Source organism: Cannabis sativa, chromosome 7 (genome assembly GCF_029168945.1).
Source record: "Cannabis sativa cultivar Pink pepper isolate KNU-18-1 chromosome 7, ASM2916894v1, whole genome shotgun sequence".
Taxonomy (NCBI): domain Eukaryota; kingdom Viridiplantae; phylum Streptophyta; class Magnoliopsida; order Rosales; family Cannabaceae; genus Cannabis; species Cannabis sativa.
In genome coordinates, this window is record NC_083607.1 from 55,628,905 (window position 1) to 55,700,993 (window position 72,089).

The 72,089-nt window shown below is 33.8% G+C and overlaps 2 protein-coding genes across 3 annotated transcripts in view; both read left to right on the forward strand.

Moving 5' to 3' along the window:
• Positions 1–1,637, forward strand: part of LOC115697202 (homeobox-leucine zipper protein ATHB-14) — a 6,871-nt gene extending 5,234 nt beyond the window's left edge. For both annotated transcript variants that reach the window (XM_030624115.2, XM_030624116.2), the window contains exons 14-19: positions 41–121; positions 211–345; positions 441–763; positions 841–955; positions 1,043–1,192; positions 1,277–1,637. In XM_030624115.2, the coding sequence (XP_030479975.1) occupies positions 41–121; positions 211–345; positions 441–763; positions 841–955; positions 1,043–1,192; positions 1,277–1,423 (951 nt within the window). In that variant the 3' untranslated portion in view covers positions 1,424–1,637. The remainder of the gene's footprint in view (positions 1–40; positions 122–210; positions 346–440; positions 764–840; positions 956–1,042; positions 1,193–1,276) is intronic.
• A 21,338-nt stretch (positions 1,638–22,975) lies between these two features.
• LOC133039757 (uncharacterized) lies at positions 22,976–35,823 on the forward strand. Its single transcript, XM_061118702.1, has 7 exons — positions 22,976–23,041; positions 23,215–23,345; positions 23,563–24,596; positions 24,692–25,444; positions 25,520–25,769; positions 35,196–35,265; positions 35,716–35,823. The coding sequence occupies exons 1-7, from the start codon at positions 22,976–22,978 to the stop codon at positions 35,821–35,823; spliced, it is 2,412 nt and encodes an 803-aa protein (XP_060974685.1).
• Positions 35,824–72,089: the final 36,266 nt, after the last annotated feature.

Below are 72,089 nucleotides of genomic sequence, written 5' to 3' on the forward strand. Positions count from 1 at the left end.
TGTTTGGTATCTTAAGTTTACTTTCTGTAACTAAATGCAGTTTCTTGAGGTGGTTCGGTTGGAGGGCCAGGCTTTCTCTCCCGAAGAGGTTGCTTTGGCACGGGATATGTACTTACTACAGGTTTGCATCACTTCACAACTTCTTATTTTGTTGTAGTTTTTTATTTTCATTTTAATTTTTTAACACATCCCCGAACATGTTTTGGACAGCTTTGCAGTGGTGTTGATGCAAATGCAGTTGGTTCCTGTGCTCAGCTTGTTTTTGCACCCATCGATGAATCCTTTGCTGATGAAGCTCCATTGTTACCATCTGGTTTTCGTGTCATTCCATTGGATCCAAAGGCGGTTAGTAAAATTGTTCACCTTAATTCATTAATTTTCATCTGAAAGGACTTCCCTGTTGGTCTTAATGTCTTATGAACTATTTTCTTTTTTTGCAGGATACACCTGGTGCCACCCGAACACTGGATTTGGCCTCTACTCTTGAAGTAGGATCAGGTAGTGCCCGTCCAGCTAGTGAAGCCGACGCAAGTTACAATCTCAGGTCAGTCCTGACTATTGCCTTCCAATTCACTTTCGAGAACCATACACGAGACAATGTGGCTGCTATGGCTCGCCAGTACGTGCGCAGTGTTGTTGGGTCCGTTCAGCGGGTCGCAATGGCAATTGCTCCCTCTCAGCTTGGCTCACAGATAGGACCAAAAGCCCTACCTCAATCTCCCGAAGCGCTAACCTTGACACAGTGGATTTGCCGAAGCTACAGGTTTTACTCACTATATAAGTTAACAAAATGAAGCCTTTTCTTATAGAATATTCTCATTTCGGTTTTAATTGCTTTAGGATACACACTGGAGGAGAGCTTTTTCAAATGGATTCGCCGCCATCTGGTGATGCCATTTTAAAGCGACTCTGGAACCATTCCGACGCAATAATGTGCTGCTCTGTGAAAACCAATGTACTAACCCGAGCCTGACTCCAAACTCGTCTTTTCTTGATATCGAATTTCCAGCTGAACTTATCAAACTTGAAAATACAATTGCAGGCGTCTCCCATTTTCACCTTTGCAAACCAGGCTGGACTTGACATGCTTGAAACAACTCTAGTTGCCCTCCAAGATATAATGCTCGACAAGATCCTTGACGAAGGCGGTCGGAAGAATCTGTGCTCTGAGTTTTCCAAAATCATGCAGCAGGTAATTCAGATTCGTGGGGCTGTAGCCAACTGAACTGAGTACATCTTGTGCATAATCTAATACCCTTTTTTGTGACAATTGCAGGGTTTTGCTTATCTACCAGCCGGTATATGCGTGTCGAGCATGGGAAGGCCGGTGTCGTACGAGCAGGCTGTCGCGTGGAAAGTTCTGAACGATGAGGACTCTAATCATTGCTTGGCATTCATGTTCATGAATTGGTCTTTTGTGTAATGATTGAAGAACAACACCTTGGCTTATTATATATTTATCTATTATAAGTTATATATTATATAGCCTACTACTTCTACTACTACAAATATATAGTTATGACTTATGAACTGGATTTATTTCTATGAAACTCCTCCTTCCCATTCCATTTCCTGTATGTAACTTTATATTTTGGTTAAGTGGGGTATCAGTTTAATATAATATGGATATTTCTTTCTACTGTTTGAGAAACAAAATGTTAATTAGAACATATGAAAATGAATGAATCTTTTGGACCAAACTCAAGTCTAAATAACTTTTTTCAAACAAAAACTCTTTATTGTCTAATTTTGTCGTGGCATTTTGAAATTTTGGACCATGTTTACTATGAGTGAAACAAACTTAAAACAGTAATTCACAAAAACTTAAAAATAATAAAATTAAATTAGAAATGTTTAATGGGAACGTTATTCTTTTGTAATACTATATTCATTTTTTTCAAAGAACACAATACATTTTAATAACATGTTTTTTCCTTCATGATTAGTGAAAATATAAACCAAGAAAGTATGTAACAGTTTCAACCGAAAAAAAAAATACAGTATTAATTGAGTGAAACTAATAAAATTAATGGTGAGTTTACTTATATATAAATACACAATTGACATCTTCGATTGGGGGCAACATTTGTAGTTGTTAAAATACACAAATCATGTTAAAGTATTAGGGTGATTTTACAATACACTTCCTTAAAAGGGATCAACTGATACACCCTTGACTTGTTTCGGCATCTAAAAAAAATTTTAGTCTAATTTTTTTTTCATATTCATGTACGTTATAACTATTTAAGATAACTTACAAAATTTTAAGAAATTCCGAATAATTTATAATATAGAAAATAATGTTCAAATAACTTATTTTACACGCGTATAAAATAAAATAATCACGCGTGCAATACACTATTTGAACGTAGTTTTCGGCATATTAAACTTTTCTAAATTTCTTAAAATTTTACAGGTTGTCTTAAATAACTATAACATACATGACCATGAGAAAACTTTTGACTAAAAAATTATTTCGGGTACTAAAGCAAATCGGGATGCATCAATATATCCATTTTAAGGAAGTGCATTGTAGAATTTCCCAAAATATTATATTTTTTACTTTTCTCTCATTCACCTAATCTATATATTAATATAAAGGAAAGTACAAATGAGATGAAGTGGCATTCTATAATTATTTTTTGGCTATTTATCTATTTTATTAAGATTTTAGTAAATTTGTGTTTTCTTAATTTTGTGCATGTTGAATCATATGACTTCTTAATAATTTTGTTTTGGTAAAGTCCCACGTGGATTACAAATTATATATAGTGGTTATACTATAGGTTATAAATAACATATTTTTCATTTACTTTAATATGTTCAAAAAAAATTTTCTTTTTATTTGTATGGGTGATTGAATTAATAACTCAATCTTGCCCAATGAATTTTTTTTTAAATGAGTTATATATATTTTTTTAATTGGTCAAATTTATATAAATATCAAATAATTAGTATTTTGCATTTGAATATTTTTCTTAATTATTTATAATTTTTAAAATTTACTTTTTCATCTTATAATTACTTTCAATATATATTTTCTTAAAGCAACTTTTAATATATATTTTAATTAGTGTATATTTATATTTAATTTTTGCATTATACATTTTTATATAAGTTTAATTTGTCATATATTTTACATCTAAAAATAATCATGTTCAGTAACACGTGAACAAATTCAATAAAAATAAAACTTTTACATAAATTAGTTTAACACCGAATCGACTTTACACATAATAGGGTGAAGATATAGTAGGTTGGTACATATTTTGTGTGCACATATAATTATTCTAATTATTACTAAAAAATTATATATTTTCTTAACACGTACTTAAACTTTTAATAACTAATTACAATTTAAATATCATTTTTATTTATAATCGTCCTAAGTTTGGACCAAAATTATTTATAGCAAAATTGAGATTAATTTTATAGAAGTTTTATTATGTTTACAAACACATATTTTTAAGTAATTTGACATCATAAAAATAACTTATACATATTTGTAAATTTTTACAAATTTGTAAATTCTTATAGGTGTTTACAAATAATATTAATAAAAACAATTTATTATATTTGAAATTAATTATTTTTAATATAAATTAAAGAAAAAAACTAAACATGTTATTCAAAAAAAAAAAAAAATAGAAAAAAACTAAACATGACTAAAAATGTAATGTTTCCTTATTGTAAAAAGTAATTATTATTAACACCTTATGTTTTACAAAATAAATTGAATGATATCATGAACTTGAAATTCATCGAACTATTTTAGTGTTAGAATTATATTAGAAATTAGACTAAAATTGTTGAAGATAAATTTTAGAATTAAGATTAAAAGCGTTGGTCTAAAATCAAACTCAAAATATCATTATGTTTTATTTTACAAGATATATGGTCCAAAATTATATTAACTCTAATACAAAACTTACAAAACCGCGCAAAGCGCGGATATGTTACCTAGTATTTAAATAAAAAAAATTCTCCACACAACTCTAAAAATTAATGATTTTTCAAGTAAAAATAATAAAAAAAAAATTATGTGGTCATTATCTATATTGAGTAACATTTTACAAAATTAATCTTAAAAATTAAATTACAAGACCACACAATTCCTATTGGAGATGGTCTAAGAGTCTAATTAATTGAGAATTAAATTCACCTTTTAGATTGATGAATCCGAATAAAAATTAAAATAAATTGTTTACTTGACTAATAAAAATACACAATATTTATATTGAGGTAACATTACCGTAAGTTTTAAACATTTCCCATTCAGTAATCTCATTTTAGGAATCTAAAAATACCCTTAAATAAAGTTTTATTTGAATTTTTTCAAAATCCTACTTTGTTAAAAAAGAAAAATTGAAAGAGTACAAAGTAATAAATCCCATATTTTACTCCCATCCCTAAAAGTAAAACACACCATATATTTTAAACACTATAATGAAGTACTTATCCATCTTCATTATTGAAAGAGTATTGTTATTGGGCACCAGTGGTGCCTAACACTCTTAAGACGTGTCGTGTCTTATGATTGACTAACGATACTTTCTAAAAGTTATTATATTAAATTATATGAGACTCAATACTAAATTATACTAATAACTATAATCACACGTAAGAAAGTAATTAACACAATGATACTTTTTAGCATTTCTTTTACTGAAAATATAAACCAAGAAACTAATAATGTAACAAACAGTTTCAACCCAAAAAAGATTTTTTTTTTTTTTTAGAAAACCCAAAAAAATGTAACAGAAGCTCCAGAACAAGCTAATAAAATGAATATAAAAAACAATAAAAGAAAGAAATACTCATTATTATCTGTAATAAATAAATTGAAGGACCCCATTAATAATTTTAATTTCATTTAGGAAGATGACAATCACAAACGACGAAATTGATGGTCCTAAAGGGATCCCCTGACTGATGTCGTTTTCCAATACTCTTCAAAGCCTGAAAAAATAAAATAGTCTGACTTATGTTACAGAAAAGGGTCAAATTAAAAAATTAAAAAGTTTTTTATTTTTCTTAAACTGAAAAATAACAACAGATTTGACAGATGACAATAAATTTTGGGGACTTTAACAAGTAGAGATACCTACCTATTACTCTAAAATATTAAGGCTAGACAAAATCCATGTTCACCAACACATTATCTTTTGTAATAAATGAATGAAAAGGCCTCATTATGACTACTCCTATAATTGTTCTGGTTTCTTTTCTAGCCTTTTTTTATTTTCTTGACTTTTTAAGCACTACATAAATAGAAGTTTCAGAAGATAATGAAATTGGACATAATAATAATTATTATTATTATTTATATACATAAAACAATACAAGAAATCTCGTCCATAGATTTGCTAGAATAATAATTTTTAAAATATAATTCTATTTTAAAATGAACTTATATTGTTGTTTTGAGTTTGATTTGATCCAAACTATGAATTTTGTTTTTTTTTTTTAAAAATAAGCTCATTTATAAAATATTAGATCTCACGGTCGTTACAGCAAATGTTCATATAAATAATAGCAACATTAAAACAACCATATTAATTGTGGATAAAAATTTATTTAACCACGTTATGAGCTATAAAATTATAAGTTCTAACCGTAAAACAAAACTATGAATCTAGTTGATGAGTTGAATTTTGATAAAGCTTATTTCTCAAAATTTTCTATTCTTTAATTTGATCTAGCTGTTTTGATTGTAGAAGTTACTATTAGTTATAATGTTTCTCGGTAAGTATTTCATTTTTCTATGTCATTTTAATATGGTAATTGTTGGTGCAGTAGTTTTTTTTTCTTTTTTGTGAAGAAATGTATCCACTTCATTGGATTGGTAAAGATTAAGCACTTAGGATACAAAATAGAGGATAGGGAATAAGGGTCATCTCCAATCAAGACCTCCTCTCTATCTAAGCCTAAGGCAAATTTTGTTTAATTAGTTATGGGCACTAGTGTTTCCCTTTCTAGGAACAAAACTAAGTGAAACATGAGGAAAAAGAGATAGAGAATGATTAATATTATTAACAAAGTCTTCAATGAAAGCATTTGGTAGCTGGGGATTTTGTATGTGGTCCACCAACACATTACAATCAGTTCCTATTTGGTAGCTGGGCATAGTGTTGTTGCTCAGTTTTGATATTTGTTTTTGTGAAAGAAAAATTAATGGTTTAAAATATGATGTTGTACTGTTTTGATTTTGGTGGTGAAAAAAGTAACCTAATAGTTGAATTTGGATCTTTGTCTTAATAAAATAACAGTAATAATAAATTTGAATTTAGTCAAATATGTTAAGCCTTAATAGATTTTTGCAAAGAGTAACTAGAAGAAATATAATTTTTGAGGTATTCGTTTGTCATTATTCATTATGAAGTAAGTGATAATTATTTCTGAAGAAAGAATAAAAATAACCAATAAAAAAAAAAAAAGAGAAATTAAGATTTCATTCAATTAGAAAATAAAAAGTAAAAGAGGTTCTAGCGCTAGTGGTGGACGTCTGAGTCGTAAATTCATGTGATTCTAATTACTTTGTCAAAAAAATAAATCAAAAGTAAAAGAATATAACTAATAAAAATATTATATAAAAAACTAAGACTAAAATAATTCTTAAAAATTATTTAACTGTAACTTCATACTTAAAAATTTAAATTTAGTCGAATATGTTAAGTCTTAAAAGATTTTTGCAAAAAGTAACCTAGTAGTGGGAGATTTAACTTGATATTTGAGTCTTCGTATGTAATACCCGGAATTTAGAAATGGATTAGCAAAACCCTAACTAGATAATTATGTATAATAGAGGAATTATATTATTATATAGTTCAATATATGTGATTTTATATGAATTTTAATATATTAAAGACCCCGTTGGTGAGCCAGGGGCATTTTGGTAATTATGACCTGAGAAGGGTAAAATGATGAAATTAATTTAATTACGTGCTTAATAGAACTGTATTATTATATAGTATGCCTGTGTTGTCTTTTCAGGTGTGTTCTGACAGGTTAGTGCGGTATAGTCACAACCGGGAATTTCGGGCAGAACTGGATTCGGGCCCGAAATGTAAATTGGATTGATTATTTGACATTTTATTTGATGAATGATAATCTGAAATTTATTTGAAATTAATTGAGTATCGAATGACTTATTTACCCTTGTGAGGGTGTAGGTGTGAATATTAAGCTATGGGGGCATTTTGGTCATTTGACCCCTAATTACTATGTTTGATTAAAATTGATTTTTTGATGAGATGAAATGCAATTTTCTGGTTTTGTATTCCTCTTGGCCGACCCTTCCCCTCTCCCAAACCCTCTTGTGATTTCAAGTTGAATTTGAAGAAAATTAGTGTGAATTGGAGCTAATTTTTGGAGCTTGATTGTGGGGATTATTCTTGCTTAGTCTTGAGGTAGTCTCTACAGTTTTAATTGAGTTTCTAATTGATTTTCCTTGCTGAATTTTATGGTTTAATAGCATGTATAGTTGATGTGTTCTTGTGTATGCATGTTGTTAAATCTTGGTGAAATTGCATGATTTGGTTGGGACTTATGTTTGTTGAACTTGGAGTAAGATTTTAGGGTATTTTCTAGGTTGAAAATACATGTTTTATTTGGTCTTGAGCTGCTGGAAAATATTGGAAAGATGTTGGTTTTGAAGCTTTAGTTCAAGAGCTTGGATTTTATGAGTTAAAGTCATGATTTGTATTTAATTGTGGGATTTTGGATGCATGAGATATATGTTTTTAATCCTATAATATTTGCTAGCTGCTGTAAGTGAATTAATTGTGATTTTGGTTGTGAAAAGCAAGCTTGAGTTCATGGAACTCAAGCTTGGTGCTTTAATGGCACTTTTTGATTTTTAGTGCAATTGTTGGGTTTAAGTTGTGGAATATGTTTATTATGACATATATTGATGCTCTGGAAAGTTTGGGAATGTTTGGGGATGATTTGAGTGAGTTTTGGGGGTTGAAAGATTGAGAAATTTCGTGTTTGCCCATACAACCGGAATTTCGGTTGGAGTTCATCGGGAAATGCTGAATTTTGTTTCGGCCATAACTTTTGACTCGGGACTCCATTTGGGACGTTCTTTATACCGTTGGAAAGCTCTTTTTGAGATCTATGTGATTATCTGTATTTGAAATGCCATGAATTTATTTTATGAATATGAAATCAGGGGTTAACCCTATTTGTAAAAATCCCGGATTGTTTGACTAGGATTACCGGTACCTGGTTAGGAGCACCCGGGGATTCGGAATCTCTACCTTTGCGGGAAAATTGGTAAGACAGTAGTTGCACGTAGAGATATGCACGGTGGTGCTTATATTGAATATTATATTGGTGATAATTAGAAACCGAGATTAGGGTTATTACCCTAAAGTGAGCAGTTTAATGGCCTAGGGTTATTACCCTAGTAATTATTAATGTGTAAATGCTATGCCATGCTAAATATATTGTAATAAAGAATTATGCGCACAAGGCATAATTAAGTTAGACTCGGTAAATTAGTACCTTGAGTTTGATAGTAATGCGGTCTAGGGTTATTACCCTAGAAGCTATGTGAAGGTAAGAAAATCATGTACAATAATATTGCTAATCAAGTGAAAGCATGAATTAGGGTTATTAATCTCTATAAGTGTTATTTTGAGCATGCAATTATATGTTATATGAGAGACTATTTGGTATGTAATTTAGGGTTATTACCCTAAGATTCTATATGTTTTGTTATCTATTGAATACATACATATATTTCAAGAGTTATGTGCATAAGACATAACTTGGTTAGACCTAGTATATTACTAGGATAAACCACTGAAAGAACGTAATGTATGGATTACGTAAATATATATGAATAGGGTTATGTGAGCAAAGCATAACCAGGTTAGACTCGGTAATTATAATCGATATAAACCTTACTAAGGCCTTATTGTAAATAGACGTGTGAGCGTAACACGTAGGTCTATGCTACATAGACATATATAGACGTGTGGGAGCAACACGTAGGTCTATGCTACATGGACATATATAGGCGTGTGAGCGTAACACGGAAGTCTATAGCAAATAGACAAATAGTGCAGTGGCACCAATAATTATATGATAAATATATATGTTGAGACTAAGGGTTATGCGCTCAAGGCATAACCAGGTTGGACTCGGTAACAAGAACCGAGATGAACTGATCTAAGGCCTTATTGTAAATAGACGTGTGAGAGCAACACGTGGGTCTACGCCACGTAGATATAAATAGACGTGTGAGCGCAACACATAGGTCTACGCCACGTAGACATAAATAGGCATGTGAGCGTAACATGCAGATCTGTGTCACACAGACAAATTTGAATAGCATTGTTGTTTATATTGTATGATGAGCATATTATTGATATGTTTTATACTGTCTTGCTGGGCTTGGCTCACGGGTGCTCTACTGTGCAGGAAAGGGTAAGTCAGTGGCTAATCAACCATGAGTTTGATGAGCAAGATGAAGAATGTACATGTTCAAGCCATATCAGACCAAGCGGGTTAAGGGTCTATCAATGATGAACTTTTGAATTCTATTTTGCCGTTTAGGTCGGCTAAAAATAAATGACTTGTAATAGCGTTTGTAAATATTTTTGGGATCCCAACTATTTTAAAAGTTTTAAATATATTACAAGTTTATTTTCTTTCTGTTTAATATAAAAGTTTAAATTCTGCGCTATTTTGATTAATAATCCCGTTTAGGGGATTAGGGTTTCATAAGTATTTTGGGTAGCGTGCTTAATTATTTAGGGCGTTACAATTTGGTATCAGAGCGCCAAGGTTTTTAAACTTCCTGTAGACCGGCCGAACATGTACATTCGTCGTCAGAGATAAGCTCGACTCATGGTGCAGTAAGTATTGAGAGTAAATACTTGACTGTATGTGTGATCATCTGTTTACTGCTTTCCATTTTAGGCAGTATGCAAGCATCTAGAGTATGTATGTGTTATGTGATGCCATGCTATAAATGCTAATTGTTTATGTAAATATGTATGAGGTAAATAGATGAGTTAGGGTTTAAGGCATTAAGTGCGTAAGTGTGGTATTGGTGCTTAATTCGCTGGGGTTGTTGATTACACGGGTACTAGTAGTAGACCCTCTTTAATCATCTAGACCACAGGGCGAGTTAGTAGAGCTTGGTGTAGACCAAACCAATTCACTGCACTGCCCCCACCTCTGCGGAATCCAGGGAATTAATGCGGAGGTTGGCAATGCTAATCCTCCTGCTGAATGGCAGCAGATGTTTCAAGAAATGCGAAGTGTCATACTTCGTCAAGAAGAAGAGTTGCGACGATTAAGGTAACCGGCTGCCCCTGTTGATCAAGTGTTACCACCAGCACCTGTGCCAGTGGTGGGTAACCAGGGGTTTGTTATGCCGCATTGAGACTCGGTGTTTGAGCGGTTCGTGAAGCTGCAACCTCCAACTTTTCTAGGAGGTATTGACATAATTAAGGCCAAGCAGTGGATGAAGAGAGGACTGAATGCCACAATCAGTCAGGACTTGAAGGTTACCACTTCATATGACACTTTGTACAAGAAAGTGATAGAGCTAGCCTTAATTGTTGAGGAGGCTGAATAATCTGTAATAAATGAGCAGACCGCAAAGGATGCCGTCATGACATCGAATCCGCCTGCTAGTGGTAATGTCAGTAAGGGGACCGACAGTGGCAACCCTGATTACAAAAGGAAGGCTGAGGCTTTCGAAGTATCAGGGAGTAATAGAAAGTATCGGGGAAATTGAGGTGACCGTCAAGGTCACGAATCCTCTTTCAAGTCATATCTTGAATGTCCGAAATGTAAGAATCACCATCAGGGTGAAAGATGGGCCAAAGCTACGTAGTATACTTGATATAGATTATATGAATCGGACGTTCCAAGATTACCTGATTAGATGTGTGATCGTGTTTATCGATGACATCTTGGTGTAATCTGAAACAGATAAAGAACATGAGTTGCATCTCAGATCAGTTTTACAATGATTACGGGACAATAAGCTGTATGCTAAATTCAAGAAGTGTGAGTTTTGGTTATCCCGTGTCTCATTTCTGGGGCACATAGTGGATAAAGATGGGATCATAGTGGATCCGACAATAATTGAAGTTGTTCGGGATTGGCCAGTACCGAAGTCAGCTACAGAGGTCAGAAGTTTTCTGGGTTTGGCTGGTTATTATCGTCAGTTCGTTGAGGGATTTTCAAAGATTGCTGTACCCTTAACGGAGCTGACCCGAAAGAACCAGAAGTTTGTTTGGACTGATCGGTGTGAGAAAAGTTTTCTGGAGTTAAAGCGACGCTTGATTACCGCTCCTGTACTAACTCTTCCTTCAGATAAGGAAAAGTTTGTGGTATATTGTGATGCCTCGAGACAGGGTCTCGGCTGTGTGCTTATGCAGGTTGGGAGGGTAATAGCTTATGCTTCTCGGCAGTTAAAGGAGTACGAGCAGAGGTACCCTGCTCACGATCTAGAACTCGCAGCAGTGGTATTTGCGCTAAAGATTTGGCGGCATTACCTTTATGACGAGAAATGTGAGATATACACTGATCATAAAAGTCTAAAATACTTCTTTACCCAGAAAGACCTGAATTTGAGACAGAGGCGTTGGCTAGAGTTGGTGAAGGATTATGATTGTGAGATCCTTTATCACCCTGGTAAGGCCAACGTGGTTGCTGATGCCTTAAGTAGAAAGGGTCAGAGTCAGTTAAATACAGTGAAGCAAATCTCCCAGCAGCTAGCAAATGAGATGACTCGAGCTAAGATTGAGTTGGTTGTAGCGTAATTAGCTAATATTACCCTGCAATCTACTCTTTTGGAGCGAATCAAAGAAGCACAAGTGCAAGATTCAGATTTTAGAGGACATGCTACGGGCATGTGTGCTTGACTTTGAGGGATCATGGGTAAAGTACCTTCCCCTGATCGAGTTTTCTTATTATAACAGCTATCAGGCAACAATCGGGATGGCTCCTTATGAACTTTTATGTGGAAGAAAGTGTAGATCGCCCATTCACTGGGATGAAGTGGGTGAAAGAAAGTTCTTGGGTCCCGAAGCTGTTCAGAAAACAAGTGAGGCAGTTGATAAGATTAGAGCGTGAATGCTCGCGGCTCAGAGTAGGCAGAAGAGTTATGCCGATCCAAAGAGCAGAGATATTGATTTTCAGGTCGGGGACATGATATTTCTCCGAATATCTCCGATGAAAGGCATAAAACGCTTTGGGAAGAAAGGAAAGCTTAGCCCGAGGTTCATTGGACCTTTTGAAATCCTTGAGAGGATAGGGCAAGTAGCGTACAGGTTGGCTATGCCCCCAGCGTTGGCAGCTGTACATAATGTGTTTCATGTTTCAATGCTCCGGAAATATGTCTCAGACTCGTCCCATGTTCTGAGTTATGAAGCATTGAAACTTCAGCCGGAATTGTCATACGAGGAACAACCAGTGCAGATACTTGATAGAAGAGAAAAAGTCTTGAGAAGCAAGACAGTGGCACTGGTGAAAGTACTGTGGAGGAACAGTAAAGTAGAAGAGGCAACCTGGGAACTCGAGACGAATATGCAGCAGAAATATCCGGAGTTGTTCAGGTAAATTTCGGGACGAAATTTCTATAAGGAGGGGGTAATTGTAATACCCGGAATTTAAAAATGGATTAGCAAAACCCTAACTAGATAATTATGTATAATGGAGGAATTATATTATTATATAGTTCAATATATGTGATTTTATATGAATTTTAATATATTAAAGACCCGTTGGTGAGCCAGGGGCATTTTGGTAATTATGACACGAGAAGGGTAAAATGATGAAATTAATTTAATTACATGCTTAATAGAACTATATTATTATATAGTATGCCTGTGTTGTCTTTTCAGGTGTGTTCTGACAGGTTAGCGCGGTATAGTCACAACCGGGAATTTCGAGCCGAACTGGGTTCGGGCCCGAAATGTAAATTAAATTGATTATTTGGCATTTTATTTGATGAATGATAATCTGAAATTTATTTGAAATTAATTGAGTATTGAATGACTTATTTACCCTTGTGAGGGTGTAGGTGTGAATATTAAGCCATGGGGGCATTTTGGTCATTTGACCCCTAATTACTATGTTTGATTAAAATTGATTTTTTGATGAGATGAAATGCAATTCTCTGGTTTTGCATTCCTCTTGGCCGACCCTTCCCCTCTCCCAAACCCTCTTGTGATTTCAAGTTGAATTTGAAGAAAATTGGTGTTAATTGGAGCTAATTTTTGGAGCTTGATTGTGGGGATTATTCTTGCTTAGTCTTGAGGTAGTCTCTACAGTTTTTAATTGAGTTTCTAATTGATTTTCCTTGCTGAATTTTATGGTTTAATAGCATGTATAGTTGATGTGTTCTTGTGTATGCATGTTGTTAAGTTTGGTGTTTAATCTTGGTGAAATTGCATGATTTGGTTGGGACTTATGTTTGTTGAACTTGGAGTAAAATTTTAGGGTATTTTCTAGGTTGAAAATACATGTTTTATTTGGTCTTGAGCTGCTGGAAAATATTGGAAAGATGTTGGTTTTGTAGCTTTAGTTCAAGAGCTTGGATTTGATGAGTTAAAGTTATGATTTGTGTTTAATTGTGGGATTTTGGATGCATGAGATATATGTTTTTAATCCTATAATATTTGCTAGCTGCTGTAAGTGAATTAATTGTGATTTTGGTTGTGAAAAGCAAGCTTGAATTCATGGAACTCAAGCTTGGTGCTTTAATGGCACTTTTTGATTTTTAGTGCAATTGTTGGGTTTAAGTTGTGGAATATGTTTATTATGACATATATTGATGCTCTGGAAAGTTTGGGAATGTTTGGGGATGATTTGAGTGAGTTTTGGGGGTTTAAAGATTGAGAAATTTCGTGTTCTTTGCCCAGACAACCGGAATTCCGGTTGGTTCATCCGGAATTTCGGTTGGAGTTCATCGGGAAATGCTGAATTTTGTTTCGGCCATAACTTTTGACTCGGGACTCCATTTTGGACGTTCTTTATACCGTTGGAAAAGCTCTTTTCGAGCTCTATGTGATTATCTGTATTTGAAATGCCATGAATTATTTTATGAATATGAAATCAGGGGTTAACCCTATTTGTAAAAATCCTGGATTGTGTGACTAGGATTACCGGCACCTGGTTAGGAGCACCCGGGGATTCGGAATCTCTACCTTTGCAGGACAACAGGTAAGACAGTAGTTGCACGTAGAGATATGCACGGTGGTGCTTATATTGAATATTATATTGGTGATAATTAGAAACCGAGATTAGGGTTATTACCCTAAAGTGAGCGGTTTAATGGCCTAAGGTTATTACCCTAGTAATTATTAATGTGTAAATGCTATGCATGCTAAATATATTGTAATAAAGAATTATGCGCACAAGGCATAATTAAGTTAGACTCAGTAATTTAGTACCTTGAGTTTTATAGTAATGCGGTCTAGGGTTATTACCCTAGAAGCTATGTGAAGGTAAGAAAGTCATGATGTACAATAATATTGCTAATCAAGTGAAAGCATGAATTAGGGTTATTAATCTCTATAAGTGTTATTTTGAGCATGCAATGATATGTTATATGAGAGACTATTTGGTATGTAATTTAGGGTTATTACCCTAAGATTCTATATGTTTTGTTATCTATTGAATACATACATATATTTCAAGAGTTATGTGCATAAGACATAACTTGGTTAGACCTAGTATATTACTAGGATAAACCACTGATAGAACGTAATGTATGGATTACGTAAATATATATGAATAGGGTTATGTGAGCAAAGCATAACCAGGTTAGACTCGGTAATTATAATCGATATAAACCTTACTAAGGCCTTATTGTAAATAGACGTGTGAGCGTAACACGTAGGTCTATGCTACATAGACATATGTAGACGTGTGGGAGCAACACGTAGGTCTATGCTACATGGACATATATAGGTGTGTGAGCGTAACACGCAGGTCTATAGCAAATAGACAAATAGTGCAGTGGCACCAATAATTATATGATAAATATATATGTTGAGACTAAGGGTTATGCGCTCAAGGCATAACCAGGTTGGACTCGGTAACAAGAACCGAGATGAACTAATCTAAGGCCTTATTGTAAATAGACGTGTGAGAGCAACACGTGGGTCTACGCCACGTAGACATAAATAGACGTGTGAGCGCAACACATAGGTCTACGCCACGTAGACATAAATAGGCATGTGAGCGTAACATGCAGGTCTGTGTCACACAGACAAATTTGAATAGCATTGTTGTTTATATTGTATGATGAGCATATTATTGATATGTTTTATACTGTCTTGCTGGGCTTGGCTCACGGGTGCTCTATTGTGCAGGAAAGGGTAAGTCAGTGGCTGATCAACCATGAGTTTGATGAGCAAGATGAAGAATGTACATGTTCAAGCCATATCAGACCAAGCGGGTTAAGGGTCTATCAGTGATGAACTTTTGAATTCTATTTTGCCGTTTAGGTCGGCTAGAAATAAATGACTTGTAATAGCGTTTGTAAATATTTTTGGGATCCCAACTATTTTAAAAGTTTTAAATATATTACAAGTTTATTTTCTTTCTGTTTGATATAAAAGTTTAAATTCTGCGCTATTTTGATTAATAATCCCATTTAGGGGATTAGGGTTTCATAAGTATTTTGGGTAGCGTGCCTAATTATTTAGGGCGTTACATCGTATGTTATTATGCTTAATGAAGTAATTAGGCATCTGCAAATTTCAATTTCGGTCAAATATGTTGAGCCTTAACAGATTTTCAGCAAGAAATAACTTGATTGTTAAATTCTTACTTTTCATTTTTACTAATGAAGTAACTTGATCCATGCAATTTTGAATTTGGTCAAATATGTTAAGCCTCTTATAGATTAGTAGAAAAAGTAATTTTAAGAGTGTTTGGAAAGTCACCCTGTAATTGGATTTGAATGTAATTCGAGGTTGTTATTTGTGTTTCTGGATGGGTATACTCCATGCCCAATAACAGCCCCAAATGAAATATTGGATCAAACTCATAAGCAGTTAGTCCTTTCGGATAAGTAGAAGACTTGTCCAGGCGAGAAACCTATCAAGCATGGCATACGTTTAGAAGATATTAGACAGCACATCTAAGAGAAGTAAACAACGAGCATCTAGATGTCCAGCTCAGAATTATTCTCATTAATTATGAGATCTCGAGATATCAAAAATTAACTCTTAAAGATCTCATCCGAATATCATGTCATCCTAAATATGGAAAGAGAGTAATTAGCAATCAAACATTTAATGTGTCTTTAATTCTCCACGAAGATAGGACACGATTTTTGGCAACTGTCAAAATGATGTGGTATCCACATTAGCAGACACCAAGCGCCTCATGGACCAAGCTTCATTAGATAAGCCCTAGTCAATATGTTACTTGTAATGACCCCATCAATGGGAAAATATTAACGAATAAGAACCCTAAACACTATGGGCCCGTTTGGTACACATAATTGGACTACATTGGACTGAAAAAGATTGGACTGGACTGGACAAGATTGGATTATGCTGAAAGTAATCCTGTGTTTGGTTTAAGAATAGGCTGAACTATTTTATTTATTTTCTTTTTAAGAAAAACTTAAACAAAAATAAAAATATATAATATTAAATTAAAATATATAATAATAAATAAATAAAAATGGATGATTTGCAGTAAAAAATAAAAAAAATAATTAAATTATAAATAAAATAAAATAATATATCTTATATAATCAATTATATATCATAAATATATAATAGAATAGTTTATCATATTTTTTATTTAATAAATAATTAAAATAGTAAAATAAAAATACTTGAATAATATAAAATTATTTATGTTAAATACTAATTTAATATAATTATTAATTTCTTAAAATATTTATATAAATTCTCTAGTAATTTAAAAATAATCTACAATTTTATTGTCATATTGTTTCTCTTAGAATCAATGTAAGTAATTATAGTTTAATTAATAATATTTTAAATTTTAAAAACTTATGTATAATAATTTAAAATTATACATTTTCATTAATTTTAATGAATAAATTTTTGATAAAAAAATTTATAAATAAATGTGTGATAATTTTTTTCATTTGAATTCTTATTAAATTTAAAATATATTAATAAAATCAAAATTTAAGAAACGATAAATTTTTTTTTTCACCTGCATGGGATTATTTATCCCACCCTGCTAGATGGGATAAATAATCTGTGGGATAAATAATCCCAGACAAATGAGATTAGTTGGATTAGTTATCCAGACTTCTAACATGCCCAAACACTGGATTGGACAGATAAGTTTGTCTAATCCAATCCAGTCATGCGTGCCAAACGGGCCATATAAATATAAGAAAAACCCTTCATGCAAAGGAGTTAGAAACTTATTCCTCAACCGCTCAAGCAAAGTTTTGAGTTTAGACATTCTTATAAACCGTAATGCTTTTCTAGCTTTAAAGTAATAATATTAACTCATGGACTAAGACTCATTAACGCTCAAACCACGTACAAATCCTTGTTGTTATTTTCTTTATATTTGATTAATTTCTTTAGCTTTTATATATTATAAATCGATTTTTGAAAATTTCGGTAAACATGGATAATTATTAAATTTAGCGTGTTTGTCTGACTATATAATTATACGATAACCATGTAGCTTGAGATAATATAGGGGTCTTAATTACATTCATCAATTCTCATGGCTCTCCATGAAAATTGGATGTAATTACACTGTGTAATTACTAACAACTTTACATTTCAAATGTTAATTACATAACAATAATATATGTTTTGCCAAATGAAGCAATATGAATTCATATGTAATTAGTACCTTACATCCAAACACACTATATATTTATTTTAAAATATAGTGTAGTTACTACTCTCGTGAATACTATAATTAATTCCTTAGTTGCTTCCATACACACTTTTATAGTTGAATTTTTGAAAAAAAAAAATTAAAAGTTCAAATCGTTGCTTGCCACGTGTATAAAAAAAAAATCAAACGTGCAACAAAATATTTAAATCTTATTTTTCAAACTGTAAAGTATTCAATTAGTTCTAAAAAACTATAATATACATGATTATAAAATAAAATGAACTAATAAGTTTTTTTGGAAGCCAGAACAAATAAAAAATATACTAAAATGATCTTTTAACATGATCACTTAAAGCAAAGATCTGAAATATGACATAAAAGTCCATCAAAATTACTACAACCCTTTCTAGATTAGATGTCTTAATAAGGTGGATAGGATTGAGATAATTTGAAGCTACATACACGTTGCTTACATCCTTCTCTACCGCAAGCCGTAAACCAACTTTGATTGAATTCAATTCAGCAACAAAAGGAGAATGAGGCATATGAAAGAAATCAGTTTTTGCCCATAGAACATGACCAAGATTGTTTCTAATTAGCACTCGTGTGCTAAACAAATTATCTTCTATGGTATTATTCTTTAAACCCCCAACTTGTTGGGTTTTATGCCCTAAATAAAACTCATTTCAATATAATCAGATTTACTTATTAATATAGATCAGAAATAACATTTAATGTTGTATGGTTCACATGATTTATTTCATGATTATATGTACATAATGTATGAATTCGTCTAAACCCTTTTCACATACTTGATCCTGTTTATTATGTTGTCAACACATTGGAAAGTAAACATGACTATGTGAATAAAGTTTCCTAGATTTATCAGACACAGGGTTTTACTGATATGATAATCTACAACAAGAGTTTACTTGCATTTGGAGAAATGCTATGTTCTTTCCAGATCATTGGTTAAAGTAAAGCTCAGGTTGGATGCATGGAGTATGCATCGGAAGGGACCGATATTGAACTTTGACTTAGATTTATTAAACTTACTGTAATATCTATTCAAGTCAATATCGACTAGTTGATCCTAGATCAAATGATCTTAATCCTGTTATGATTAGGCTCAATCTCAAGAGGCTATTCGTGTTCTTTGATTTATTAGTTAAGCCTACTTTTGGGTCAGGGTGATACGTACATTTTGGGAACACGGTAGTGCAATTGAGTGGGAGCGCTAACATAAACATGGAATCTATAGCATCTATCTAGCGAATAGTAAGTAAAGGATGATCTCCTTCGAGCTTGACAAAACGAAAATAAATGGTGAAGATCTCATTTCACATAAGCTGAAATATCATTTATACGAGGTTAAGTGTTTTAAGGATTAAATACATTGTAGGGTGTAACGGTAATCTAATCCCTTTACAGTTTAGATCATTCATATAGAGGATCATTGATCAAATTAGGATTATAACAATGGATAACTAATGATGTGTCTATATGGTGGAACATATAGAGCATTCTATATACTGAGAGTGCAATTCTAAGTTCTATGCGTGGATTCAACGAAGAATTAATAAGTTAGTGAATTTTAGTAATAAATTCTTGATGTACTTCTTGGAAGCTCGGTTATATACACCCATGGTCCCCGCACTAGTTGAGATAATATTGCTTGTAAGACTTATATAATTGATTTTGATTAATCAATTATAATTCTCAAGTTAGACTATGTCTATTTGTGAATTTTTTCACTAAGTAAGGGCGAAATTGTAAAGAAAGAGTTTATAGGGGCATATTTGTTAATTATGATATTTTGTATGGTTCAATTAATAAATATGATAAATGACAATATTATTTATAGTTATTAAATAGTTAGAATTGGCATTTAAATGGTTGAGTTAGAAAATTGGCACTTTTGAGAAAATCAGATGCAGAAAAGATAAAACTGCAAAATTGCAAAAAGTGAGGCCCAAATCCACATTGCATGGCCGACCACTTTTTTAGGGTTTTTCCTCTGATATTTTCATTATTTTAATGCCAAATAATTCAAACCTAACCCTAGTGGAATGCTATAAATAGATAGTGAAGGCTTCAGGAAATTTACACTTAAATTTCAACACACTTAAAATTTTCTACTTTTTCATTCAGAAAAACTGAGCCTCTTTCTCTCCCTATCTTTGGCCGACCACTCCCTCTCTCTCTTCTTCCTAAAGATTTCGAAATTCTTAGTGTTAGAGTAGTGCCCACACATAGCAAGTGATACCTCAATCATAGTGAGGAAGATCGTGAAGAAAGACTTTCAGCAAGAAGGAGTTTCAGCACTAAAGAATCAGAGAAAGAGATCTAGGTTCAGATATTGATAAGGCTCTGCTACAGAAAGGAATCAAGGGCTAGATATCTGAACGGAAGGAGTCATATTATTCTGCTGCACCCAATGTAAGGTTTACTAAACTTTATATGTGTTTATTTCATCGTTTTAGAAAGTTTATATTTAGGGTGTTAATCAACATACTTGTGAGTAGATCTAAGATCTTGGTAAAATAATTTCCAATACAACTTACATTCGGTTAGTTAGTTAGTCTTTAACTAACTTAACTGTCAAAAATGACAACTTGCATATTGGGTCCTTTGGTTTGGCCTATATAAAGAGGACTACTCATTTCATTTCACTAGAAAATAGAAAGAAGGGGAATAGAAAGAGAATAGGAAGAGGAATAACAAGAGAGACACAAAACAGTAGAGAGAGAAGTTAGAGTGAGAAATTGAGAGAGATATCTGAGAGAGAGAGCTGGGATTGGGAAATTGTATTGAGCAACATTGTCGATTATGTTGGCTCGGGTTAGTGAGTTAATGAGTGTTGAAAGATTACACCAGGGATGACCTACTGTGATTATTTCCTTATAGTTCCTGAGATTGATATCACTAATTCTCATTATCAATAAAGATTGGTGACAATGCTTTTAAATTGAAGTATGACCAAGTTCACATTGAACTTAGGATCGGAACCAATATAAATCTTGTGTGTTGTTGTGTCTGAAAGCTATCTAGATTCATCTGTGTTATTTTTCTAGTTTAATGTGTCCTGGTTTTTTTGTTTTTAATTTGTTTGTTTTAATTTAACATTTATTTGTTTAAGTGTGATCTTGAAATTAGAATTATAGAGGTTAATTCTTATGTATCAGAGCTAAATTTCCTACATCCTCCTTACTAGTTTCAGCATCAACATTCACCTTGAGACAATTTTCCATAGAAGGACACCATCTGGGAGAGTGAACAGGTTGTTGTTTAGCCTACTTATCAACTTGGAGATCCTTAGAATTAACTTAGCACTCCACTCCACCAGCATCTCAACACTAGGAACAATTTTTCCATGATTCCATTTGTTTCTCTCATTCCAAATATTTCAAGAAGTAAAGAGCACAAAATCTACCACATAAAGATAATGTAACGTATGATCAAGAAAGGCAAGAGAAGAGAGTCATTGAGACAATGAGATTATAACTTTTAATTTTTTTCCACAAGCCCCTTCATTTCAAAGTTTCAATTATTGAAGAGCATCACCAAAGAGTATGGATATTGTCCTCAACCTCTATAAATTGTTCCAAAATGATTCAATTTTCATCTCATATTTTTTTTTTTTGAACAATGAACAATTTTCATTGGAAAGAATCAGCGTTGATCATAAAAAGAAGAGGTGAAAAAACATCCATCCAAACTAGCTCATCATCCACCCTAAATGCATGCCCATCTAATTCATGCTTAGCCATATAAGCTGAATGATTTGCATGAATAAGAGACGCCTTAAGAAAATTAGACAATGAATTAAAAAAATATCTAAAAGAGAATCTAAATCATTACATGAAGAAAATCTCTTAAAAAAGATTGAGATCAAAGCTAAACAATTAGACTCAAAAGAATTGACAAGAAGACCAATTCCAGCAACCAATCTAGAGCTACAGCTTTTGCTTAAATAACTAAGATTCCTTGTGCCCATCCTAATATAACCAAAAAAGAAAGAATGGTAGCTAGAAAAGTCAATACCTAGACCAAAAAATACCAAACAAATAAATTTAATAATTTGACTCGAACATAAGTATGATAGTTGGGTCTAAGCCCTAGAGTTTTATTTTTTGGCACCTTCCCAAAATGCCTCATACTAATGGAGTAGGTGGAATACTTATATTCAAGGAAAATCTTGTCTATTCTTCTGATGTAGTAGGACTTGGGTTGATACCCCAACAAAAAAAACCACATACTCGTGGCCTCCCCTCCAGCAAAACTACCTTATGTTGCCGTTATCACCAACGTAACTCGTCGTGTGACCATCACCTTTGTCAGGAAGACTTTTGACACGGGTCCAAATATCGATCTCCGTCTTATACCGCACGCCATCTGACTACCTCAATATCAAGTAGAATTTCAATATGACACCATACACATCTTCAATCGCAAGGTCATCACATTGAGAGATTCTCCCATACATCGCAAATGCATCCCCCCACTATCCCAACAGTCCTGAACCATTAGCTCTGGAACCACTTATTGGGCCCCATTCTTCCACATTGTTGGGCCGCCACCTCAACTTAATTCCAATATTAGTATGATATTGTCCGCTTTAGGCCTAAGCCCTCACGATTTTGTTTTTAGACACCTTCTCAAAAGACATCATACTAATGGAGTACGTGAAAAATACTTATATTTAAAGAAACTTTTGTCTATTCTTGTGAAACTTGAGTTGATACCCCCACCAACTAAATATAAGAACCAACAACAAAATAAACAAAAAATATTACTTACCCATTAATTGTTCTCAAAATTGGTTCAGTGCCTAAAAAAAGCTTCTCACACTAATTTTTCTTACTTGTAGTAGCTTGGAGAGGTGAAATGTATACTAAATGTAAAATTTTAGTGTGAATTAGTTAGGGAGAATGAGAGAATATAAGGTAAGAGAGAAGAGAGTGAAGAGAGAAAAAGAAAGAAATATGTGGGGAGGGGGGGAGTAGTATATGGAGGGATATTTTGGGTACTCCACAAAATGTATACTTATTCTCCTATAAGTATAAACTTTGGCCTAATTTTTTATTTTTTCCGTAAGATATGCATAAATATAGTGAAATTTTCCAAAACAATTGAAAAAGCCTGAATGAAGCTAGAACCAGGAAAGCAATTTACTAGAAACAAAGGGCGAGAATTGCGTGGCTTAAGGATGGTAATAAATGCTCCAAGTTCTTCTTTCTCTCTGCTGCTATTAGAGGGAGGAGAAATGCCATTGAGTGCATTTTGAATAAACATAATGTCTGGATTAGTGAGCGGGATTTGATTGGTCAGGAATTCTTAGATTTTTTTAAAGGTATCTTCTCTGGAACTAATTCTTATCGGCAGTTTGGCCATTTATTTAGGGAAAGGATTTCTCTTGAGAACCAAGTAGAGGTTGTTGAGTGTCCTTCTCGTGAAGAAATAAGAAGTACTCTGTTTACCATGAGTAATCATAAAGCCCCTGGGCTGGATGGAATGTTAGTTTTATTTTTCAAACATTACTGGGAGTCAGTTAGAGACGATTTCTGTGACGTGTGGATGATTTCTTTGTCAAAGGAAAAATGCATAAGGGGTGAATTCAACAAATGTAGTGCTAATTCCAAAAGTGAAAAACTCGAAGAGACCGAATCAGTTTAGGCCAATCTCTCTTTGCAATGTAATGTATAAGGTCATTTATAAAATCATTGCCAATAGAATTAAGCCTATCCTCCCGTCTCTTATCTGCCCTACTCAAGCGGAGTTTGTCTCTGGTCGGAATATTCAGGATAATAATGTTTTGGTCCAAGAGATTATCCACTCCTTCAATAGGAAGAAAGGAAAAGAGGGTTTCTTCGCGATCAAGATAGATCTAGTTAAAGCTTATGATAGGTTGAGTTGGAGTTTTATAGATCATGTTCTTGGTTGTTTTGGCTTCCCTCAAAAGTTTTGTAGTTGGGTCTCTCAGTGCATTTCCACCGCCTCTCTCAACATTTGTCTTAATGGTGGTCCGGTTGGCAAGATCATGCCTTCTTGTGGTCTCCGCCAGGGTGACCCGTTATCCCCCTACCTTTTCATTTGCGCAGCGGAAGTGTTATCTAGGCTTTTGGAAGAAGAGCTTGGGAAGGGATTTATTAAAGGGATAAAGCTAAGTAGGGGGGGCCTGGTGCTCACCCATATTTTCTTTGCTGATGACCTCATATTGGTTGGACGGGCTAACATAAATGAAGCTAAATCGTTTTGGAATTGTCTTGAGAAGTTCTGTTCGTGGTCTGGGCAGAAGGTTAATAAACTTAAAACGTCAATATTCTTTAGCAAAAATACCTCTCCTGGTATGAGAAGAGGAATTAAAGAAGCTTTGGGTATAGATACTCCTGAGGGGGTTATTAAGTACTTGGGGTTGCCTCTCTTCAGATCTAGACAAAAAGATGTTGACTTTAATTTCATTCTTGAAAATCTTATGTCTAAACTTCAGGGGTGGAAGGCTAAAACTTTGTCAAAAGCAGGCAGGGCTACCCTTATTAAGTCTGTAGGGCTATCTTTGCCCATCTATGCTATGCAGACTACCAAATTTTCTAACCGCCTTGTGAATAGGATTGATGGTATGATCCGCGACTTCTGGTGGGGCTTTGAGAACGGGAACCATGGTCTTTATCTCAGAGCCTGGGATAAACTTTGCCTCCCTAAATCTCTGGGAGGACTGGGCTTTCGGAAAACAAAGGAAATGAACCTTGCCTTTTTGGCTAAGTGGGGTTAGAATTTAATAACCGGGAGTCAGTCGTTATGTTGTAAGGTCCTGGAGGCTAAATACCTAAGGGGAAAGGATTTTCTTACTGCAATTATAAAGATTCTGATTCTTGGTTTTGGAAGAATGTCGTTAAAGCCAGTGCAATCCTCCGAAAAGGGGCTTGTAAGAGGGTGGCTGATGGAAGAGACACTAGCATTTGGAGGGACCCCTGGATCCCTCACTTGAAAGGTTTCATTCCGAAACCGAATGGAAGTATAGGTACGGATAATAACTGTGTGGCTGATCTCTTATCTCCTTGGGGTGGGTGGGATATTCCTAAGCTAAAAAATCTCTTTGATCATGAGACGGTTTTAGCTATTCTGAAAGATGGTACCCCCTCGGGAATTGGAAAAAACAGTTGGATATGGACGTTGGAGAGTAATGGGCGTTTCTCTTGTAAGTCGACATATCTGGCTCAGGCTTTGGAGAGAGCTCCCCAATGTAATGTCACCCCAGCTCTTTGGAATAAACTTTGGAATAACAACATTATGGAGCGTCATAAGGTTCTTTGGTGGTGCATCCTCTCTCAAGCTCTCCCCGTTCGTGCAGTGATTAAAAGAAGAATTCAGATTGAGGACATTAGCTATCCGTTTTGTGGTTTGGGTGAGGAAACTATGGAACATCTGTTTCTTACCTGTGATGTGGCGATGCACTTGTGGCGTTCGTCACCGTGGGGAATCTTTCTTGTGAGTGATACTGGTATCCGAGTTTGGGATTGGGTGAAGTTCATTTGGAGCCTTAATAGGAGGGGCATCCGGGTTGAAGATGTCTTTCTTTATGCTTCTTTTGTTGTTGACAATATATGGAGAATGCGTAATGAGGCGGTACATAATAATAGTTCTCCTGATATTGTAAAATGTATTGACTAAATTTGTTCTTCTTTTGCAGAGTCACATACTTCTCTCTTGCCTAGTCCTTCGTTGCCTGTGAAGGATTGCTGGATGCCTCCACCTCTGGATTGGATAAAATTGAATTGTGATGTTCGCGTGGGCTTGGAGAGTATGTGCACTGCTGTTGTGGTTAGGAATCACCTGGGGAGGGTGATTTCTATTCACACATCCCGGTTGGATTTCACGAAGGCTCTTTGTGGAGAAGCGACGGCCTGTTGCTTGGCGGTGTCTGTTGCTTTGGATCTAAAGTATAAGTATGTGATTGTGGAGAGTGACTCGAGACTAGTAATCAACGCTCTCAATGGGAAGGCGTCCCATTGGGCCCTAGAGAACTACGTCTCCTTTTGTACTAAGTCTTCTCATTATTTCTCTTGTTGTTATTTTTCGAATGTTAGTAGGAACTGTAACTCACAATGTTGCTAAGTGGGCTTTCACCCACCAAGTGTATGGATCGATACCGATCAACTCTGTACCGGAAAACTTATTGTGTAACGACCATGAGGTCTAGTTTCTTTTAATATATATCTACGATTATGTTAAAAAAAAAAAAATTCCAAAACAATTAGTATTACAATTCGTTTTATTTCACATATGTAATGTTATGCATCTTTATTATATTGTCTAATATTATTATTATTATCATCATTTTACTTGAGGGTAATTATTCTGAAAGACTTACATAACTCATAAATGGACTTTACGAGCTAAATTCAATAAATGTATGCAACTGTAAAAAACATTTCATAACTAGTAAAACACATTTATTTTCCCTTTCTAAAAAAAAAAAACACATTTATTTTTCTCTTATTTATTTTTGCTTTATCAATTCTCCTAAAAATCTTACCTGCTACACTGTGATCTACTACATTTTGTGTGTATCAATAAATACTTTTTATTTCTATTATTGATTTTATTTTATTTTTTCCAACCAGCCACTCATTTTCCTAACACATTACTTTTTTTTGTCCCTTATAATTGGATTCGAATTTCGAACCATTTATTTTCTCTCCCTATCTCATGTCCATCAATGTCTTTTCAAGCCTTAAAATTAAATAAAAAAAGAAATATAGAAATACCTCATAACTAAATTGATCACATGATATCCACATTCTCTCCTCATCCTTCTCCTTTGTTTTTCAAAAAAAAAAAAAAAAAAAAAATCTTTTCTACTTTATGAATTTTGATAAGAAAATCTTCAACTTTCGGAGTGACCAAATCAAATTAATTTCCATTTAAAGCAATAAAATATTAAAAGCCTCATTTATTATGTCAGCAAAAGAAAAAACACCTATTTAAAAAGAAATACATCATAGGTGATAATAGGTATATACGGGTCTATAATAGTGTGTTAGGGACCCACTTACACATCATTTTTTATTATTTATTTTTAATTTTTTTTTATAAAATACATCAATATAATTTTTTTTTTCTTTTAATTTTTTTATTTACACAAAAATAACTTTAAATAATAAATTATTCTTTTAATAATTTTATGATATTCTTTTTCTTCTTTTATAATTAATTTATAATTATTGTGAGTTAATTACGTGTTATTTTTATTTATTTTTTTATCTTTTAATAAACAAAATATATTTTTATAATTTTAAAATTTTATAAAAATATTTTATTATTAAAAATTTTAAAATGTAAAATTATAAATAAAACGTAATTTTTTTAAAAAAAATTTCTCTTTTTTTATAAATTACTTAGAGTATTTTTATAAGGCACATTACTAATTAGCACCACCTAAAAATAATATTTTAGGATTAATTAATAATATTACATAAAAAATTCATTATAACTGGATAAAACACCTTCAAAAAATTACTAAACACCATTGTTATTTTTTAATATTTCTTTAAAAGTACAAATTTTTTAATTAAATAATTAATTATTTTTTTTTTTGTAAATAATGATAATAATAATTAAAAAAATGTTATTTTCCAAAAAGAGCCAGCACTTTCTGACCAATCTCAGACCACGTCTCTGCTCCCTTATCCTTGGTAAAGCAGCTGACCAAAATAAAATGCTGTTCCCTTGTGGGACCCACCTACATAGTACATACGTACTTAAATACGTATATACTCATACATACATACATACATACCCATGTATTTCCATTTTAACGTATGCCTCATACATATATGTCATACCATACATGACTATTTGCATAGGGAATTTTAGATGGTCATCACTCATCATTATTATGGTTTGTACACGAGGGTAATTTAGTCTTTTCATATATTTTCTTCGTTTGAAATTCGAGGAAGAGTTCATCAAAGCTTAGTGCGTTATATTTCGAGCCTCGTGCTCAAATTATAAATCTGATTTTTTCTTTTCTCTCTCTCTCCAAATTTCCCCCACCTATTATCCATTTTCTTTTCTTTTCTTCCAATCACAAATGGAATGTACGATGAAGAAAAGAGACTAGTATATATTTGAATAATTACCCTTTTGAGGTATATATTTCTAGTATTGTGATGAGAGTTGATCAGGAAAAATATAGTTAATAATAATACTAATAATAGAAAGAGATATAATAGTTAACCATTTGTTATAATGATTAACGACTAATGTTAATTTGTGTACCTTAAATTATTCTAAATTTATAGATATATTCATTTGATGTGTATAACAAGAAATAATATATATTGCTAATAATAATTTTGCCCTTATTTATTATTATTATTTTATAGCTAGGCATGCAAGGAAGCCCACGTTTTTTATAGTAAATTAATAGAAACATGTATATATGGTTTTCTTTTTCTCATGCATGCCAAATTTAAATACATTATATATATATATATCATTATATAGTATGTGAATAAGGTGTAGAAAGGTTAAAGACAAATGAACTTTTCCCAGGTGGGTATTTTTCAGAACACGCGTGCTGTTAGATCCTTTTCATGCCACACTCTTATTTGTTTTATAGCTTTTTCACAGTCCAACCAAAAAAACTTAATAAAATTTATTATTAAATTAAATACAGATAAATTAAAAAAGCACTGCTTGATTAATATAATTATCAGGATTTTTATTTTATTGCTTAGAAGATCATAGCAGTGTAAATTATCATGGCATCTGAGTGATAGTACTCTGTTTGAAGTTTTCATTAGGGTGCCTTAAATATAGTGAAAAATAAAGGATAAGGTTTTAAGTTTTTGAGTTTTGACTCATTAATTGACTCTATTCTCTTAAAAAGCTGTTGTTATTAACAAAGTGAACAATGGACTTCAAGAGTGGACCTCTAAGCTACTTTCAAACAATTCTAATGATTTATAATTTGTAAAGACTCCAACTGGTCTCTCAACAAGGCTAAATTATTTTTCAAGGATGACCCTCTTTAGATCTACTTCTTAAGAATTAATCTTTCTTTTATCTTTCTATTATTGTAAAATAAGAATAATTCACAAAAATAAAATATTATTCACATAAGGTATATAATGAGAAAACTAAAGAATGTCTCATATATATAGTCTTAAAAGTAGACAGGTGTCCAAATGTGAGTAAAAGGTCTAAAATATAGTATAACTAATCTAACAATAACATAATACTAATTAAAGAATATTATAATTCATATTGGTTTATCACTAACTATTGACTGATTTTTAACTATAGGAAAATGATGAATTATGCAAGCTAATTAAAAAAAAAAATCAATGAAGAGGGTAGATACTTATCGTGTTACCTGAAAACACAAACTTACGACATGTCGTTTGTCATTAAATGATTCTTATTGCCATTAACAACATATTGTTTTCCTGAATGAGTCAATATATTCGAAGCCTTAAACCCTCAATAAGTCTTTCTCTGGCCTTCCACTGGAAAAAAAAAAAAAAAGATAAAGCAAGAAATTGATGTAATAATGGTCCTAATGGAAAAAATTTAGATGATGTTCAAAGTTGGATTGAGTTAGTAAGACAAGACAAATATTTTAAGGATTCAACAGAAGCAACATAATATATAGGAGGCCCTAATCAGCTGGTATATCGAACTTTTTTTTTTCTTCTTTTGATAGAAATAGAATTTCATTATAGGAAAACAAATCGTAACATCATAAAACCTAGTTGGAACAACACACACGTGATACCCACTTATAATTTTAAGAGTAATTTGTGACATAATTCCTATAAGTGTCTAGTTTATTATAACTAATCCCTAATTTTAAAATTTTAGTAGTACAACTTCTTAAATTCATATTATGTTAGTGTAAAGTCCTATGGCAAATTAGTTGACAAAATATTTTTTATTTAATGGTAAGATTGATTTGCATTTTTACCGAATTCTTACCTTGTATATTCGAATTTAGTTGCTCTTTTCTTGGTTAGGAAAGATGCTTTTAATGCTGAACTTTCCTTTGTTTAGAAATTTCTTGTAAGAGAATCTTTTCTCTTATGGAAAGTTGGTCTATAAAGAAAACCTTGATTAAATATTTTATCCTCATTAATTTCGATTGTATCTTAATACAATCAGAATATCTAATCTGTTTATTGTAGGAATCCAGTCTTAATTGAGGATCGGACCCGATTATAGGAAGTTTCCTGTTTCTGGTCTGATCTGTTACGTCAGCATCCGAATCTGATGCTGTAGATCGTGTTTTTCTTAGAAAAGTTTTGTACAGCTGTAGATTCGATCTTGTAGCTGTCTCTAGGGTTTCTATGTTCTATAAATAGAGCCTAGAGACCAGCCATTCGAATAAGCTCTTCCATCATTCATTTTTTGCACTTATCTTATTTGAGAGAAGAGAGTTTCTTTGTTATGTGAGAGCTTAGTTGTTCATCTAGGTTCTAGTATTCTATATATCTGTTCTTACTCTATCTTAGAGTTTGTTAAGAACGACTTCACTGAACAAGAGAGTGGTCTTTCGGAGAAGACTTGATAAAGCCTTACTTTAGGAGGAAGTAAGCACTTTAGTCTTCAGGAGAAGACTTGTTGAAGCCTTACTTCGGGAGGAAGTAAGCACTCACACTTCAAAGACGAAGGGAGTTCGGGATTGAAGGTGTTTCAGAAGTCAGATTCATAAAGTGGATTACAAAGGATTGCAACAATAATTTAGAGGGAGTCTAAACTTGTTTAAGTCAATTGCCTTTGTAATTTTGATACTTTATTAATTAATTTCATTCTCTGGGCGTGGCCCCGTGGACTAGGAGTGTTCGGGAGAACACTGATACCACGTACAAATCTCTTGTGTCAAGTTATTTAAATTTCTGCAATTATTTTTATATTCTGTCTGTTTTGTTTTGTTGCTGCAAAACTGGTTTCTACAGTAACAGAATTACATCCTGCTTCTGCAGGCGTATACAATTTTGTATTTTCATATATATTATTGACATTTGCAAAAACTCGGTTTTTCAATTGGTATCAGAGCGGGACACTAAACTCTTAGTGTGGTCCTTTAACGGTTTTGTGTAAAATGTCATTTTTTTGTAGAAGGAAGTTCGATTTCTTGACCACCTTTGCTTAATGATTCTAATTATCCTTATTGGAAAGTTAGAATGAGGGCTTTCATCAAATCTCAAGATGAGAAAGCTTGGAGGATGGTTCTATCAGGTTGGTCTCCTCCAGTTGAGACACATTCCTCAGGTAATTCTACAATAAAATCTGAACTGGAATGGTCTATTGAGAATGATAAACTTTCTGCCTACAATAGCAAAGCGTTGCATGCTATATTTAATGGTGTAGGTGAATGTGTTGGGTTTTATGCCCTAAATAAAACTCATTTCAATATAATCAGATTTACTTATTAATATAGATCAGAAATAACATTTAATGTTGCATGGTTCACATGATTTATTTCATGATTATATGTACATAATGTATAATTCATCTGAAACCCTTTTCACATACTTTATCCTGTTTATTGTGCCGTCAACACATTGGAAAGTAAACATGACTATGTGAATAAAGTTTCCTAGATTTATCAGACATAGGGTTTTACTGATATGATAATCTACAACAGAGTTTACTTGCATTTGGAGAAGTGTTATGTTCTTTCCAGAGCATTGGTTAAAGTAAAGCTCAGGTTGGATGCATGGAGTATGCATCGGAAGGGACCGATATTGAACTTTGACTTAGATTTATTAAACTTACCGTAATATCTATTCAAGTCAATATTGCCTAGTTGATCCTAGATCAAATGTTCTTAATCCTGTTATGATTAGCCTCAATCTTGAAAGGCTATTCGTGTTCTTTGATTTGTTAGTTAAGCCTACTTTTAGGTCAGGGTGATACGTACATTTTGGGAACACGGTAGTGCAATTGAGTGGGAGCGCTAGCATAAACATGGAATCTATAGCTTCTATCTGGCGAATAGAAAGCAAAGGATGATCTCCTTCGAGCTTTACCAAACAAACATAAATGGTGGAGTACTCATTTCACATAAGCTGAAATATCATTTATACGGGGTCAAGTGTTTTAAGGATAAAATACATTGTAGGGTGTTGATAACTCTAGAAATTAGAGTTATTTTTCACATTTTTTTACTAAAAATTGGTTTAGTTCTTAAGTTTTTAATTAATTTAGTAAGTTTTTAATTATTTTTGAATTTATTAGCTTTATTGTAATTTTATATGTTTTTGTGTGCTTTTATAATTATTTTATTATAATATGTTATGTGGTATTTATTTTTAATTTTATTTTAGTTTTTAATTAATTTTATGTATTTTTAGGTGTGTTTAGAAGAAAAAGATTGGGATTAAATTGAAGAAATATTGAAGAAATGGAGCTAAAAGTACAATTTTTAAAAAAAGAAATCTCATCGGCCTTATGCAAGGCCCACTTGCGGTCAAAGTCAGCTTCCCATCGCAGCCGTCCACGTCATGATCCGAAGGTCCAGAAGCGTGCGTGTAGCACACCCCAGACAGCAGCAAGTGGGCGCAGCAGAAGCCCCTTTCACTCCCAGCCGCGTGGGGTCCAGCTCGTCAGCGCCCCACTAATCAGCGCCTGCCACCCGTCCACATTCGTCAGCGCCCAACGAACCAGATCTCGCCACGTGTCCGCCTGCTGAGAAGAAAAAAAAAGTGGTGTTAATTCATTTACTCATCCGAAAATCACATTCATAAACACCAAATATTTCATTTTCTCCCACATATTTCACATAAATATTCTATTTACTCTTCCCAATTTATTTCACCTAAATAAACATTCCTAATTTATTTTTACCCTATCTTTTCACTATTTTTCTATCCAAACAAATATTTATTTTTTTCCAATACTCTTACACATACTCTATTTATCCATTCTCTTCCCAACACTAATTAAATTAATCAATTTATTTATTTTATTTTGATTAATTTAATTCTCTAATTTAGCCTATAAATATGGTGTTGGAAGACCTCTTCAAGGACACATCTCTTCACCCCCTAAACACCTCTTCAACCCAAAACACTTCTCCATTCCACACTCTTCATTTTTACCATTTTCTTTCTACCATTTTTACACTTTGAAGAGCATGTCAAGTATGTTTATCTTTTGTAATTTTTATCTAGTTATGAGCTTCTAATCTTTTTTCAAGATTATTAAGATGATGATGAAGCAAAATGTAACTAGATAGTGTTTATGTTTGTATGTTGATTTCCCATTTGTGCTATAAAGTTCATGGATTTTTCTATAAAAAATATGTCTTTTTTATCTTCAATATCATGTATTTTTGATTGTTAAAGCATATTTCCACTTAGTTCTTCATTATGCAAAAATATAATACTCTTTGATTAAATGTCTTTCATTAAATTGTTTACATCTAATTCTTAGAATATAAGTGTTATATTTTGCATAAACATAGTTTCTTTGATTTTGTGTAGTTTCATTAAATTGTAACACATTTAATGCTTAGAAATTATACATTTTATAAGTGAAGAAAAATCCTACCTTTTTGAAAATAACTTGTACTTAAATGAAAAATATATTTTAGAAAATATGGTGAGATTTATTTCAACTATATCTAAAACTTGGGAATCAATATACTTATAAATATTATTAAACTTGCATTTTGTGGATTCTAATATCTTAATAATCTTATTTTACACATCTTATTTGAAAATCATTTTCATACTCACTCATCTTTAATCTTAAGTATTTTAGTTACTTGTCTTTTATTTTATTTTGCAAAACTAAAATCCCATCAAATATTTGGAGCTAGGTTAGAATATTCTTATTTTGTTTGAAATAGTTTCTTTTGATGTTAGTCAACTCCCATGGGTTCGACCTTGCACTTACATGAACACTATATTCCGAAACGATTCGTGCACTTGCGAGTATAAATATTAAAACACTCACTTTTGAGGACAACAGGGTGTAACGGTAATCTAATTCCTTTACAGTGTAGATCATTCATATAGAGGATCATTGATCACATTAGGATTATAACAATGGATAACTAATGATGCGTCTGTATGGTGGAATATATAGAGCATTCTATATACTGAGAGTGAAATTCTAAATTCTATGCGTGGATTCAACGAAGAATTAATAAGTTAGTGAATTTTAATGCTAAATTCTTGATCTACTTATTGGAAGCTCGGTTATATAGACCCATGGTCCCCGCACTAGTTGAGATAATATTGCTTGTAAGACTCATATAATTGATTTTGATTAATCAATTATAATTCTCAAATTAGACTATGTCTATTTGTGAAATTTTCACTAAGTAAGGGCGAAATTGTAAAGAAAGAGTTTCAGGGGCATATTTGTTAATTATGATACTTTGTATGGTTCAATTAATAAATATGATAAATGACAATATTATTTAATAATTATTTATAGTTATTAAATAGTTAGAATTGACATTTAAATGGTTGAATTAGAAAATTGGCGTTTTTGAGAAAATCAGATGCAGAAAAGATAAAACTGCAAAATTGCAAAAAGTGAGGCCCAAATCCACTATGCATGGCCGACCACTTTTGTAGGCAATTTAAATTGATATTTTCATTATTTTAATGCCAAATAATTCAAACCTAACCCTAGTGGAATGCTATAAATAGATAGTGAAAACTTCAGGAAAATTACACTCTGATTCAGAGAAAACCTGAGCCTTCTCTCTCCCTATCTGGCCGACCACTCCCTCTCTCTTTCTTTCCTCTTAAATTTCGAAATTCTTAGTGTATGAGTAGTGCCCACACACAGCAAGTAATACCTCAACCATAGTGAGGAAGATCGTGAAGAAAGACTTTCAGCAAGAAGGAGTTTCAACATCAAAGATTCAGAGAAAGAGATCTAGGTTTAGATATTGATAATGCTCTGCTACAGAAAGGAATCAAGGGCTAGATATCTGAACGTAAGGAGTCATATTATTCCGCTGCACCCAATGTAAGGTTTCCTAAACTTTATATGTGTTTATTTCATCGTTTTAGAAAGTTCATATTTAGGGTGTTAATCAACATACTTGTGAGTAGATCTAAGATCCTGGTAAAATAATTTCCAATAGAATGTTATATTAAACTTACATCATCTTGTGTTTCTGCCAAGGAAGCTTGGGAGATCCTTCAAACTTAGTTTGAAGGAACATCTGATGTTAAGCGCTATAGATTTATTATGCTTCAAACTAAATTTGATGAGCTTAGGATGTCAGACAATGAAACCCTAACTGAATTCTACGAAAAACTATCTGATATTGCTAATGAATATTTTGCTCTTGGTGAAAAACTTGATGATTCTGTTCTTGTGAGAAAAATTGTTAGAGTTCTTCCAGAGAGGTTCGATACTAAGCTTTTGGCAATGGACGAAGCTAAAGACTTTAGCACAATGAAGGTGGAAGAATTAATGGGTTCCGTGCGTACTTTTGAATTAAATTAACAAATTAAACAAAAGGACAAACCCAAATCCATTGCTGATAAAGGTAAAAGTATCGCTTTAAAAGTTGCTGATAATGAAAATTCTGATAGTGAATGTGATGATGAAATTGCTTTGTTAACAAAGAATATTCAGAAATATATGAAAAAGATGGGTAATAAAAAGAATAACTCTAAATTTTCAAAGGGTAATACTCCTATTAAACCATCTGTTTCTAACAAAAAGAGAATTCAGTACAGGGAATGTGAAGGTTTTGGGCATATTCAATCTGAGTGTGCAAACACTTTAAAAAAGAATAAGAAAAGTTTCAATCTCACTTGGAGTGATGATGAGACCGAGAGTGATGAAGATAATTCTGAGAATGTTGCCCTAACTTTTGTTATGACTAATATGTTCTGTGATTCACAGGTGAAAGCTAGACTGGTATGTTTGAATAATACCACTAAACAGGAAGAATCAGATTCTGATGATTCTGAGATCTGTGAAGAGTCTCTTGCTGATTCTGATGAAAAATAGATTCAGGTTACTAGTGAAAATAGAGAGTTGATTAAAATGAATAAAAAACTGTCTCGTCAAATTGAAATGTTTGAGTTAAAAATAAAAGAATATGAGACAGATTTTTGTGATAAAGATGAAAAAATCACTCTGCTAAAGAAGGAACTTGAAAATTTTAAGAAAAATATTCAAATGCTTAATCCTGGATCTACTATTTTTGAAAAAGCTCAAAATGCAGGTCAAAGAGGTTTTGTAGGCATTGGATCAAATGGTTTGGAAAGTTCTGGAATCATGAAGTTTGTAAAATCTAGTGTTCCGACGAATCTTCCTGATGCTGCAAATGTGAAGTCTGCTGCAAGAGTTTCACAACCTGTCGTAGCAGAAGCAGTTTCTGCTGCAGCAAAATCTCCAAGATTTACAAAAAGAGTAAGATCTGAGGTAAAAAGATTTGTTCCCACTTGTCATTTCTGTGGTAATAAAGGACACATCAGACTTAAATGTTTCACGTTGAAAAATATGTTTAAAACAAATTATTTTGGTAATTTGGAAAAATATCAAAAGAAACATAAAAGTTTGAAACAAATATGGGTTAAGAAAAATTGTCTAGCTGGTTTTTCTAATAAAAGTGCTGTATCTCAAATGTGGTATTTTGACAGTGGTTGCTCTAGACATATGACAGGTGACAAGGACTTTTTAATTAACATTCGCCCTATACAGTGTGGGGAAGTCACTTTTGGCAATGACTTAGTTGGAAAAGTTGTTGGTATGGGAACTCTCAATTTTCAAGGGTTACCTAGATTGAAAAATGTGATGTTAGTTGAAGGACTAAGGGCTAATTTACTCAGCATTAGTCAAATTTGTGACCAAGGGTATACTGTCTCATTTGACAGTGATCATTGTTATGTACTTAATGATGATAATCAATGTATTTTGTAGGGATTTCGATCCAATGATAATTGTTATACCCTAACTCATGTGTTTACTTGTCATTCAACCATCAACAACACCACAGATTTGTGGCATGCCAAGCTTGGACATATTAATTATAAAAATTTGAAAAAAATTTCAAATGCAAGATTGTTCAAGGTCTACCCAAGCTTGGTAAAGAAAGTGTTGGTAAGTGTGAACCATGTCAACTTGGTAAACAATTAAAATCACTCAAAAACGTGTGTCTGATATCAATACCTCAAAAGTATTGGAATTGCTTCACATGGATTTTATGGGTCCAATTCAAGTTGAAAGTCTAAATGGTAAGCGCTATATTTTTGTGTGTGTTGATGATTTCTCTCATTTTACTTGGGTAGATTTTTTAAGGGAAAAGTCTGACACTTTTGATGCTTTTAAAACTCTCTGTTTGAGATTGAGAGTTGAAAAAGGTTGTAATATTGGGAAAATTGTTCGAATTCGAAGTGATCATGGTAAGGAGTTTGAAAATTCAGTGTATGATGATTTTTGTAAGTACTTTGCAGACGACCAGTCTAGAAAGAACATGAAACACTCCCATTATCTTGCTAGATAGTTGTTCATAAAACTAAATATATATATACCATTGAAGCTTGGAGTCGAGGAGGGTAGAGTCTAGGGGCTTTGCAGTCACGATGGTGGAGCAGGTGGCGGGCAAGCTCCATTGGAACGGATAAACGTTATTAAGAGAGAGAGAAAGAATAGTAAAACTAAGAGAAAGAGAGGGGGAGGGTTGGGCGGCAACGAGAGAAATGAGTGGCTCTGCTCTGAAATGGCTCGATTGAAATGGGAAACCTAATTTGGATTTGGGGATGTTATAAAAAAAATAGTCCCTTTAGCTTCGGTTATAAACTGACGCTATGTGTTTGCGTATAATTTTTTTTTTTAAAAAAAATTATCTTTTGCTTCGGTTTTCATTTTAGTGTCGGAGTAATAACCGACGCTAATTAATAATTATTTGCTACGGTGACCAACTGAAGCAAAAAATTACGAGTTGACTTTTGCGTCGGTCAACAAGTTTGACCAGACGCGTTGACCGACGCAAAAACCTCTTTTTGTAGTAGACTAGTCTACAGGTATAACTCATGAATTTTCTGCTCCCAAAACTCCTCAACAAAATGGAGTTGTTGAGAGGAAGAATCGAACATTACAGGAGATGGCAAGAATGTTGTTAAATAGCAAGAAGCTGACAAAGCGATTATGGCAGAAGCTATCAACACAGCTTGCTATATAATAAACAGAGTGTTTAATATTCGTCCAGGTACCTCAAAAACATCCTATGAAATTTGGAAAGGTAATCGTCCCAATGTAAGTCATTTTCATATTTTTGGATGTGTTTGTTATGTTTCTAGAGATCGTGAGCATATTTTTGTCAAATTATTGTTGTCGTTACAAGGTTTGACAAATTATTGTTGTCATTATTTTTTCATTGTGGAATAACCATAGATTTTTCAATCTATTACCTCTTTTCATAGTTTTGGTGCATTGGTGCTTTTGGTTGTTGCTATCCCGAAAATCGTCTAAATGACGTGGCATAAAATTGAGTGACACGTGGCATGTCAAATAACTATATGGGTGGCACTTAATGAATGAACGATACTAAGATTGGATGGCTCCCGAGAGAGACAAGGAAGTAAAACATACTATGTTAGAATTGTTGAATCAGCTAGACAGTCCTACCACTAATGGTTTTCCAGTTAGCAACGTTTAGATAAGCAGTGTGGGCCGACTTGAATAAAGAAATCGAATTCTCTAAGGTTAGATCGATCAGATAAAACAACTTACTCTAAAGATCCATGAAATCAGCTCCTAAATCTTTGAAGACCAAATTATTATGGGTGCCTAAAGACTAGGAATTTGGTGAATATTCATTATTAGTTATATATTGTGTAATTAATTAATGTAATTGATTTACTTATTAGCTTATAAATAGTAGCTGATTTTAGAGAAATGAGATTCATTTTCGATTCAAGAGAGCTCTTATGCTGGGAAAAACTATGTATGTGTAATCTTTCAAAAATTATTGGGAAACTCATTTTCCAACCCAAATGATCTTAATTGTTTTGAGAGTAATAACAATCTAAGGAAAGTAGGTTATTTCTAAATAACTAAGACCAAACCTCTATAAATTCTCCTGTGTCGTTGATCATTCAATATTATTTTTATTTGTTATCTTACAATCACATTGTCGTATTTCATAATTTCGCATCGTTGACTAAAAATGGAGTCAATATTTTTCTGGTTTTATTGAAAGCTAAGAATACTCTCAAATTTGATCCTAAAATTCCTTGCAATCCACACAATCTACATTGAAAAATGGTGTAGACGAGAAGATGAACATCTGTTGAGCCACGTGACCCAATTGCAGTTGATCCCATGTTCAAGTACCACCTACTAATAACTTGAACAACCCGAATGTGCGCCTACCACCACGACTGCCTCTGTGGAGACGAGGGCTGGTGACACAGTCTCGAAAGAGGGAAGGCCAAGGAATACTTCTATTCAATGTGGATACCTTTAGTTTTTTTATTTGTGGACTGAAAAGCCAACTATATCTATTGTTGTTTAATCATTAAATTTTTTTGGGAAATATTTTGTGGACCTATCTTGCATCATACATGGAGAGTTTGAATTGAGTTTTTTAATAGGTCCAGGAATCATAAATATGTTAATTGCATTACAACCATCAAGATCAATGTTTGAGTGTGTGAAGTCTGCACTTATTATTTTTTCTATATGATTCGCTGAAGGATTTTTTAATGTTGGATGCAAGAAAAGTAGTAAGTGTGCATGAGACAATCTTCTTTTTTAGAACTCAATTGTGTATATACCTACAATATCTTTGAGGAAATCAGAATTGTTGGAAACCAACAATGAATTTTTATAAAAAATTAAGTTAATTTTATTGTGAATTCCAATCATATAGGAACTTACATATGATTATTTTTTAAACAGTTGTTCTTTTTTTTTTTTTTCAGATTGTGCATTAATTGGGTCAAGTTTATATTAAAAACTATTAACCTGGTTTTCATCATCTTTTTGGCCAATTAAATTGATGATGTCATTTATTTTTGGTCACTTTGTGTTGCAAGTGAATTACTAAGAAATAAATCAAGATATTCAACCCATTTACAAATAGTCATAGCATTATGATAATTTTGTACTTTATTTCATGGTTCCATGTAAGTGATGAAGGCAAAATAATTGATTTTCTCCCTTTTTGACCAATCTAAATTAACATCGTCCATTAAACCAGTAAAGGTTTGTCCTGAGTTTTTTTTGTTACTTCAAATCCATCTAAATCATTCTTCCTCACTTGTCATATAACAATCTACTATATATTGTTGCAGTAGTCAATCATTTCGATAAAGAGTGTGACCTTCATCTAATCTTTGTTACAGCCTTAAGCAATAATATTCTCTCATTGTCAACATTTTCTTCTTAGAATCACTCTCATTTGCATTTTTAGGAGTGGGAAGTCTATATCCATTTTCACTGTAAGAGTGTATTAATGAGTATGTTATAAACATGAATATTGGATGGAAATCTATGATTCTTTGAATTCCTTTAGTTTGATGTTCTATAATAACATTAAGTTTAGAGTTCTCTTCATTGAAATATACAAACTATTAAGCTGAAGAAAAATATTTTAGGGGCAAATCACTATATATATATATATATAATATTTTTCTTCTTTATATTATTGGCAATTCATATTCAATTTTCAATTTATATTTTTTAGAAGGGGATTTTTTTAAGTATTTGTTTCCTTTATATAGTCTTATTTGATTTTCCTTCAATTATATTTTAAATGTGGGATCTTCATTTGATTTAATTAATGTTGTAAATTAATCAAACACTTAAATTTATATTTTGATGTAAGGTAAACTTATTATATAAGGATTCTTCCTTGGGAGCAGTTGGTGGAGAATGACTCTTAATTATTGGAGAATTTGTTGGGGGGAGAATGTTCATATTTTGGAGTACAAAAATGGCTACTAAGATCCCAATTCCTTTTTTCTCAAGGCTTAAGGGTGATTGATCGTTGTCCATGAGGAGAATAGGCAATGGAGTTCTTTGATAGAATTTTCAATGAGGAGAATGCCAGTCTTATTGAAAGAATTTCGATGGAGAGTACACTGCGAGAAATGGTTACATGGCTTACTTCACATGAAATAGAGTATGCTACAAGTTCTTACATAACACAGATAGATGAAATACTTACTTTAGAAACTTGCCACCTTTGGCTTCCCACTAACAAATTCCTTTTTCTTTTTTTGCTAGAAATATTTTTCTTTTGTATGATTTTTGCAAGAAATTGACTAACACAAATCTGTGCTACTAGAGTACTTGTAATTGCAAGGAGGACTTCCATGGTTTTGTTTTCAATCAAAGATCTTTTGAATTGTGATGCACATAGCATTGCTCAGTTTGTTTTGGTAAATTGTATATATATATTATAAGTTATGTTATACTAGTGTTGATCCTCCAGTCCAGGCAATGATACAAATGAGTGTATTACAATTACATATGCAATAATTGTATCAGAAAGCTTATCTTTTTGGGTGAATATGAATTATTGTATTGCTCAAAACATCCAACCAAACACTTTGAATCCCCTTAATCTCATTACACTCCTGTATATCTATATATTACTACAAAATATTGATTCAAGCTAATCTCTATCTATACACTTGACTTTACTAGGCATTACACAAAAAGTAGTAAGTTTATTCTCTCTTTGTATCATCTGTACAGTGTGATTGATTTGCCATACCATGTGTGACTAAAGAACATCACATCACTTCTTACCCTCTAAGAGATTATATACCAAAACTGGCTGTGCTTAATTTAGTGATCCAACAGAGTAATAATCTATTAACATTAGTTGCTTCACTCTTCAATCAGTTAAGACAAACTTTTCTGTAATGTCATTCAAAAACATAAGTGGTTGATGTATTCAATCTCATCACCACACAAAACACAATTTTTATCCATGTGTGAATGAACTTGCTGATCTGAGTTCTGGTCCGCAATTTCTCCATTACTACTAGCCACATTATAAATCTTTGCTTGCCCATCTAAAATTACTAGTGTTTTCCATATTATTTATTTCCAAATAATGTAATATAAAGTAAATGCTGTTTGAGATTATACAAAGGTGTTTGGAAAATTAAATATTTACTATTTAGTTTATTTTAGCCAATATATAACCTATGAAGAGTTTACAAGTTTGTAACTGATTTGTAACTCTCTTGATTGATGATAATATATTTAAGTGTAATAAAGGGAGATACTACACAAAATGGTTATATATAGGATTCAAAACTATGATTATGTAGCTCTTATAGTATAGTAATGAGTGGAAAGACCCTTTGAGTTCGAATTGGTGCATGAGGAGTACAAAACTCAATATTTGTAACCTATTGAAAAGTGGTAGCCCACATGTCGACCAGAGACCAATCTACTTATCTGTCGTTAGGAGGGTCATGGCCCTTGCTAGTTTTTTTCTAAAATATATATTTTACATATACATATGAGTATTATTTCATATACATATAGCCTAATAAGACCTTGCACAGGCAATAATCATGTTGCATAAAATAAGTTGAATTGTCTAAATGTTACATCTAGCTAAAACATGCCTCATTTAGATTTCAGGAAAAATTGGAAAAGCAAATTAATTAATAGAACATTTTAAAAAGGCATGATTTAGAGTATGATTTTCACATTTCTTCACAAGCAATATCAATGTACATTAATGTGAGAAGAAAGATATCACATCCACAACATACATAATTTCTTTTAATCTCTCAACTTGTTTCTTACTACAATTTTTCCTGATGCAATAGTACTCAGACTAACTAAAATCACAATAAAATTACGGCTTATTTAACCACTTTTTATTTCTCCCTTATTGAAAAACAAAAACCAAAATCAATATACACTATAACAAACTCTAATTTGTTAAAAACCACAAAACATTAATACCAAATTCATATAGCAAATATTGAAGACCCAAAGAAAATATATTGCAGCAATAGTCAAAAAAGAGTTTCTATTTTTTTGGAGCAACAAATGTGTATTGCATGCTCATCAATATATGTATTTCAGATCACAATAATTTATTACATATCAGCAGTAATTAACAAAGTAAATGAATAAAATGAGGCAGTTGTTAAATTCTTAATCTTTTTCAATTCTCACCAACATAAGAAATAAAAGCAACAACCTTGACCGACATATATAATTCAGGCCATCATCTTACACAATTATACATTTACAAATATATATTTGGTGGAAAATTGTGAAATGAGATTAGGAATCAAATTTGATGCCAAAAAAAAAAAAAAAAAAGAAAAATGAACAGAAGACAATAAGAGAATTCCCTATTGTACGCACAGAATTAGTAACTATAAAAATTTAAAATCATATATTAAACGTTTTTCTTGCTCCATCTCAATAATTTTTCTAAGCAAACAAACACCAAAATATCAAAGAAGACTAACGACTAAAACGATATTACGTGAAAGTATGCTGCAAATGCATGGAGTAAAAATAAGTCACTAAGATATTATGTCCACCAGTTTATGGGTGCACAAATTCTGTCCACCATTTTTTTTTATTTAAGCGTTTATATATTACAATGCATAATTTGGACACTCGAATCCAGAACTTCCAACGCATCTTCTATTACAAACAATCTGATTATCTAATTTTGACCGGCTAATATTACAGATCACTTCTTACCCTCAGCATTACAGATCCATAGTTGGAGCTCTACAATACTTGACTATCACCAGACCTGAAATCTCATACAGTGTGAACAAAGTATGTCAATTCATGTCAAATCCTCTTCACACACATTGGAATGATGTTAAGAGGATCTTGAGATATCTCAGTGGCATTATTTCTCATGACCTGTCTCTACAAAGACCTACTGAGCTTGATGTCACTACTTTCTGTGATGCAGATTGGGCCACTGATCCTGATGATAGAAGGTCAACATCTAGCTTTTCTATTTTCTTTGGTTCTAATCTTGTTGCTTGGCAATGCAAGAAGCAACACACTGTCTCTAGATCAAGCACAAAAGTTAAGTATAGGAGTTTAGCTCAAGTTGTTTCTGAGATCACTTGGATGCACTCATTGTTTACAGAGATTCATGTTCAGCTCCCTAGATCTCATGTTATTTGGTGTGACAATTTGAGCACAATTCTCCTTACTGCAAACCCTGTTCTACATTCTAGGACTAAGCATGTTGAGCTGAATTTGTACTTTGTTCGTGAAAAGCTTTCTCAGAAACTGGTGCGAATCCAGCATGTTCCTGCAGCAGACCAAATTACAGATGGTTTCACTGAAGCCACTTCAACACCTCGATTTGATTTTTTTCAGAACCAAACTTGGCATTGGTCCCTGCACCAATTCCAAGTTTTTGAGGGGGAGTGTAAAGACAGTTAAAGAGTTAGTTAGTTGTTAGTGGTTGTTGTCCAATTCTGTTACTTTTCTGTTTGGTCTGTTGGTTCATCTTTGGCTCTTTGAGCCTTGTATATATAGTGTTGTTCAGCTCAATATTGTAATGAGAATCATTCTTTCCTTTCATTCTCTTTCTCTGTTTCTTTCTGTCTTCTTCTCTTCCTTCTCTTTCTCTCTGTTTCTTTGTTCCTTCTTACACTGCAGCAATGGTGAGCAAAGCTTCCAACACTAACTGGCCGCCACTGCCAGACTTGATTTTTCAGACCCTCTTTGTGTTGAGGTTGCTGCCTGTTGCTTGGCTTTACTGATGGCGACAAAGAAGAGATGTAATTTTGTTATTGTTGAGAGTGACTATCGGGTGGTGATTAACTCTCTTTTGGGAGTGGAGTCTTGGTGGGATATCGCGAATTACACTCGGCAATATTTAAGTATTTCTTCGTTATTTGTGGGTTGTAATCTCTCTAATGTAGCTCGTTCTTGTAATGTTTGTGCCTATAATGTAGCGAAGTGTGCTTTTATACAAAATCTTTATGGTTATCTGAATGCTAATGACATTCCTTTGAACCTAATTTGTAATGACCTTACGGTCTAACTACTTCGTTCGTTTAATATAACTCTTGTTTTTCAAAAAAAAAAAACATTTATATTTATAGGGAAAATCTAATGTAGGACTTTTTAATTCTTCCTTATAGTCTCGGGAAGGTTATTGGACCAATAAGAATAAACCACTCTAGTTGTACACGTGATGTTGATGTACCTTTATACATCTGAGTTTTTTCTTTCAATTAAATATTATATATGTACATATGCAATGGGACTTGTGGGTCCCGCGACTATGGGCTTAAGTGGGTTGGTAATCTTAGAGCGTCTCTAAATACACATTACATTTAGTGTTAAAAAATATTTTTACTCTAATCACAACACTAAAAAATATATTTTTATTACTATATTAATTTTCTAATAAAATAAAAAAAAAATTAATGTCATATAAATTAACAAAAATCACCACAATTGTTATATTGAACTAATAATTTTCGGCAAGTTAAATTTTTCTAAATTTTTTAAAGTTTTGCAGGATATCTTAAATAACTATGATGTACACGACCATGAAAAAAAGACCAAAAAGTCTCTCGAATGCCGAAACAGGTAGGAGTATATCAGTTCGCCACTTTTAAAGATGATTGTTTTCGGCATCTTAAATTTTTTTAAATTTCTCAAATTTTATATAAATATACACTATTTATATATATATATAAAAAAAAAAGACTAAAAAAATATGTTAGGTGCTGAAACAAAAGTTTCTCTTTTGAAGAGGAATCCCCTTGTAGACGTAATTGACTCAGCTTGATTGATAGAAATTTTTTTTGAGAAAAAAAATTAACAAATTATTTTAAATAAAAATATTAATACATAATTTTATAATAATATTAAAGCAAATTAATTTAAAAGATAATAATAGTAAAACTATGTATGTAAATAAATTGGTGGCAAAAGTGCTTAAGTAATTAATTTTGTTATAGTTAACTATTAGTATAAAAATAATTGATATCAAGGTTTGTAAGTAAAATTATTTTTTGTAAATAAATACCTATATAAAAACAATTCAAATTAACTTTATAAAAAAAATAATAACAATTCAAATTAAAAATTAAAAATTTATTAATTATTAATATTATTTTTTTAGCAGTGGATTATAGGTCGATTGCTTGTTGCTCTACGGTCTACAAATGCATCTCTAAATTGTTGTGTTCCAGGCTTGCTCAGGTGTTACCCATTCTTGTTAATCAGAATCAAGGAGCTTTTGTTCAGGGGAGATCGATTGCTCAAGATATCATGATTCTCCAAGACATCTTAAAGAATTACAACAGGAAGAACGTGTCTCCTAGATGTGCCATCAAAGTTGACATCAGCAAAACGTATGATATGGTAAATTAGGATTTTCTAGAGGAGCTTCTTAATGCCTACAAATTGCCAGCTAGATTCATCAAATGGATAATGACTTGCGTGAGAGCCACATCTTACTCAATTCTTATGAATAGAAGAGTTCAAGGCAATTTCAAAGGGAAGAAAGGTTTGAGACAAGGGGATCCCCTTTCTCCTCTTCTCTTTGTTCTGATAATGGAGTTTTTAACAAGGAAGTTGAAGATGGCAGCCAACAAGTCAGATTATAGATTCCACCCCATGTGTAAGAGTCTCAACATCATAAACTTATGTTTTGCTGATGATCTTATATTATTTGGTAAGGGGAATATGCAATCAATCCAGGTTATAAAGAAGTGTCTGGAGGAGTTCAAAGATATCTCGGGGCTTGCTATTAATACAGGTAAATCTCAAATGTACTTTGGAGGGGTTGGAGAAGAGACTAAGCAGGCTATAATGAGAGAATTAAATCTAACTGAGGGTACTTTTCCCCTAAAGTACCTGGGAGTCCCTTTGAGGCCGACTAAATGGAAAGCTGAAGATTGTAGTGTGACAATCAAGAAGATTAAACAAAGACTTCTCTGCTGGGCAACTAGACACCTTTCTTTTGCAGGAAGAGCGCAACTAATTCATTCAGTTCTTCTTGGGTTTCAGAATTACTGGATGAGTATTTTTATCCTGCCTCAAAGCATCACTAAAGAGATAGAAAAGTTGTGTAGTGGGTTCCTTTGGGGTTGGAATGGGCATAGAAGTAAGCTCCATGTGGTAAGCTGGGAGAAAGTTTGCCTGCCTAAACATTATGAAGGTTTGGGATTCAAAGAGGGGACTAAATGGAATGAAGCTATCATAGCTAAATACCTTTGGGCCATTTCATCCAAGAGTCATGACTTGCTATGGGTGAAATGGATCAATGATATATATTTCAAAAATAATTCCATTTGGTCCTATAATCTCAAGACTGATATGAGTTGGTACTGGAAGAAAATTTGTCATGTACGGGATAAATTTTCTAGATCTGATATTGTTAATGCAGGTGCTAATGGGAAGTTCAGAACAAATCAGCTTTATAACAGCAAATTGCCGCAGGTAGTTTGGGATTATAGCAGGAGTGTTTGGTGCTCTTTCATCATGCCAAAACACAGATTTATTCTATGGCAAGCTTTAAATGCTCAGCTTTTCACTCGAGACAAGTTCCAACAGTTTCACATCGTGTTGGACAATATTGATTGTCCGGTTTGTGGATAAACAACTGAGACAAACCAACATTTTTTTTCGAGTGCAGCTACTCTCAAATGGTGCTAGAACAGATCGGGGGCTGGCTAGGGAAAAAGACTTGGTCGGTTGAGTATCATGGATGAAACATAGGTTGATTCTTGACAAAAGGAACAAGCTGCACAGGATCCATATGGTAATCTTAGCTGCTGTGATTTACAATGTGTGGATTAACAGGAACAATTGTATTTTTAGAGGCTATTCTTGGCTGGCAGCTAAGATAGTTCAGGAAATTAAAGAAGCTTCTTTGTGTAGATTGAATATAGCGAAAAAAAAGGAAAATAGATAGACTTGAGAGAATGTACATAGAGCAATTATGTTGTAAATAAGGTTTTCGGTTGGTCTAAGCTTGTTTTTGTTGCTTAGATTTGGTTGTAATTGCTTGTGATTATTGAAGTTTGTTCCTTCTTGATCAAAAAAAATATATTGTTTTTTTTTAAATATAAATATTATTATAATATGTATAAAGTTTTAATTGTATACAAGCAGTTCTATCGTGAGAGTATACACCTTACATTATAATAACCACATGATCTAAAATCAATAATCAAAAAAAGTTCCATACTGGTAGAAAATTTTTGCTAGGTTCTATCATAGTCTTACCCTATATTTATATAGTCATATTCATATTTATATAATTATAAATGTGATTGCATAACCTGCAATTGTAAAATTCATTACTGTAGACTTATTAAATATTTTTTTATTTCAAAATTAAATTTAATTTTGCAAGTATTTTTTAAAAATAGATCTGTTCTTTAGATTATTGTTTTTCTTTGTTCTCTTTATATATTATTTTATTTCATTTATATATTAAATGTGGGATTTTTCATTTGTTTTGTTTAATGAAATCAATATGGAAATTAATATGGTGTTCGTTGATTATATTTATCCAAGTGGGAGAGATATTGGAATCTTGTATGGACTAATATAATCACAAACATAATTCCATATTCACAACCATGTTAGATGTTTTATAAAGAGACCATATGAGATTTTTCCTTCGCAACAACTCTCAAGATATTAAGATTCAATAGATTATATCATTTTTTATTCTGAATAGCCTTATGAATGTTGTGATTGAATAAAGATTTACATCTAAGACTATTTAAGGAGTTTTAATATTATGAGGTAATATAAGACATTATATTTGACAATCTTGTACTTTAATCATATAAGAGAAGACGAATATCTCAAAGGTTTTATTGAGAATATATAGTTTAATATGTATGTCCCTCCTAGCTATTATTAATGTTAATAAGTAAATAAAGTTACATATGTTAAAGTTTTAAGCTGGTATTAGACAAGTTTTAAATTTTTTTTATGGAATAATTGGGTTTGTCCCTCATTTTGTTGCTTCCGCTGTTATTATTAATGATCTACTATTGGCCAGAATATGGTAAGAAACTCTATATGTGGACAATTAAAGATAAAGGATTGAGACTGTTTGATGAACCTGTATTTCTATACACGAGACAAGTTTGATAACGTATACCTCTAAATTTCTAATCTATAGCCATTGGTAGTTCTTAATCCTTATTTGGAGAGTTGATATGGTTATATCACGACTTCCAAGATACGATCAAATGTGAATTTTTTAGGCTTGAATCCCATATTAATTGGGAGATTTTCTTGATGGTCAAAGTAAGGTGAATTAAAGCCTGTCCACTAGAACGGTTAGAGCAACTGGAGCTCCTATTACACCTAGAAGCTATTGTTGGTTGTTGGCTAGGCTCAATCTGCACCACCGGGCTTACCCAACTAAGTCTACCACTATAACAATGGTTTTGTTATGAGTTGTAAAGTGGTGACTAGTTGGAAATCAATACATAAGGATGTGAGAACTAAATTCTTGTTTAAAGATCATACCTTGTTAAGTGGCTCGACTAAGCCTAGAAAAGGTAACTAAAAGGACACTCGAATTCAATAGATTTAATCCCTTTTGAGGAAGGACATCAAGATAGTGATTACTGTAGTTTTCAAAATGGTCAATTCAAAGCATTATCGTTAGTCAATACTATGTGAGAGATCAGTGGGAGCAATGGTATGTTTATATTGTTACTTGATATAGTACATTGCTCATATTTTATGATAGTGATCTCTTTTGGAGACGATTGAACTGATATTTGATAATCTTTGGAAGAGGAAGAATCGTTGATGAACTTTATATGGTCAAATTATTTTAAATTCTTTGTGATGAGATCAACAGTAAACTAAATTTTCACATAGTATTTAAAAGGTTAGAATTGGAAAATTGGCATTTTTGAGAAAATAGAAATAAAATTGTGAAAAACTGCAAAATCCAAGTGAGGGCCAATAACACCTGTGGCCGGCCACTTAAGTAGATATTTTCAATTGATATTTTCATTATTTTAATGTCAAATAATTGCTAACCTAAACCTAGTAGTTGCCTATAAATAGAAAGTGATGACTCAGTTCAAAATATGCCTTTTGGTCAGAAAATCAAAGATTGCCTTTTTTTTCAACAAAAACTGAGCCTTCCACTTCTCTCTCTATAGCCGACCCTATCCCTCTCTCTTTTCCTCTTCTCAATTTCAAAACTTTAGTGATAGAGTAGTGCCCACACACAGCAAGTGGTACCTCAATCATAGATTGGAAGACTGTGAAGGATCACACACAAAGAGAAGGACATTCGGGCTCAGATCTTGATAATACTCTGCGACAGAAAGGATACAAGGGTTAGAGATCTGAGTGGAAGGAGACATTATTCCGCTGCCATCAATGTAAGGTTTTCTTAACTTTATATGTGTTTAATTATTGTTTTAGAAAGTTCATATTTAGGGTGTTAAACAACATACTTGTGAGTAGATCTAAGATCCTGGTAAAATAAATTTCAACATTATGTCCTACATAGCTCTTCTTACTGGGCGTTAGCTCACGGGTACCCTGTGTGCAGGTAAAGGGAAAAACTAAACAGTGAGGATGGAGAGCTCGAGGCATGGGTTACATGTTAGGGGATTGTCACGATGTTTTGGTTTAAAAATACTTCATTAAAGATTATGATTCAAATAATTTTGTAAAGCTTTATATTTTAAATGTTATGAATAAATAAATGTTTTGTTTTAAAAATAATGAGATCTCATTCTTAGTTATTTTTTTATTAAAGAAGTCTTTTATTGTCTTTATCTTAAATGGTTTTAAACGGACTAGTAAGTGTGACGTCTCGAGAAATCGGGACGTTACAGTTAGTCAATACAAACTATGTGAAAATTTAGTTTACTGTTGATCTCATCACAAAGAATTTAAAATAATTTGACCATATAAAGTTCATCAACGATTCTTCCTCTTCCAAAGATTATCAAATAACAGTTCAATCGTCTCCAAAATAGATCACTATCATAAAATATGAGCAATGTACTATATCAAGTAACAATATAAACATATCATTGCTCCCACTGATCTCTCACATAGTATTGACTAACGATAATGCTTTGAATTGACCATTTTGAAAACTACAGTAATCACTATCTTGATGTCCTTCCTCAAAAGGGATTAAATCTATTGAATTCGAGTGTCCTTTTAGTTACCTTTTCTAGGCTTAGTCGAGCCACTTAACAAGGTATGATCTTTAAACAAGAATTTAGTTCTCACATCCTTATGTATTGATTTCCAACTAGTCACCACTTTACAACTCATAACAAAACCATTGTTATAGTGGTAGACTTAGCTGGGTAAGCCCGGTGGTGCAGATCGAGCCTAGCCAACAACCAACAATAGCTTCTAGGTGTAATAGGAGCTCCAGTTGCTCCAACCGTTCTAGTGGACAGGCTTTAATTCACCTTACTTTGACCATCAAGAAAATCTCCCAATTAATATGGGATTCAAGCCTAAAACTTTCACATTTGATCGTATCTTGGAAGTCGTGATATAACCATATCAACTCTCCAAATAAGGATTAAGAACTACCAATGGCTATAGATAAGAAATTTAGAGGTATATGTTATCAAACTTGTCTTGTGTATAGAAATACATGTATCAAATTTAGAGGTGTTATTGGCCCTCATTTGGATTTTGCAGTTTTTCACAATTTTATTTCTATTTTCTCAAAAATGCCAATTTTCCAATTCTAACCTTTTAAATGTCAAAACTAATTATTTAATAACTAAAATAGATTATTAAATAATATTGTCATTTAATTTAATTATTAATTAGACATGTAGAGTCTCTTAATTAATAAATAAGCCTAGAATCTCTTTTTTTTTTACAATATTACCCCTGCTAGATTGTAATTGATTAATTACAAATCAATTATTGAGTCTTACAAGCAGTATAGTCTCAACTAGAATGGGGACCTTGGATCTATATGCTGAGCTTCCAATAAGTGAACCGAATTTACTAAGTTAATCCCTACTTATTAATTCCTCGTTGAATCCACTCTTAGAACTTAGAATTGCACTCTCTGACTTATATAGAGCATATTATATGTACCACGATATAGAAATGCTATCTCATTTAACCATTGTTATAATCTTATTGTGATCAAAGATCCTCTATATAGATGATTTACATCGAGATGGGATAATTTTACCGTTTTCACCCCTCAACGTATTTGGCCCCTTAAAACACTTAGCTACCTGTAAATGATGTTTCAGTGATCTATAAATTAGTCACTCGAAACAAGAGCTCATCCATTTACTTCTATTTAGCTAAGCTCGAAGGGAATCATCACTTGACTTCTATACACCAGTAGAAGCTATAGATTCCATATTTATGTTCAGCATTCCCACTCAATCATACTATCATGTTCCCAAAATATACGTATCACCCTGACCCAAAAGTAGGCTTAACTAATAAATCAAAGAATATGAATAGTACTCCTGAGTTGAGCCTAAGCATATCAGGATTTAGATTCTTTTAATCTTAAGATCAACTATTGATATTGACTTGGAAAGATATAACGGTAAGTTTATAATATCTTAACTAAGTTCAATATCGGTCTAGTCCAATGTATACTCCATACATTCGAAACTAGTATACTTCACCAATGTCCTGGAAAGAACATAACACTTACTCCAAGTGTAAGTACACATCATCGCTGATTATCACATCAGTGTAAATCCAAAACACTGATGAAATAGGGACTTAGTCTTTTAAATCATATAATCACAATCACATTCAACTGTGTTGACAATACTGTAATTGTGAATAGACATATGATCTGGACTTAACAGATTTTGTGTATAAACATGATAAACATATTAAACCATAAGCATGTAAAATTCATGCAAACATAAATCACTTCAAATTTCTTATATTGATAACTAATCAGATTGTAATGGGTTTTATTTAGGGCACAAAACCCAACACATAACCTCCCCAACTAGATAACATAATCATAAACATAACAATATCACAACATTAAATCAATTCATACCATGCTGGCATACATATATCAACATATCATATCACATATTATTCTCACATATAATATAACATCATATCACAGTGTAATCCTAATGCAAGCTATACTCACACACATAACACACAGTATCTTATCGCACATTGTCCTCACATACGATAATCTACTCCCACTCATGTTGATCAGACATAAAGTGTAACTTGCCCTGCCTTGTGTTGTTCTCACACTCGGCATCCAATAGGACAATCCCTTATCACAAGTTGTACTCACCCATGATAAGATAACCTGCAAGTAAATCCATACAAGCAGCCAAAAAAAAATATCCTGCAGTGCTATGCTCACACCAGTAGCAGAAAACCTATCCTATAAGTGTTATTCTCACACAAACAGTCAAAAGCCTTATCACTATCCCACACTAATAACATTAGCATAAAACAACAATCCACCATAGAATAAAACATGTAAATACAATCCCATAATACAGTTGTATGTTTTAACATATACCCTGTGCACAGATGTCCACTCTTCTTACCTCAATTGTTAAGAACACCTTCTTGCTACTTCAAGCACCACAATGAATTTCCTTGTTGATCAAGAACAAGATCCTAAATATTTATTAACACAACAATACACTCAAAATACATTCAAGTATGAATCTTTGTACTCGTACAAAAACTTACGTAAAAATACGTAACACATAAATCAATTTCACTTCCATGACACACCAAACACAATCATTTATCACTATAATTCACACCAACACATTGCATGTACCCATATGAATATTTTTAACATAAAACATGAACTCATACAAACACTTTTTACGTAAAATTTTACTAAAATATCATTTATTAACAAAATATACCAATATGTAATTATTTACCAAAATCAGAAACTAGCATATTTCTTAACCATTTATACAGATTATAAAAGTAAGGGATATTGGCGGCTAAACTACCTGAATTTACGGTTTATAACACTTAACCACAAAAACCAAAATTTTGGCGGCTAAACTACCTAAACCCTGGTTCCGTTTTGCTCTGCACACCTCCGTCCAAAAATCACAGTTAAGTGCCACGGTGGACTGTCCACGTGTACACTCTTGTACACGTGGCAAATTTTTAGTGGTCCACGTAATATTAGTTTTAAAAAAATAATTATAAATATTTAAAAAAAAAATTAAAAATCAGATTAAAAAAAATTATATTTTTTTTATTTTTTTTTCCTTTTTCTTTTTCTTTCTCTTTCTTCTCGATAGAACCCCCTCCCCTAACCCTTCTTCTTCTTCTTCTGCCACTCTTCTTCTTCTTCCTATCGATAGAACCCCCTACATAACAAAGTCAATCGTCCCCTTCGCGTACTCAACGACAGCGACACAGAGGGAGGATCAACGATTCAAACAAAGATCTATGGGTCAAAGGTCAAAATCGGTGAGAATAACTGATTCGGTAATGCTCTAAATTTTTGGTTACATGAAACTAATAATCTGAAGCAATTAAGTTTTGAAAAGAGAGAGAATCTGGCAGTTTGGAGGCTGATACCGCTGGTAGCTCCAGTGACAATAACATTGAGATTAAGCAAGTGGTTTGGAATAATAAGTGGAGAAGAACGAGTTCTATATGTTAAGACCCTCTCCAAAAGGATGTCCTTCAAGGCCTCCCATATGCCCTTTAACCATCCTCTCTCTCTCTCTCTCTCTCTCTCTCTCTCTCTCTCTCTCTCTCTCTCTCTCTCTCTCTCTCTCTCTCTCTCTCTCTCTCTCTCTCTCTCTCTCTCCTGAATTATAAATAAAATTTGTTGTTGGATTAAACTCTTTCCCAAATTGGTGATGGAGGCGGGAATGAATGGTTTTGTGTTCACTTGTCTGTTGGATTACTCTTGTTTAATGGAAAGCCACAAAATGATGACCGGTGTCGGAGGCCGTCGTTGAAACCGACTTATCGATTGCTTTGGTGAGATTTGATGTCGTTTGATTTGAAGGAGATGACTATGGAATCATCTTCGCTGCCTTCCTCCGTCGACTGCCTCTGCCTGACGGAGACGGCCGTGAAGGCAAGGACGATGAAGGTGAAGAGCACGAAGAAAATGTAGGGGGGTTCTGTCGAAGAAAGAGAAAGAAAAAAAAAAGAAAGAAAAAGGACAAAAAAGTAAATTTTTTTTTTTTAATTATTTATAATTATTTTTTAAAACTAATATTACGTGGACCACTAAAAATTTGCCACGTGTACAAGTGTGTACACGTGGACAGTCCACCGTGGCACTTAACTGTGATTTTTGGACGAAGGTGTGCAGAGCAAAACAGAACCAGGGTTTAGGTAGTTTAGCCGCCAAAAATTCGGTTTTTATGGTTAAGTGTTACAAACCGTAAAGTTCAGGGGGTTTAGCCGCCAATATCCCTAAAAGTAATTAAATCCATTTAGAAATACGTACAATTTATTATCCATATTCATGTACTAATTTACACTTCAAACTGTATATAAAATACAAATTACTTAAATAAATAAAATAACAAAAAATCTCAACCTAGTCTTAAATTTATTTCATAGACTAGAATTATATTGTAACATCATATTGACAGTTCCCAAGCAGTGAACACAATTTTTAATATTTACTCTATTTAAAACTCAATTAAATAATTATTTAGTCACAAATAATTATAATAAATACCTACAACAACTAATAAATTATAAAAACCATTTTACTTCGTACCATAGATAGTAAATAGCATTACAAAAATATATTTTACTGTTTTAGCATCACTTAACTATTTTTCATAATTATTTTAAGTATTAACTAAATAAATTCATGAAAAATATAAAAATGATTGAAAACCCAATCTAACCATTCTAACACAGTTTATAGTCTGTACTAAGCCCTAAATAATTAACTTTTAATTTTCTAAATAATCTAGGTATTTTTCATAATTAAATTTAGTAATAACACAAATAATTCATGAGAAATACAAAATCGACCAAAAACCTAATCTATCAATTTTGTAACATTTTATAATCTATAACCAATCATAGAAAAATATATACGAATGGTCGCGCGGACCCTGAGAGGATGCTCTAGTCGCTGGGACTTTGTTTGTAAATGTGGTATTGTGATTCTGTTGTGGGTAATGGTAACTATGGGATCTGGAGATGTTGATGATTTAGTGAATATGACTAATAAGTTGGGAGTTGAGGCTGAGGAGGATTGGGATGAGAATGAGGAAGCAGCAACTGAGTTTGGTGAACATACGCTTCTTGGGAGGATTGTAGCAAAACGTGAAATGACTGCGAAATTGTTTCAGAGTATTTTTAGTAGGATGTGGAAGATGGTAGAAAACTGGAAGATGAAAATTGTTGATAAACAGAGGGATAAGGGGGTGGTTCAGATTAATTTCAATTCCAGAATAGATGCCAAAGTGATTTTGAATAAACCACCATGGATTTTTAATGGGGGAATGCTCATATTGGAAGAGTGGCCATCGACGGGAAACTGGAAAGATGCTAAGTTGGATAAGGTGTATTGTTGGACACGTATTAGAGGCTTCCCTTTGAAGTCCTTTACTTTGACAAATGTTCGCCGTATTGGCGAGATGGCTGGGGAAGTAACCGAAATCCGTTGGAGTAACACTCAACAAGTTATGCTTAATGGATACGTTCGTGTGCGCATCGGATTTCCTATTGGGAGAAGTATCTTTGTGGGCCGTTTTATTCCTTCGGAGGGGAACAAAACATGGATTCAGATCAAATTCGAAAGATTACCAATACTTTGTTATAAGTGTGGTATATGGGGTCATGAGCAAGTTGAATGCACTAGAGAGGAGGTTATGGTGGTGGACGATGCCGGAAGACAAATGCCGAAGTATGGGAATTGGCTGAATGAAGATGATCCTACCCCTAATTGTATAATGGCATTCGACCAATCGATTTGCCATATGGTTGCAGGAGGAGGGACGGATGTATCGCAACTTCGGGGACAGCGAGAAGGTGGTGTTACGATAGGTGGTGAGAACCGTCGGGATACTTCTATACTATTGGAAGATAACGGTGTGGGATCGGCCGGAGATGGGCAGACGAACAGTAGAAAGCAAACCGTTCATTCAGCAGTTTCTCAAACGGTTATGGGTGTCATGCAGAGTGGGGTAGAGAATATGGGGCAAAGCAGTTATGTTGACCACTTTATGGGTGGGGATGTGTTGACTTATGGAAAACAGCCCATGAAGTCTACGTTGGGCCCTATTAATATTGAAGACATTAATGGGATTGATGGGATGGGCTCTACTTCAAAGGGCCTTATGGATAATACTAATAGTCCAACCATTGGGCAGGAGAGAGAAGATGCTTTGCATATAGGGCAAGAGGGTGAAGTAGATGTTTGGGGTCATGAAGCAGAGGTAAAAAAAAAGAAAGAGTGATAATCGTTTGTCTCAAGAGGAAGTTGGTAGGGATCGACGGGCACAACTCAAAGGAAAACAAATTTTGGGTGTTGATGGGGATGGTGAGGCCGAGAACGATCATGAAGGAGGGAGTAATGGTGGAATTGCTACGATGGCTAAGACTACTCGGGGACAGAGGAAAAAAGTCTCTATTAAGAACAGAGCACGACAACTCAGTGGTCGAAATTCAAGGGTGGTTCAGGGGGTTTCACAAAGCATGATGGGGAAGGAGACGCAAGGTATAGCTGATGGGAATTTATTGGATGGAAATTTTGTGTTTGGAGCTGGGGGTGGTCTGATCTCAGCTCAGTAGAGAGTCACGATGTTAATGCGGAGGTGAGTATTTCTAAGACTGTAGATTTATCATCCCCGAAGCTTGATTTAAAAGCGGCGCACCTTGCGGAGCAAGGTCGCCGAGAGCAATGAAAATTTTAAGCTGGAATGTCCAAGGAATTGGGAACCCTTGGACATTACGTGCTCTCCAATCCCATATTCGGGAATTCAACCCGAGTATTGTGTTCTTGGCTGAGAGTAAACTTACACGAGTGCAGGCTGAACGTATAGCTAATACGCTTCAGTTTGGGGAGAGGTTGTGGACTGTGGATAGGGTCGGTTTAAGTGGGGGCCTGTTGTTGTTATGGCGTGATGATATAAATTTGCGAATTGATTCTAGTTCTCCAGGACACATTGTCGCTGAAGTTGCTGGAAAAGATTTTTGCCCGTGGACTCTTACTTGTTTTTATGGGAACCCGGATGCGAGTCAACGTAAGTTTTCATGGGAGTTGTTACGTAAGATGCGAAGAGAGATAGTGGGGCCGTGGCTTTGTGTTGGTGACTTTAATGAAATCGTTAGCTTGGCGGAAAAAACTGGGGGCCGATTACGAGCATCTAAGGCTATGGAGGAGTTTAGGGAGGTGTTGGATGACTGTAAACTAATTGATTTTAGTTCCATTAAGACTGAGCTAACGTGGTGTGATGGGCACAGTACTGATAGTGTTATGGAGAGGCTGGACAGAGGACTTTGTAATGAGATGTGGTTGCATCAGTTTGAGGGAGCGGACATTCAACTTCTTGATTGGTGGGAGTCCGATCATCGTGCTTTAATTGTTGATGTTCCGGTTAGAACGGGGGGAGATAAGTGTGGACAGACGAAACGAAGGAGTCGATTCCACTTGAGGAAGCATGGTGTGAGGAAGTGGAATGTAAGGAAATAGTGGAGAGCCAATGGGATGGCACTTATATTGATGGATCGGCCCATTCTTTTAAGAGGAAAACGGTGCGAGTGGGAAAGGCTTTACAGATCTGGAATAAAAAGAAAAAGAAAACGATGAATGGGGAGATTAATAAACTGAAAAAGATCTTGAAAGAGCTCTCTGCCTTGCAACAGCCAGGTGTGTGGACTGAAATTCAAAAGACTGAGAAGCAACTTAATGGTTTGCTTGACAAAGAAGAGACATATTGGAAGCAGAGGAGTCGTGCTATGTGGTTGAAATGGGGAGATCAAAATACAAAGTACTTTCATCATAAAGCTTCGGCAAGACGGAAGAAGAATGACATTAAGGGTCTTGTAGATAGTGGAGGTATTTGGCAAGATGACAAGGTTGTGGTGCAGAAAATAGTGGAGGATTATTATCAACATTTATTTACTGCTTTGGATGTTTACAATGAAGAGATGGAGGAAGTGTTGGAGGTTGTTTGGCCGAGAGTGACTGAGGATATAAATGACCAGTTATTGCAAGAGTTTGTGGAAGAAGATGTTGTGCACGCTGTGACTGAAATGAATCCGAATAAGGCGCCTGGGGAAGATGGACTGCCGGGATTGTTCTATCGTAAATTCTGGGATCAACTTCGCTCTAATGTGGTAGAGGTGTGTTTGAATATATTGAACCATAATTATGATTTGAGTTGCCTTAATAGTACCATTATTGCTCTAATCCCTAAGGTGGAGAAGCCTAAAAAGATTGAAGAATTTCGGCCTATTAGTTTATGCAACGTGATTTATAAGATTGTTTCGAAGTGTATGGCTAATAGGATGCAGAGTTCGTTGGGAGGTGTTATATCAGATTCTCAAAGTGCCTTTGTTAAAGGGCGTTTAATTCATGATAATGCAATAATTGGGTATGAGAGCCTTCATTGCATGCGGAAGAATAGGTTTCAGAATGGAAAAAAGTTGGCTCTTAAATTGGATATGGCGAAAGCTTATGATAGGGTTGAGTGGCGCTTTTTAAAAGCGGTGATGCTAAGGTTAGGGTATCGGTTGGAATGGGTGGAGAAAGTCATGCGGTGTGTATCGTCTGTTCAGTTTTCATTTCTCATTAATGGGGAGATCAAGGGGTTTGTGTCACCACAAAGGGGGCTTAGACAGGGGGATCCACTATCTCCTTTTCTATTTCTCTTTTGTGCTGAAGCTTTTTCGGGATTAATTCAAGCAGCTGAGGCTAATGGAATGCTCCAAGGAATTAAGTTTGGGAGGAATGGATTAATGGTTTCTCATCTTTTCTTTGTGGATGACAGCCTGGTCTTTTTTGATGCAACTAGAGAGGCGTGTAGCTATTTCAAATTAATCCTGGAAAAGTATTCGAAAGCATCAGGTCAAATGGTTAATTTCTCTAAGTCAGAAGTGTGCTTTGGGAGGACTGTCCAAGCGGATCTTAAGATGGATATTGCAGAGCTTTTGGGGATGAAAATTGTGGACAATCATGGTAAATACTTGGGTCTTCCCTCCTTTGTGGGCAGAAATAAAAAACAACTCTTTGATGTTATCAAGAATAGAGTGTGGAATAAGTTGCGAGGGTGGAAGGGCTCGATGTTTTCCATGGCAGGGAAAGAAGTTCTCATCAAGGCTATTGTGCAAGCCATTCCTACATACACTATGAGCTGTTTTCGGTTGACTAAGAGCACTATTAATAATATACACCGCATGGCTGCTAGATTTTGGTGGGGCTCCTCGGACAAAGGTCAAAAAATACATTGGTGCAAATGGAAGGTGCTGTGTAAACCAAAGGAAAGTGGGGGATTGGGATTCCGCGATCTGGAGCTATTTAACCAAGCGCTTCTTGCTAAACAGATTTGGTGATGTATCCGTTATCCATCATCTCTATGTAGCCGTGTTCTCAAGGCTAGCTATTATCCGAATGGGGATGTATTGCATGCGAAATGTGGTACACATGCCTCATTCGTTTGGAGGAGTTTATATTGGGGGAAGAAAGTTATATTGGGAGGATATCGATGGCGTATTGGTAATGGGAATTGTGTTCGTATAATGGAGGATCCTTGGCTACCGAGACCACGACATTTCAAGATATATGACAAGCCATGTGTTCCGGGGGGGCTATATGTTGTCGATTTAAAGAGGCCGAATGGATGCTGGGATGAAGAGTTTGTGCGGGTTGTGTTCAATGAGGAGGATGCTGATATCATTCTTAAGTTGCCTAGTACGGGGTGGGACATAGAAGATAAAATCATGTGGCATTACACAAAGAATGGGGAGTATTCAGTCAAGAGTGGGTATTGTATGGCCATGGAACTCAGGAAAGAGGTGACCCAATCGAATGAAAAGGACATGATGGCTTGGTGGAGAGGTATGTGGAAGCTTAAACTCCCTCCCAAAGTTAAACACTTTGTGTGGAAAATGGCAAATTCTTGGCTTCCAACTCATTCGGCTCTTACTTCTAGAGGTATGGATGTTGATCCGCGTTGTTCCAGATGCTCTAATGGTGGGAGGGAAAACATATTCCATGCTTTGTGGAGATGCCATGCTAACAAGGATGTTTGGAAGAGATTTGGCATTCAACATCAAATTAAAAGGCAGGGAAGTGAAGATGTTCTTGCCTTTTTTATGAGAATTTCTAAGGCTTGGGAGAAGGAAACTTTTGAATTGTTTCTGGTGGTATCATGGCAGCTATGGTACATTAGAAATAACACCAAGCATGGGGGTATTCAGCCGAAAGCAACTGAGGTGTTTGAGTGGTGTGTCCAATACCTTGAAGAGTATCGGGGTCATGGTCCTACAGGTAACAGTCCGGGGAAGAGGCAGGGAGCACAGTGGGTACTGCCGGCTGCTGGTGTGTGGAAAATAAATGTTGATGCTGGTGTTAAGAGGGGTAGGGGCTGGTCTGGTGTTAGTTGCGTGATTCAGGACAGTAGTGGGTGTGTTTCTTATGCATCTTCTACCATTCTGCACCGTGAGTATCAGCCTCTTCATGCGGAGCTTATGGCTATCCATGGTGGGTTGCAGACTGGTATACAGAGGGGTGTACAACAATTCTATATTGAATCGGATTGTCTTGAAGCTATCCAATTAATCCAAAACAAGGAGGAAAGCTGCAGAGACATTGATGGGGTTCTTGATCATATTAGACATTTGTTGTCCTATGCTAATGTTAAGGGTCTGTTGTTTGTATATAGGGAAGCTAATAAGGTAGCGCATGTATTAGCCAATTACGCTTTGATGAACAAAGCTAGTGCTATGTGGATTGGGATTAATCCCCCGTGTGCAAATCTCGCTATTTTGCAAGATTTGCCTAATCCTTGTAATTGACGTTTTGAATGAAGGAATTTGTTTTCAAAAAAAAAAAAAACCAATCATAGAAAATAAATTTAAATTTTTCTCAACAACCTAAGTATTTTCTATAATTAAATTATAGAATAAATTAAATAATTCATAATAAATCAAATAATAACAAGAAAATAAAACCACACACAGAACATTAAATAAAAGCAAGAAAACAGAGTTAAAACCTCAAAAATAAGGTCGCTGTAGTTATCACCGGAGTTCTCGTCGGTTTCGGCGCCGGCGAATACAAATCTCTTCTTCAGGTACTTTTGACGTGTATTTTCGATTGGAATAACCTTCCAATGAATCTAGGATCCCAAAACAACCAAGAAAAGCTAAAGAAAATAGCCAAAATAGCCTAAACGCGGTTGTCTTCTTCCTTGGCGATGAACCGTCAAAAATGGAGTCCAAAAATGGCACATTTCGTTTCAGACCTTAAAGCTTCGATTCTTCACGTTAAAACTGATCCTTGGGATCCCATAAACTTAAACACAATCTCCAGCAAACCCAGAAACCACCTAAACTCACTCAAATCCGAATTGCCTATGAATGTGTCTAACGTTAACCCAAAAATGGTGATTTTCGATATTGGTGTTTCTGGACTGCTTGGGTACGTTCAAACCAATCCTTAGGATCCCCCGAACTTGAATTTGATCTCCTTTGGTCCAACAAATAACTTAAACACACTCAAATCTTGGTCCGTTTAAAAAGACGGTAACCGTAACGTAAAACTTCGTCATCTCCCTCTTGACGTTTCTGGATGGCTTCGGTGCTCTTACATAACTCGTAAGAGCCTATTTAACTCAATGAAAACTCTCATCATAACCCAGAAATTCCCCAGCCCTCTCAAACCCGGTTCTTGTATTGTGGTACGTAAAGGAATTTTTAAGGAAAAATTAGGTATAGGAGGCTCATTCACAGCACAATTTCTCTACCCTAAATGCTTCCAAAAACATCCTATATATAGTCTAAGTCACTATCAAAAATTAATCTTGACCATTAAATTCAAAATATAATATCCTTACCATAGGATATTAATATATATATGATTAATAATAACAAAAATAATATTAATATAATATAAATCTTAATATTAAAATAATATTATTAATAATACCACATCTAATTTAAACTCAATTGTTACTTACTTCATATTTTAATATTCTTTATATATCTCTTAATTACTCTAAATCATAGGGACATAATAATATTTTTCACAATTGCCATAATAATTACAATTTAATCAAGTTAAATAATAATAAAATAACAAAGTATACAATACCATATTATAAACTAAAATTAAACACATATTATTATTATATTCACTACAATAATAATCACAACCTAATCAAATAATTAAATTATCTCATGTAATTAATTATTTATTTTGCATTATGTACACGCTGAGATTCTATTTTTATTGCAAAAATAAAATGTTCCTCTTCGAAAGATCAAATATTTTATTATGATCACTAAAATGTCATATTCCATCATTTCCATAAATATTCAAGTAGAAAAAAAAAATATCCTTTCGCAGAAAGCGGATATTACACTAACTATTATTGTGATTAATGTTTTAATTTTCATTGAGAATTTTTAAATGGTCTAAAGTATGATTTATTATGAAAGGCCTAAAGTTCATGTATATTAGTAATAACGAGAGACTAGTATTGAAATTGTCCCATGCATATATATATGCTTATTGAAGGCAGCCTAGGGTTCGCTTAAGTACATGCATTCCTATTGGGATAATTGTTGTAGGCATGCTGAATTGGTACTTGAGCTATCATCCTAATGGTACCAACGATTTGTTAACAATCGACAAACCAATATTGTGACATATAAAAGTTGGTTTTACTGATACCAATATTTTGTAATTAAGTGTCATATGAACACCTACAACTTCCTCTTTTATACAAAGAAAGTGTAATGGTATAGGGAGTTATATGTGACTAGGTGTTGTATGGACATTTACAGAATGTGTGGCCTGTTACGAGGACATTGATTGTACATTACAATTGTGATATTTTTGTTTTAGTGTTAAGAGTAGTTGATTATATTGTGAACTTACTGAACTTATGTGATAAATATCGCAATCATATCTTTCTCTCGGAACTTGAGAAGCATCATTGCTTCATTAATGGTGATAATGTTCCATATGTAGTGAGAAAGTCGTGGGGTCCTCTATTTTATCATAACACACACTTACAGACAACATGTCAACGACAACACTGACACGGCTTACGTGAACGTGTCTAAGAAGTCATTTCTTATTTGGATTGTTGGAGCCAAAGTTGTATTTGGTGAGGGAGAGTCATTGTTCTCATGTATGATAGACATGTTAAGGATTGTTATTATTTGTTGAAAACATGCATATTCTGGATAACCCTTATGATATGTTGTGTCTGCACACTTGTTGCTACAAGCCAGTGGCTTAGTCTTAGTGCTATGTTCGAGTGGATCCAGATCAGTAGTTATCATTATGTTTTATGAATCTCAGATGTCTCATTATGCATTATATTTGTATCTTGTCGATACAATATGATGCATAATTAGTTTTACAGACATTAGTGTTTCTTGATATTTCTGCATGTTGACACTATTGCATAGTGAGAGCACATATATGTGTAATTATGTAGTCCAAGTGAGAGAATGTTAGAATATTTTATGTGGACTAACATAATTAAGTGTTGCTCACTTAGTGTCGGTATTAGCATATAATGATAACTATATAATCGGTAATGCATGGTATTACCATCTGGCCATAATGGGATGGATATAACGTACTAAAACACTTGGGGCCCATGAACACGCTCTAAAACGGGGGTAAGTTAAAAAATACCACTTTTATTAATCAACTAATCAAATTTACCTCTAATTTTATATTTAGTTGAAACATACCTCTTTTTATATGTATTGTACCCAAAATACCCTGGCATAAGAGAGTCACATAGAGAGTATCTTGAAGTGACAGGGGAAAAATTGGTACAATGTTTAAAAAAAAAAGGTAAAAATGATAGCCTTTAAAAAGAGGGTAAAAATAAAAGAGCACAATATAAAAATAGTATAGAGTGTAATTTCCTCTCTAAAACATCTTTGGTCAGCCCATTGGGCCAAGACAATTAATACCCTCACATTGGGCATGTAGGCCCATTTAACCCATAATTTCTCATTAAAAAGGGATGTGTCCTTTTATTTGGTGATGAGAGGGGAATGTCTGTGGCTAAGATAAGTGAAGAGTGTAGAAAAGTTGTGTTCATAGAAACTCCTTGTACATTTTGTTTCTCTTTTCGATCTTTGATGTGTAGATTAAAGGGATGGGATGAGCACAAAGAGAAGTTTGATAATCATTGTGATTATTACAAGGTTATATATTACATTTGATGCCTTAAATAAGATAATATTATTATTAATGTTTGATTATATTGTTTGATGTTAAATTATATTTAACAATTAATCTTTCCGCACGAATACAAATATTAAATATATATTTTATTTTAAATTAGAGTAGGATTCCGTTCAAAATAATAATAATAATAATAATAATAGAATTGAAATAAGATTAGATTTCTCATTTTTAACTATAAATAAGCAATACTTTCACTAATTCTTTCTCGTAACTAAAAATTAATCTATTATTGCATCATTAATCAAGAAATTAATAAGTGCTACTATTAGGAGAGAATAATGAAAGTCCGACTAAATATCTATTATACAATAGATTTAGTTGGTAAAAAGCAATCACTTAAGCAGTTTGTAGTTGTAGATTGGACAAACACACTAAAAGGAAAGATAATCAAAATGGTGTTCAAAATGGATTTTGAACCTGTTTGTTCAAAATGGTGTTGTGTAATGAAAGATAATCAAGTTTCTAATTCTTTTAAAAGCGATTCTGCTCCTAATTGGAATATTTATAATATTTATAAATTTTTTTAGATTACTGTTTTTCTTTGTTATCTTTATATATTATTTTATTTCATTTTCTTTCATTTTATATTAAATGTGGGATTTTTCATTTATTTTGTTTAATGAAATCATTATTAATTAAACACTTAGAAAGTAAACCTAAGGGATATTAATTATTAAAGAATTGGCTGAGGGGAGGATGTTAGAATTTTGGAAGTCAAATGGCTCCCAAGATTAACTCCTTTTTCCTCTATGAATAATCGTACTTACCTAAAGGCTTAAGGGTGTGTTTGATTGTTATACATAATGACAAACAATAAATTGATAAACAATAAATTGATGGAATAATTACATAAAATACTAATTTTTATAAAAAAATTTACATTTATTGATAGAAATTTTAATAATGAGGATGCCACAATCTTATTAAAAGAATTCCAGTAGAGAGTACACTTTGAAGAGAAGTGGTTACATAGACTTGCTTCAAATGAAAGAGAGTTCAGACATGAGAGATAATATAAGTGGTTGTGTAGAAATTGAGTACTTCCTTTAGAAATGGAGGTCTTATTGGTGGGAAAGGAGGGTCTTATAGGTGCTAGAAATGCATACAAACAAATCTAGAACAATAAGGATCTATAAGAATCTAGATCCCATATCCAGGTTAATTACATGTTTCACAAACGCAAAATGTACAAAAAAAAAAAATTAGAAGAAACAAGAAGATGGTCCGTCTTCAGTCTAAAAAAGAGGAAATACTATAGTATGTAACCAAGTAGGAAAGACTTATTAAGGTCAGGAAAGAAAAATTGAAGACTAAAGTGGATCAAGATTCCCACCTTGCCATGAGTGTTGCAATAGTAGAATCCATACACAGCACAAGTTCATTTTTATCTGTAACATACAACAAAATGGATGAATGAGGAAGAGCCATTCAAAGCCACCTTTACAACCATTCTGCAGATTACAACTTAACATTTCCACATCAATGGAGTGTGAGCAATTATCCTTGTGATTTTTATGTCACCTCATTCCCACCTTCAACAGCAACGCATTTCAATTTGGGAGAGTGATCACTTGAAGACGAACCACAATTCCATCCTCTAAAACTGTAGCTTTGCCTGCAAAAAGGAAAATAATTAATTCCTTATACATTGGTCATAAATCTTGAGCATAAAATGAGGTACATTTGTGTTGTAGGTTTTGTCCCAATGAGCTAATGCCAAATCATCATTCTATTCAACTATTGACATTGATTAGTTAAGTTAGTTATCTAGCTTGACACCTAAGCTCTACCTACTTGATTCAACCAATGCCTATAAAAGGAAGCACCAAGACCTCATTCATGTGAGTCCAATCCGAGCCTCTCACCTAGAATTCTCTCTCTCTTTCTCTCTAATTTCTGTACAAATCTTGTGAGTGTTTAGGAGGGTTGTAAAAGTAGAATTGCTCATCCATTGAGATGACTTCTACCATGTGAGGTTTGATATGTAATGTATTCTACACTTAGACTCAATTGAGTGCATGAATCGGATTGCAAAGGTGCTAGACATTTGAATAAAGTTTCATTTGATTCAATGCTAAGTCTTATTTAATTTTCATTCATTTCTGGTTTTAGTTTCTGGTTTGTATTAATCTTGTTTGCTTGTTATGTTTTTACTGTTCTTGTTGTTAATTGGCACTGGTTTGGCCAAGTATTGAGGGTGTTTTTCACCACAAATGGTATCAGAGCAAGGGTGTCTTTGAAGATCAAGAACAACAATCAAGTGATCAAGATTCATCTTCAAACTTTCAAGAACCAAATTCAAGTCATCAAGAATCAGATTCAAGCTTCAAGAATCTGATCTGAAATGACTTCTGCAAGGTTTGAGGTGGACAAATTCACTGGCTCCAACGATTTCAGCTTGTGGAGAATTAAGATGGGAGCTTTTCTGGTGCATCAAGGGATCTATGAGGCATTGGATCCTGATGCATTAGACCTGATCGATGACAAGAGAAAAAGGCTGGAAATTGAAACAAAAGCACACAGTGCTATCTTGCTCAGTCTTGGAGATGAGGTTCTGAGAGAAGTTGCTGATGAAGAAAAGGTCCTAGGCCTCTGGAACATGTTGTCTTCAATCTATATGAAGAAATCCCTGGCAAACAAACTCTACATCAAGAAGAAACTGTATACCCTGAGAATGGATGAAACCAAAGAACTAAGGAAGCACCTTGATGACTACAACAAGATCATTTTGGATCTAAACAACCTTGGAGTGAAAATTGAGGATGAAGATCAAGCAATAATCCTGTTAAGCTCACTCCCCAAGATGTATGAACACTTTGTTGATACAATCTTGTATGGAAAAGAGACATTGACAATGACTGAGGTAAAGGCAGCCGTGAACTCTAAGGAAATTCAGAAGAAAGGTGATGAGAAAATGAATAACAATGGTGATGGCTTGCTCATTGTTACTGGTAAAGTCCCAAGAAGAGAATTCAAAGGAAGGCATGGCACAAGTGGTTTCAGAGGAAACCAGTCTAGGTTCAGTTCAAAGAACAACTCAGAGAATTCCAATTCCAATGCTGCAGCAGGGAAGAAATGTTACTACTGCAAGAAAGAAGGGCACTTTAGAGATGATTGCTTGGCTTTGAAGGCTAAGTTAAAGAGAGAGAATCAGCACAAGTTCAAGAAACATGGTGTTGCTGATGTTGCATATGGCTATGTGTCATCAGATGCACTTGTTGTGTCTAGCTCAAGATCAGATGGTGAATGGATCTTAGATTCAGGGTGCTCATTTCACATGACACCAAATAAAGAACTGTTTGATTCAACATTGGAGAATCACAGGGGTACAGTTCTCTTAGGAAACAACAAGGCTTGTGAAATACAAGGTATTGGCACAATTCAGTTAAAGAATCATGATGGAATCATGAAAAGTTTGCAGCATGTGAGGTATGTGCCAGACCTTAAAAGAAACCTTCTTTCTATTGGAATGTTTGATAGACTAGGTTTTATTGTCAAGATTGAGAATGGAGTAATGAAAATTGACCAAGGGTCAGAAACTGTGTTCAAAGGAACACTTAAGAATGGTCTATACTTTCTGGACATTAACACTACAACAGGGAGTGCTGCACCTGCTGTAAATTCAGAAAAACTGAGTCATGTCAAGCTTTGGCATCTCAGATTAGGACATGTTAGTCAAAGAGGACTTGAGGAGTTGAATAAGCAAGGTCTGTTCAAGAAGAAATTGACAGAGGGACTCGAGTTTTGTGATGAATGTGTATTAGGGAAATCTTGCAGGCTGAAGTTTCCTAAGGCTGAACACAACACCACTGAAAAACTTGGTTATGTGCACTCAGACCTTTGGGGACCCTCTAGAATTCAAACTAAAGAAGGAGCTCACTATTTCATAAGCATGGTTGATGATTTCAGTAGAAAAGTGTGGATTCATTTACTGAAAAGCAAGGATGAAGCACTGCCTACATTTGACACTTGGAAAAGGCTGCTGGAAAATCAAACAGGGAACAAAATCAAGGTATTAAGGACTGATAATGGCCTTGAGTTCTGTTCTAATGAGTTTAATGAATTGTGTAGCAGGTTGGGAATTCAGAGGCATAGAACAGTGATCAAAACACCTCAGCAAAATGGAGTTGCTGAGAGAATGAACAGAACTCTCCTTGAGAGAGTAAGATGCATGCTGCTGAGTGCTGGAATGGACAGGTCATTTTGGGGAGAAGCCATCAAAACAGCATGTTACTTAATCAACAGATCACCCTCAGTGCCCAACAACTTTAAAACTCCTCAAGAGATGTGGACAGGTAAAGCTCCTAACCTAGAACATTTAAGAGTTTATGGTTGTACTGCTTTTATGCATGTTAAGCAAGACAAACTCCAACCAAGAGCATTGAGATGCATATTTGTGGGTTACCCTGAAGGAGTTAAAGGTTATAGGCTATGGTGCCTAGAACCTGGGTATAAGAAGTGTATGATTAGTAGGGATGTAGTGTTCAAGGAAGAAGAAATGGCTCTCAAAGCTGTAAACAATTCTAAGAACAATGGAACTACACCGGATGAGAATGTACAAATTGAGGTGGAGCCTCAATCTACACCAGCACCTGCTAGTCAAAGAGAAATTGAGACTGTTGAAAGTGATGAAAGTGGAAACCAGCATGATCTAAGTGAGTATCTACTAGCAAGGGACAGAGAGAGAAGACAAATCAAAGCCCCTGACAGATTTGGATATGCTGAGTTCATTGCTTTTGCACTTATGGTTGCTGAAGAGATAGATAGTTCAGAACCATTGAGCTTCTTGGAAGCTATGAAGAGTAAGGATGCTGCAGCTTGGCTGCAAGCAGTTAATGAAGAGATGCATTCTCTTAGAAAGAACAAAACATGGATAGTTGTGAGAAAACCAGAAGGGTACAAACCAGTTGGGTGCAAATGGTTATTCAAGCATAAAGAAGGATCTGAAAATGAACCTCCAAGGTTCAAGGCAAGATTAGTAGCAAAAGGATTTACACAAAAGGAGGGTGTAGACTACACAGAGATTTTTTCCCCAGTTGTCAAACAAGCTTCAATAAGAGCTATGATGGCAAAGGCAGCTAGTCTGGATCTAGAAATTGAGCAAATGGATGTGAGGACAGCTTTCTTACATGGAGAATTAGAGGAAGAAATATATATGCAACAACCTGAGGGGTTTGAAAATGGTAATCCTAATGATGTTTGCCTACTCAAGAAGTCCCTATATGGCCTCAAACAAGCACCAAGACAGTGGAATTTGAGGTTTGACAACTACATGCAAAACATTGGATATACCAAAAGTAAGTATGACTCTTGTGTATATTTCAATAATCAAACTTACCTATTGCTCTATGTAGATGACATACTGATTTTCAGTAAGTCTAAACCAGAAATCAGCAAGCTTAAAGGCAAACTCAGTGAGGAGTTTGAAATGAAAGACCTAGGAAAGGCTAAGAGGATTCTAGGCATAGACATTAAGAGACCTTCAAGAGGAGTTATTGTTTTGTCTCAAGCCTCTTATCTTCAGAAGGTACTCTCCAAATTTGGCATGTCTAAGAGCAAACCAGTTGCTACCCCTATTGCACAGCACTTCAAACTGTCTGCTGCACAATCACCCAAAACAGATGTTGAAAGAGAGAAAATGAACAAGATCCATTATGCTAGCTGTGTGGGAAGTCTAATGTACTCTATGGTGTGTTCAAGACCAGATTTAGCTCATGCAATGAGCATGGTAAGCAGGTATATCTCTGATCCTGGTTCAGAACATTGGGAAGCACTTAAATGGACCATGAGATACAGCAACGAGGACCCTGAATACAGGAATTGTATTCAGCAAGGATAGCCAGTTTCAAGAAGAAATAACTGGCTATGTTGACTCAGATTTTGCAGCCAATCTAGACACAAGAAGGAGCTTGACTGGTTTTGTATTCACTGCTCTAGGAGGCTGCATCAGTTGGAAGTCTAATCTACAGAAAGTTGTTGCTCTGTCTTCAACAGAAGCTGAATATATGGCAGCAACAGAAGCCATTAAAGAAGCTTTATGGCTAAAGGGCTTAACTGAAGAACTAGACTTCAAATCTGAGGACATTACAGTATATTGTGACAATCAAAGTGCCTTGCATCTCATGAAAAATCCTATGTTTCATGAGAGGTCAAAGCACATTGATATCAAACTACATTTCATTAGAGACATTGTGTCATCTAAACAGGTTCAAGTTAAGAAGATCAGCACACATGACAACCCTGCTGATATCTTCACCAAGAGTGTTACAAGAAACAAATTTCTTCATTGCTTGAATCTGCTCAATATCAGAAGCTCTTAAGCTTCTCTTCTGACATTAGCTCTTTGGAACAAACCAGGTGGATTTGTTGTAGGTTTTGTCCCAATGAGCTAATGCCAAATCATCATTCTATTCAACTATTGACATTGATTAGTTAAGTTAGTTATCTAGCTTGACACCTAAGCTCTACCTACTTGATTCAACCAATGCCTATAAAAGGAAGCACCAAGACCTCATTCATGTGAGTCCAATCCGAGCCTCTCACCTAGAATTCTCTCTCTCTTTCTCTCTAATTTCTGTACAAATCTTGTGAGTGTTTAGGAGGGTTGTAAAAGTAGAATTGCTCATCCATTGAGATGACTTCTACCATGTGAGGTTTGATATGTAATGTATTCTACACTTAGACTCAATTGAGTGCATGAATCGGATTGCAAAGGTGCTAGACATTTGAATAAAGTTTCATTTGATTCAATGCTAAGTCTTATTTAATTTTCATTCATTTCTGGTTTTAGTTTCTGGTTTGTATTAATCTTGTTTGCTTGTTATGTTTTTACTGTTCTTGTTGTTAATTGGCACTGGTTTGGCCAAGTATTGAGGGTGTTTTTCACCAC

Coding starts and splice junctions, on each gene's coding strand:
- LOC133039757 (XM_061118702.1), top strand. CDS start 22,976: ATGAAGCTAGAACCAGGAAAGCAATTTACTAGAAACAAAGGGCGAGAA. Junction 23,042..23,214: donor AATTGCGTGGCTTAAGGATG/GTAATAAATGCT, acceptor TCTTATCGGCAG/TTTGGCCATTTATTTAGGGA. Junction 35,266..35,715: donor AAGACTTTAGCACAATGAAG/GTGGAAGAATTA, acceptor TGTGATTCACAG/GTGAAAGCTAGACTGGTATG.